At 47.3% G+C, this 60948-nt stretch overlaps 1 protein-coding gene across 3 annotated transcripts; it reads left to right on the top strand.

The window, feature by feature from the left end:
- The first annotated feature begins 3473 nt into the window (after positions 1-3473).
- Positions 3474-55469, top strand: TUFT1 (tuftelin 1). 3 transcript variants are annotated; one of them, XM_028710097.2, is made up of 12 exons: positions 3474-3657; positions 34192-34266; positions 35880-35984; positions 37954-38040; positions 42362-42433; positions 44100-44216; positions 46295-46423; positions 48359-48453; positions 49424-49529; positions 52098-52181; positions 53310-53401; positions 54599-55469. In XM_028710097.2, the coding sequence occupies exons 1-12, from the start codon at positions 3541-3543 to the stop codon at positions 54660-54662; spliced, it is 1143 nt and encodes a 380-aa protein (XP_028565930.2). In that variant the 5' UTR covers positions 3474-3540; the 3' UTR covers positions 54663-55469. The 3 variants fall into 3 exon arrangements, with proteins under 3 accessions (XP_028565930.2, XP_028565929.2, XP_028565931.2); XM_028710096.2 differs by having other exon boundaries at positions 3475-3657; positions 53310-53413; XM_028710098.2 differs by lacking the exon at positions 3474-3657 and adding an exon at positions 16823-16937 and having other exon boundaries at positions 53310-53413.
- The last annotated feature ends 5479 nt before the right edge of the window (positions 55470-60948 follow it).

Genomic DNA, 60948 nt, shown 5'->3' with positions numbered 1-60948 from the left:
AACCTCCGTAGGATGAAGGAGCCAGCGAGGTTTTCTCTGATCTTCCCTAATCTGTGCAACAGTTCCAGGTAGCTTTAGATCAGGGGTCAGCAAACTTTTTCAGCAGAGGGCCAGTCCACTGTCCCTCAGACCTTGTGGGGGGCCGGACTATATTTTGGAAAAAAATAATGAACGAATTCCTATGCCCCACAAATAACCCAGAGATGGATTTTAAATAAAAGGACACATTTTACACATGTGAAAACACGCTGATTCCCAGACCGTCTGTGGGCTGGATTTAGAAGGCGATTGAGGCGGATCCGGCCCCCAGGCCTACCCATGCTTTAGGTTCTCATTCACAACCACTCATATTTCTAGGTGAAAAACAGAGAGAGAGAGAGAGAGAGAGAGAGAGAGAGAGAGAGAGAGGGAGGGAGATTCACACCAGGCCAGAATGAATATTTTTATTCATCCATTCAAACCATTTTTTAACCCGCTGTTCACTGCTGGAAAAGCTTTCCAAGTCAGCTTGGAAGCATGAAGGAATAAGGCAGACACGGCACAAAAGGAAAAGCGATTGGGAGGGAGGAGGAATAAGCAACGTGTTGCAGCAGCGGCAGCAGCACGCAGGCCCATTTTACATCTGTGGAACACCGAGGCTCAGAGCTTGCCTACAGTTAGAGCAGAGTCAAGAAATGCTTTCTGGTCTACTGAGAAAGACTCGGCAGCCTGCTGGCAATCTACCAATTTCCCAGATCCTTTGCACCCCAGAAGCTCCTTCCCTCAGGAGAAGGAAAGCGGCTTTGCTACATCTCAGATATCTAAAATCTGCCTAACTGGCCCCAGTTATCAGCTGCTGGGGTAAGTGGCAAACTGTGGCCTGGGCTGGGCGCTGCTCGTGTTTGCCCAGCTGGTCAGGACAAAGTTCACTTCCAATTCCACTGTGCAACTTTTGCAGGTGCCCTTTGCTCAAATTTCGCTGTGTTTCCTTAGGAGGAGCTGCCAATCAGAGATCATTGCCTACCTTTCCAGGTAGAAGGTTCCAGGGAGCACTGGGCACCTTTCCTGCCCGCCCTTCTGCTTCTTCCGGTGGCTTATCTTCTGTATTTTTAAGAGCAAGCTGTCTTGCATAAGGATAAAATCACAGGTCATCTATTCCAACCCCCTGAAATGCAGAAATCTCAGCAAAAGCATCTATGACAGACGGCCGTCCAACCTTTGCTTAAAAACATCCAAGGAAGGAATGTTGTAAACAAAAGCTGCCCTTTTTCCCTTATGGGGTATCCAAGAGCCCATATAGAGTCCTTACGTAAGTTCCCTATTGGTAGGAGAAAAGAACAGAGGCCAACCAGAGAATATTGAGAAGCAAAGCAGCTCGTAAGCCTGATCTTTATTGATCTGTTGCAACAGGATGCTCCCCTCACATGCAGGAAAGGAGGAGGACCTCAATCAACGTCTAGACATTTTAAATTCCCTGCCCTGGAGCTCAAGACCACTCCTCCACACATCATGCATACATCACAGAAGGGGTGTAGCCCAAGACCACCCCCCCACATACCTACATCACAGAAAAGGCGGTCTACAGCAGAAATCTGAACGCATTTTTCCTGTCTGCCAGGTTATCTGCCTTTCCTGATAGTCTGTCACCCATTAAAATGCTGATTACTCAATTCCTGAGACAGTCGGAAGGCTCCCTGATCCCCCTCCCTCCTTGCAGAGAAAACATTTGGTCAGTTTGGGAATCAAAAATGGTTTCAGGTCGGTCTTCCTCTGCTGATCTATGTACTTGATTGGTTGGTACACTTATGAACATTTATTATATATCTAGGGACGCGGGTGGCACTGTGGGTTAAACCACAGAGCCTAGGACTTGCCGATCAGAAGGTCGGCGGTTTGAATCCCCGTGACGGGGTGAGCTCCCGTTGCTCGGTCCCTGCTCCTGCCAACCTAGCAGTTCAAAAGCATGTCAAAGTGCAAGTAGATAAATAGGTACCCCTCTGGCAGGAAGGTAAGCGGCGTTTCCGTGCGCTGCTCTAGTTCGCCGGAAGCGGCTTAGTCCTGCTGGCCACATGACCCGGAAGCTGTACGCCGGCTCCCTCGGCCAATAAAGCGAGATGAGCGCCGCAACCCCAGAGTCGTCCACGACTGGACGTAATGGTCAGGGGTCCCTTTACCTTTAAAAGAGGATTGGATGTACTAATTAACGGAGGTTACCAGAACCTCCACAGCCAGAGGCAGCAGTGCGTCTGAATACCAGTCACTGGAAACCAGAGGAGGAGAAAGAGTTCAAATCCTGCTGGTTCCCCACAGGCCTCTGGTTGGCCATGGTGAGAATCTGAACTGGTTGGGCCCCCTTTGGCCCAATTTGGCAGGCTTCCCTTCTGTTCTTAATCCTGGGAACCGTAGTTTCCCCCTGGGCAGATCTACAGTTCCCAGCACCCTTAAAAAACAACAACACATTGATTGCACAAAACTGGACGACTGGAGAAATACCAACTAAAGAACAACGGCAATAGAAGTTGATGAACTATGCAGAACTGGCAAAAAATGACAGATAGACTAAGAGAAAAAGACAACAGAGACTTTGAAAAAGATTGGGAACCTTTCATATTATGTTTGCAGAAACAAAGAAAGTCAATAGACTTGATGGCAGGATTTAAATAAACATCCACATTATCAGCATCAGAAAATGTTTAGAAGATGGTGAAATAGGATGGTGTATTTACTTTTATTTCTATGTTTTTAGGTTTGATGTTATGTCTAGTATACCTGAAGGAGCGTCTCCACCCCCATCGTTCTGCCCGGACACTGAGGTCCAGCTCCGAAGGCCTTCTGGCAGTTCCCTCACTGCGAGAAGTGAGGCTACAGGGAACCAGACAGAGGGCCTTCTCGGTGGTGGCGCCCGCCCTGTGGAACGCCCTCCCACCAGATGTCAAAGAGAAAAATAACTACCAAACTTTTAGAAGAAGCCCTGTTTAGGGAAGCTTTTAATGTTCAATAGGTTATTGTGTTTTAGTGTTTTGTTGGAAGCCGCGCAGAGTAGCTGGGGAAACCCAGTCAGATGGGCGGGGTATAAATAATATATTATTATTATTATTATTATTATTATTATTATTATTAACCTTTTCTGTTGAGAGATAGCAAAGTGGGTGAAAGCAGAAACAAACCAGAAGCCGAAGTTTGGGGAAATCTTGGAGGGGAGAGAAGGAGGAATATATAGTAAATGTTAAGAATTTGAGATGTAAGTAATGAATGAAAAAGAAAAATGAATAATTTAAAAAAACAACAACAAGACATTCCCACGGGAGAATGTGCTTTAATTCTGTCATTGCGCATGCAGCCTCCCTGATGAGTTTGAAGACTTCCTTCCATCGTTGGGCCTCCATGATGTAATTTCGAGGGAATGTGACAATTAGGAGGAGGAGGAGCAGCCCAAGGGAAAGATGGAACGCCTCTCTCAGCCGAGCTGGAGGTCAGACCGGCTCCTCAGCTCAGGCAGGTGAGGAGGAGAAGGAGCAGGAGAGGTTGTTGTCGACAGATGCTCCGAGCCGAAAAGGCGCCATGGCCTCCTGGAACCGTCCCAGGAGGCTCTCCATGCCGGCCGGAGGGATAGGGAGAAGCTGGCTGCACCCTCATCTCTGGGGTCCAGAGGAGGAGAGGAGGGTCTTCTGCCCCCAGGTGAGTCTCTGAAGGGGAAGGGGCTTCCCGCAGAGCCTGCTTGGTGACCTGGGTCGGCAACTGGCGGACTTTGTGCCAAATTTGGCCCAGGAGCGGCAGAAGGGGATGGATGAACTGGATTGGCAACGTTTTGGAAAATGCATTTGATCCCCACAAAAAGATAAGGGAATTGTCGTTTGTCGAGGGTGCTAGGAATTGTAGCTCAGTGAGGGGCAAACTAAAGTTTCCAGGATTTTGGAGGGGTAGGTGTGTTTTGAATGTGGTTTGTCGGGGTGCTGGGAACCGTAGCTTTTTTAAAAGAGGTAAATGGCAGTTCTCAGGTTGTTGGGGTGCGTGGCTGCTTTAAATGTAGTTTGTCAGGGGTGCTGGGAAATGTAGCGCTGCGAGGGGTGAACTGCATTTTTCAGGATTCTTGGGGGGGGGTGATAAAAGTTGTTTGTCATGGGTGCTGGGAATTGTCGCTCTGGGAGAAGTAAACTATAGTTCTCAGGTTATTGGAGGGGGGTGTTAAAAGTAGGTTGTTGGGCATGCTGGGAATTGTAGTTCTGTGGGGTAAATTACAGTATACAGGGTTCTTTTTGTGGGGGGCAGTGCTTTAAATATATTGTGTGCAGGCGACTCTGGGAATTATACTAAATGGAGATCTGTCAAGCCAAGGAAGCTCACGGCTGACCCCTTGGGCAAAGTCCGCTCCCGTCTAGACGTCATCCCTGAAGTGGGATAAATGTTTCTCCGACGTCTGTGATGATGAGGCCAGATAGAGCCTCCTCAGCCAGGAGTGGTCTACCTGCGGGGAGTCCCTGGAGGTGTTCCTGCCTCAGAAAAGGGGTCTATCTGGCTGTTGGTGTGGTGAGTGCTTTGGTGAGAGAGAAAAATAAGTCTCTTCATTTTATATCTTTCTCTCAGAGGAGGTTCTTGTAGGAACATTGGGAGCTGCTGGCTCCAACCAAGTTAGACCAGGGGTTCATTTAACTCAATATTGTCTACACTGACTGGCAGGCTCACTCCAGGGGTTTCCGGCAGGGAACATTCCCAGCTGTACCTGGAGATGTTTGGGATTGAACCGAAAATCTTCTGCAAGCAGGGCAGCTGCCCTGCCCATTTAAGCTGCAGTCTTTTCCTTAAAAAGAAATTAAGATTCCAGTCCTCAGCGTTCGAAATATGGGGCTGGTTTAAAGATAGGAAGAAGATGGGAAGCTGTTTCCCAACCCTACCAGGAGATGCCAGGAATTGAACCCAGAACCTTCTGCACCCAAGGTAGAAGCTCACCCACTAAGTCCTTCTCCTGCAACGAGTGTTTACATGCTGCATTTGACAAGTACAGTGGTACCTCGGGTTACATACGCTTCAGGTTACATACGCTTCAGGTTACAGACTCCGCTAACCCAGAAATAGTGCTTCAGGTTAAGAACTTTGCTTCAGGATAAGAACAGAAATCGTGCTCCGGTGGCGTGGCAGCAGCAGGAGGCCCCATTAGCTAAAGTGGTGCTTCAGGTTAAGAACAGTTTCAGGTTAAGAACGGACCTCTGGAACGAATTAAGTACTTAACCCGAAGTACCACTATACACAAGCTGTGCAGCCATGTAGCTGCTCACCTCTAAGGTTCAACGACGAACGTGTTCACTCTTTCCCACAAGCGTACGCAGCCTTTCCCACAAGCGCTGGCCCACGGCTGGAAGCAGCCTGTGCTCCGTTTAATGTGCCGATGAGTCTTGAGTCCGTGAGATGTGCTGGTCAGAGTGTTGGGCCAGGAGCTGCGCATTGTCCGACTGCTTTAAAAGCTCCTGATGACTCGAGAAAGCGAGCCACGCTGCGATCGGCAGAAAACAGATGCCTGCTCTTTTTTATTTTCTCAAAAAAGTATATTCATTTTATAACACAAATAAAAAACACAAACAGAAAAGACAAACAATACAAACAAATTCTTGTCATATCCTTTTTTCCCTAAATATTGTTAGGTGGGCTTCCCCAAGTCCCACCTATCTGATTTTCATTTTACTTCATCTTTAGCAGTTTACATATATCATAATTTCTAACCATCTTTTTTTTTAATCACACTTAAAATAACTTCACATTTTATACTTACAAATAATACTGTTTTAAAATACCCTATCTTCTACTTCTAACCCTACAGCCTATATCCACTTCCAAAGCTATTCAACGATGTAAATATTAACATATTTTTTTTCAAATATTCTTTAAACTTCTTCCAATCTTCTTCCACTGTCTCTTCTCTCTGGTCTCGGAGTCTCCCGGTCAGTTCGGCACGTTCCATCTAGTCCATCATCTTCATCTGCCATTCTTCAGAGGCAGCGGCTGTGCAGTGGTTAGAGTGCCGGACTAGGGAGAGACTCGGGTTCAAATCTCCGGTCGGCCGTGGAGCTTCAATGGCCCAGTCATGGCCTCTCAGCCTAGCCTACCTCACAGAATTGTTGTGAGAAGAACCTTGGGATATCAATGTAATAAATATTGGAAATGAGTTATTTCAGGACTTAAGATGTGGTGGTAGCGATTGCATGGTTATCTGTTATTGAGGGGCACCCAGGCTATTGGATGGGTTGGCCCTGCACCCCAATAAACCCTCGTTCTGGGTGTGTGGGGGTGTCAGAGAGTGATACACCTGCTTTGGTGTTGAATATTCACTGACGTGTGCTTGACATATTTTCAGCAGCTTGATTAAAAAAAGAAGTCTGTACGTGTGATTAATCCTCTGTAATTTGACTCATTTAATCAATTAAACAAATTAGCATTTGGACAAAACCTCAATATGTTTTCAAGGTATTTAAGGACGCGTCTGCTGACACGACGATGTGATAAGCAGAGACGCCCTCTCAAGGAAAAGGCATATGGATGGGCTCATCTTGAATTCTGGTAACTCAGCCAGATCTCAAGAAGCTGGCGCAGCAGAAGGGGCGTAATTTGAACTCGGGGTCTGATTCATTCGAAAGAAACCAATTGTGTTTTTTTAAAAAAAGAAAATACATTTGCATGTTGATGGAGAAGTATATTCAAATCACCTGGAGGAGGCAGTCAAATTTAGATAGGAAATATGTCTTGCATATCTGACAAAAATTTGCAGGCTACAGACTATTTGGTGTGAAGACTTGCAGGCGGAAACGCTGAAAGGAATATATATATATATATATATATATATATATATATATATATATATGTATGTATAGCTTTTCTGTTTCATTTTTAACGAAAATGAATATAATGCATATAAGAGAGAGAGAACAATCAGAGCAACAATAACAGATGAAAATTAAAAGATGAAAAGCAAAACTATAAAACAGATACCGAAGGGAACGGATCCAGCAAATTCAGGTTTTCTCCTTCTTCAATGTCCTCTTTTAAAAAAAAAGAAATTCTCTCTCCATTTCCAGTTTTTAAAAGCACAAGGCAACTTACAATAACATGAATATAACAATGTTTCTCTGTCTCTCTGTCTGATCAGATGTAATACTGTACATATTGAGAGGGGAGCTTGCTATCTTTAATGCTCTTTCAGTTTAATATTCAGTAGCTGCCTGTCCAGCAGAAAACTCACGGGTGAAGCTTTCCCCCTTAGCACAGAACTGCAGTGAAGGACATAAGCTGCACCTGCAGAATTTCTGCCTGTCACGTGGTGTCTCTGCCCCCCAAATGATGGCAGCCTCTGTTTCTTTTGACCAAAACTTCCTGTTTCCTTTTTTATTCTGTGACTGTGCATGGACCATATATTTAAAGCCCCCTTCCCATAATGTTGGGAACTGTAGTTTTTTATGGGCGCTGTGAACTTGCAGATCAGTGAAGGGCGAACTGCACTTCCCAGGAATCTCGGGGTGGGAGGGGTGTGTTTTGTGTATGCACCGCTCAAGTTCCTTCTCGGCCTCACCTAATTAAAATTCCTGACCTGTGCAGGACGTATTTAAATTTGTTTTGTTCTTTGTATTGTTCCAAAATGTCATTGGCAGCGACATTACCAATGCCTTGAGGGTGGACAGGACTTCCTGATGACTTCCAGGATACAAGTTCCAAGAACAGAGTTGCTCTTCGTTATGTGTCATGTGTGTGCAACTGCTTTTTGGTTTTTTTTTAATGCCATTGTCTGCAAACACTTTCCCCATTGGTTGACCTTCTCTGATGACACAGAATGTTCAGCTGCTTCCAAAGGGCAGTCGCGGAATGCAGAAAAACGGATGGAACTGCAGAGAGTCGACAGGCGGGAAATTAGTATTTCTGTGGCCAGAAACAGTTTTTATGAAGGGAGGAATATCAAATATGGCACAGAGGCAAGGAGATCGCTTGAAGCGGAATTGAGGAGTCAAGGAGCATGGGATAAAATAAGGGGGTGCTAGGACAGGTTGTGTGTGTCAGCGAGGGGTTCAGAGAGGTATTTTGTTGTTGTTGTTTAGTCATTTAGTCGTGTCCGCCTCTTCGTGACCCCCTGGACCAGAGCACGCCAGGCACTCCTGTCTTCCACTGCCTCCCACAGTTTGGTCAAACTCATGTTGGTTTCTTCAAGAACACTGTCCCACCATCTCGTCCTCTGTCGTCCCCTTCTCCTTGCGTCCTCCATCTTTCCCAACATCAGGGTCTTTTCCAGGGAGTCTTCTCTTCTCATGAGGTGGCCAAAGTCTTGGAGCCTCAGTTCAGGATCTGTCCTTCCAGTGAGCACTCAGGGCTGATTTCCTTCAGAATGGAGAGGTTGGATCTTCTTGCAGTCCATGGGACTCTCAAGAGTCTCCTCCAGCACCAGAATTCAAAAGCATCAATTCTTCGGCGATCAGCCTTCTTTATGGTCCAGCTCTCACTTCCATACATCGCTACTGGGAAAACCATAGCTTTAACTATACGGACCTTTGTTGGCAAGGTGACATCTCTGCTTTTTAAGATGCTGTCTAGGTTTGTCATTGCTTTTCTCCCAAGAAGCAGGCGCATTTTAATTTCGTGACTGCTGTCACCATCTGCAGTGATCATGGAGCCCAAGAAAGTAAAATCTCTCACTGCCTCCATTTCTTCCCCTTCTGTTTGCCAGGAGGTGATATAGAGGGCTGAATTTCACACTGCTAACAAGCCAGATCTTTGGTTTCCGTAATATTTCCTGGATTGAGGAAGAATAAGCTGCGTACGCACATTTAAAGCACATTTAATGCACACAGCAATGATCCTGGGAACTATAGTTTACCTCTTGACAGAGCTACAATTCTCAGTACCCTTAACAAACTAGAATTCTTTTTCTTGGATTTGTGTGTGTGTGCTTTATAGAAAGACCCCTGACTGAAACCCCACAGAGGAAACCAGCGTAGGCAATACAGTGTGAAGCTAGGCAGACCATTGGCCTGACTACGTATAAGACCTAGATAAGGCTTTCTAGAGCAGCCCTGTATTCAGGAACCATGAGGTCTAGCACCTTACTTTAAGAGAGAGGCTGTAGCTCTGTGTTAGAGCACCTGCTTCCTGTGGCTCCGCTGTGTTGGATTAAGATGCAAAGACACACAGCCGTTTGCAAATAGACAGACGCGGCAGGCCTGGCTTTATTGCTCAAACCCTGATGTTTATTTAAGGAGCAAATGCAGGGTTTAAAAAAAGGGGTTGTTCCTAGTCCTCATGATTCTATTTTTTTTTATAATATTTATTCAAGATTTTTTACATTTATCACCCAACATATATAATCCCATACCCAACAGTACAGTATACAAACACAAAAGAAATAACAATAACAAAACATACATAAAAGAAAAAAGAAAGAAAAAAAACACAAAACAATATTATAACATCATATCCAAGTTCTTAATATTCATGCTTTCCTTACTTTTGGACTTCCTCGCATCTTCCATTCCTGCTTTCCAGGTTTATAAAATTATTTACAGCAAATTATCACCTTATTTTAATTTCTTATTTGTATTTTTCCCCATATTATACCTCTAGTTTTAGATTTATTTTCCAAACACTTGAGTACTTAATTAGGCATAATTTCAACCAAAATAAAATTAACTTTTTTCTCCAATTTCACCTATTCTCAGATTCTTATCAGCTAACTTACTGATGCCACATTTATTTTCACTCTTGCATCATCTTAACACTCATACAATTTACAATGTTTTTGTAAGCAGTCCTTAAATTTCTTCCAATCCTCTTCCAGTGCTTCCTCTCCCAGGTCGCGGATTCTGCCAGTCATTTCTGCTAACTCCATATAGTCTATCAGTTGCATCTGCCATTTTTCCAGCGTGGGCAAGTCTTGAGTTTTCCAATGCTTAGCTATCAGTATCCTTGCTGCTGTTGTTGCATACATTAAAAATGTGTAGTCCTTCCTTAACACCCTCTGGCCGACAATGCCCAAAAGCAAGGCCTCTGGTTTCTTAGGAAAGGTATACTTAAATACCTTTTTCAGCTCATTATAAATCATTTCCCAGAAAGCCCTAACCTTGGGGCAAGTCCACCAGAGGTGAAAGAATGTTCCTTCAGTTTCTTTACATTTCCAACATTTGTTATCAGGCAAATGATATATTTTTGCAAGCTTGACTGGGGTCATGTACCACCTATATATCATTTTCATAATATTTTCTTTTAGGGCATTGCATGCCGTAAACTTCACACCGGTGGTCCATAACTTTTCCCAGTCAGCAAACATAATGTTATACCCAACGTCCTGTGCCCATTTTATCATAGCTGATTTAACCGTTTCATCTTGTGTATTCCATTTTAGCAGCAGGTTGTACATTTTTGAAAGAACTTTGGTTTTAGGATCTAACAGTTCTGTTTCTAGCTTTGACTTTTCCACCTGGAATCCTATCTTTCTGTCCAACTTAAACACCTCTTTAATCTAAACCTAGTCCTCATGATTCTATAGGGGGGAAACCAAATTACTGATGAAACTGCAAGGAGCTTTTCCTAAGGGTTCAGCCGGAGCAAAAACAAACAAAAGCCCTTACCCAATTCTTGTTTTCGTTTTAAACCTTACGATTCTGGCAGGGCGAGTGAGCCCTGTAATTTATCCTTAACTCTCAGGGGTGTGTCTCTCACACAAGCGCTGGCCTTTCCTTACATCAACAACCGGAACGAAGAATAAAAAGACACGGATGTGTTCACATCAAAGAACTTTATTCCTGTCATGGGTTTTCTCTGGCCTCGCCTCCCAGCCCTACCCAGAACGTGTGTGTTTTGAGATCTGCTGCTAGGAACTACGCCTTATCCCTTAAATATAACAGTTAAGTTTCCAGTCCTCATGGTTTTGGTTATAGGACTGATTTAAATATGAACACAGGGAGTATACAATATATCGATTTCAATGTGGTTTTTGACAAAGTCCCCCATGATATTCTCACGAGGAAGCTGGTAAAATGTGGGCTGAACGAGGTGGCTGTTAGGTGGATTTGTAGCTGGTTGACTGACCGAACCCAAAGATTAATGCAGTGGTTCTCACCCTGTGGGTCCCCAGATGTTGTTGGACTACAACTCCCATCATCCCTAAGGCCAGAGCTCAGGGATGATGGGAGTTGTAGTCTAACGACATCTGGGGATCTACAGGTTGAGAACGGCTGCATTCATGGTTCCTCGTCATCCTTGGGAAACATTGGCAAGTGGGGTGCCACAGGGGTCTGTCCTGGGCCCGTTGTTGTTCAATGTCTTCATAAAAGACTTGGATGAAGGAATTGAGGGGGTGCTCATTGAATTTGCAGATGACACCAAACTGGGAGGGGTAGCTAATGTTGCAGAAGACAGAATCAGGATTCAAAATTTCCTTAACGGATTGGAGAACTGGGTGCAAGCAAGCTAACAAAATGAATTTCAATAAGGGCAAATGTAAGGTTCTGCACATGAAGAACCAGATGCACTAATATAGGATGGGGGACACCTGGCTTGCCAGCAGTACAGTGGTAAAAGGTAAAGGGACCCCTGACCATTAGGTCCAGTCATGGCCAACTCTGGGGTTGCGGCGCTCATCTCGCTTTATTGGCCAAGGGAGCCAGCATACAGCTTCCGGGTCATGTGGCCAGCAGGACTAAGCCGCTTCTGGTGACCCAGAGCAGCGCACGGAAACGCCGTTTACCTTCCCGCCGGAGCGGTACCTATTTATCCACTTGCACTTTGACGTGCTTTTGAAGTGCTAGGTTGGCAGGAGCTGAGACTGAGCAATGGGAGCTCACTCTGTTGAGGGGATTCGAACCGCCAACCTTCTGATCGGCAAGTCCTAGGCTCTGTGGTTTAATAGGAGCTGGGTATGTCTAGCCTGGAAGGGAGGAGACTGAGAGGAGATATGCGAGCTTTCTTCAAATATCTCACATGGAAAGATGAAGCCTGCTTGTTTTCTCCTGCTCTGGAGATTAGGGCTCGAGGCTCTTGTCCAGCCCATTACCGAAATAAGACACCAAACCAGCACATTCCCTGCTGCACTTTCTGATGTAAAGGCGAAATAAGAGCTGTGTGTCATCAGCGAATTGATGACAACGCACTCCAAATCTCTGGATGACCCCACTCAGCAAATTCAGATCGATGACCACCGACTTGGACGGTTTTAAAAGAGCGTTGGATGAATACAGGAAGGAGGGGGGGGCTATCAAGGGCTACTAGCCTTGGTAGCTATGTTTTGTAGGATCCTAAATGGGGAGAAGGACGCAGGTGGCGCTATGGGTTAAACCATAGAGCCTAGGACTTGCCGATCAGAAGGTCGGCGGTTCGAATCCCTGTGACGGGGTGAGCTCCCGTTGCTCGGTCCCTGCTCCTGCCAAACTAGCAGTTCGAAAGCACACCAGTGCAAGTAGATAAATAGGTACCACTCCGGCAGGAAGGTAAACGGCGTTTCCGTGCGCTGCTCTGGTTCCCCAGAAGCGGCTTAGTCATGCTGGCCACATGACCCGGAAACTGTACGCCGGCTCCCTCGGCCAGTTAAGCAATATGAGCGCCGCAACCCGAGAGTCGGTCATGACTGGAACTAATGGTCAGGGGTCCCTTTACCTTACCCTTTAAATGGGGAGAATCAACAACCTTAGATATGCAGATGACACAACCTTGATGGCATAAGTGAGGAGGAATAAAAGAACCTTATAATGAGGGTGAATGAGGAGAGCGCAAAATATGGTCTGTAGCTCAACATCAAAAAAACGAAGATCATGGCCACTGGTCCCATCACCTCCTGGCAAATAGAAGGGGAAGAAATGGAGGCAGTGAGACATTTTACCTTCTTGGGCTCCATGATCACTGCAGATGGTGACAGCAGCCACGAAATTAAATGCGCCTGCTTCTTGGGAGAAAAGCTATGACAAACCTGGACAGCATCTTAAAAAGCAGAGACATCACCTTGCCAACAAAGGTCCATATAGTTAAAGCTATGGTTTTCCCAGCAGTGATGTATGGAAGTGAGAGCTGGACCTTAAAGAAGGCTGATCGCCAAAGAATGGATGCTTTTGAATTCTGGTGCTGGAGGAGACTCTTGAGAGTCCCATGGACTGCAAGAAGATCAAATCTATCCATTCTGAAGGAAATCAGCCCTGAGTGGTCACTGGAAGGACAGATCCTGAAGCTGAGGCTCCAAGACTTTGGCCACCTCAGGAGAAGAGAAGAGTCCCTGGAAAAGACCCTGATGTTGGGAAAGATCGAGGGCGCAAGGAGAAGGGGACGACAGAGGGCGAGATGGTGGGACAGTGTTCTCGAAGCTACCAGCATGAGTTTGACCAAACTGCGGGAGGCAGTGGAAGACAGGAGTGCCTGGCGTGCTCTGGTCCAGGGGGTCATGAAGAGGCAGACATGACTAAACAACTAAACAACAACAAAATGGGGAGATCAGAATCTGCTTAGAATCATAGAGTTGGAAGGGACCCCTGAGTCCATCTAGTCCAACCCCACCAATGCAGCAATGTGTAGCTGTCCCTTATGGACACTAAGAACAGGATGCGAGACTAGGTGGGACTTTGGCTTCATCCAGCAGGGCTCCTCAGATGTTCTGATGGAACCTCCAGCTCCAGAGACAGTCCATCTAGATTTCTGGGTTCTTAGGGGCACTTGGCCACTGTGAGAACAGGAAATTGGCTTGATCCAGCTACAGGGCTCTTCTTACATTCTTAACAGCACGGGGGTGGGAGGACTGACTCCTGTAGACCCCCGTTTTGAAGGCTCCAGGGGGCCAGGAGCCTTCAAAGCAGAACTGATTCCCAGTGGTATGGAAAGCCACAGAGAGAATCAGCAGACTCACACTCTTTGCCATTGATGGGTGGGCAGGGGGCAGAGGTTTGCACAGCTGAAAAGAGCATGCCTCACAGAGGGTGCATTAAACATTAGATATGCCTAAAGCATCAAAATCGAGATGTGGAAAATATGGAATCAACGAGGAGTATGTTTTGCAAACTCCCACAAATAGGAGTATAGCATCTAGATCAAGGGAAGTAATAGTGCCCCTGTATTCTGCTCTGGTCAGACCTCACCTGGAGTACTGTGTCCAGTTCTGGGCACCACAGTTCAAGAAGGACACTGACAAACTGGAACGTGTCCAGAGGAGGGCAACCAAAATGGTCAAAGGCCTGGAAACGATGCCTTATGAGGAACGGCTAAGGGAGCTGGACATGTTTAGCCTGGAGAAGAGGAGGTTAAGGGGTGATATGATAGCCATGTTCAAATATATAAAAGGATGTCACATAGAGGAGGGAGAAAGGCTGTTTTCTGCTGCTCCAGAGAAGCGGACACGGAGCAATGGATCCAAACTACAAGAAAGAAGATTCCACCTAAACATTAGGAAGAACTTCCTGACAGTAAGCGCTGTTCGACAGTGGAATTTGCTGCCAAGGAGTGTGGTGGAGTCTCCTTCTTTGGAGGTCTTTAAGTAGAGGCTTGACAACCATATGTCAGGAGTGCTCTGATGGTGTTTCCTGCTTGGCAGGGGGTTGGACTCGATGGCCCTTGTGGTCTCTTCCAACTCTATGATTCTATGAGAGGCAGGACCGAGATGTGGGGATATGCTTCAGAGATCCAGACTGTGGGGAGCTCTGGAAAATTAATAATTGGACTATAATTTGGCCTTTTTTATTTTAATTGGAGTATTATGATTGGATATATTAATTGGATGTTTTTTATTGGAAAATCAATAAAAATGATTTTTAAAAAATGAGATGTGCCACTCAAGAGAGAGAGAATGCCACACATTTGGCTTGTGGCACCTGCCAGATGACATCCTGAGGGCATGTGGGCCTTGTCAGAAAAACAAAACAAAAGATATTGGCCACTTTTAAGCTCAGGCTTCAGGGCCTGGGAGCAAAAATTTCACAGGCTGTCCTTGCCAAGCTGCAGTCCTGGGTTTATGGGCCAATGATGGCTCCAGGTTGGCCACCTTCCATGTCAGGTGGGTGGAGATGTGCTTGAAGGCGACTGCTTAATAGCACAGGCAAAATGCACTCTGCACATGCTCTTGAGATGTGGTGCTTGGTGTTTCTACTTTATATACTTAGTTTTGTTCATTATCACATTTCTACCCCACGTTTTTCCTCCAAGGAGCTAGCCCATGTGCTTCTCTCTCTCCCCCCCCCCCCCCCGTATTCTCAAAACACCCCTGTGAGGTAGGTTTGGCTGAGAGGTTGTGACTGAACCAACGTCACCCAGTGTGGGCTTCATGGGTCTGTGTGGGGATTTGAACCCTGGACACGCCCAGATCTTAGTCCAGCCCTCTAACCACTATACCACACTGCTGCATATATGTATGTTTGTGTATATTTATTTGCCCAATCGTTTGCCCAATGAGGGGCTCAAACCCAAGACCCTGAGATTGAGTTTCATGTTCTGACAGCTGAGCTATTTTCCCCTTTGTACAGTAACGACACCTGCTTCTTGGGAGAAGGGCAATGACAGGCCTAGACAGCATCTTGAGAAGTAGAGACGTCACCTTGCCAACAAAGGTCCGTATAGTTAAAGCTCTGGTTTTCCCAGTAGTGATGTATGGAAGTGAGAGCTGGACCATAAAGAAGGCTGATCGCCGAAGAATGGATGCTTTTGAATTCTGGTGCTGGAGGAGACTCTTGAGAGTCCCATGGACTGCAAGAAGATCCAACCTCTCCATTCTGAAGGACATCAGCCCTGAGTGCTCACTGGAAGGACAGATCCTGAAGCTGAGGCTCCAAGACTTTGGCCACCTCATGAGAAGAGAAGACTCCCTGGAAAAGACCCTGATGTTGGGAAGCTGGAGGGCACAAGGAGAAGGTGATGACAGAGGACGAGATGGTGGGACAGTGTTCTTGAAGCTACCAGCATGAGTTTGACCAAACTGCGGGAGGCAGTGGAAGACACGGAGGGCCTGGTGTGCTCTGGTCCATGGGGTCACAAAGAGTCGGACACGACTAAACGACTAAACGACAACAACAGTAACCTTGTTTCCACACACAGACAACCCAAACATTAAATGCCTTGCCAGAGTGTGTTGTTTTGTGTATCTCTGACTGATGCTGTTTGCAAAACAATTGTGTGTCTCCTGCTGTATCTGGAAGCGATGAAAACTAAAGCAAAGCAGTCTACCTGTAAACTACCTGAGCCCGGAAGGTAGCTTACAATACAACGCACTCAGTAACTAATGCATGACCTCTACTAATATTTAATAAGGCTAATCAATAACAATTACAATTGTAGTTTTTAAATAAAATTGCGATTTCTTATTTATGTTTATTAATAATCGCAATCAGTAGCCAAAACTTAATTAATAATAACGAGTTTATAAGTAATTATTAATTGGTTAATAGCCAATAATGAATCATTATTGAAAATATTAAAATGAATTATTATTGACTGAAGGCTGGATCACTGAGGACGGCAGGCATCCGGGCTTTAGAGGCAATTCCCTGCCCTCAATCCTTTGCAGACTTTATGCAGGGTACTAACCAATTAGTTAATAGATGAATACATTGCCAATGTATTAATGTAAAGGGAGAAAGCGAGTGCGCATGTGCGGGGAAAGGGAGTTGGGAGGGGGAAGGGGGCGGAGCCTAAGGAGTCGCCAGGACGGACAAAAAAGAATGACGGCAAAGGTGGGCGGGGCTTTGAGAGCGCGCGGAGGCGTGGCCAGCGCGAGGGGAGATGACGCTGCAGAACGGAGGGGTGGGCGTGGCCAGCGCTGGCGGGCGAGGAGGCGAAGGGGCGTGGCCGAGGAGGCAGGGGCGTGGAAGTGGGCGTGACCGGTATATAAGGAGCGGGCGTGGCCGGATGCGCCTTCAGTCGCAAGGAAGCGTCGCCGGGAGCGGAGCGGGCAGGGAAGGGTTGCTGCAATGAACGGGGCGAGGAGTCTGTGCACGTTGGTGGATCTGCAACCGGAGGGAGAGAACCCGGTAAGCGACTCTGCCCCTTTTCAGCCTCCCCTGTTCGAGGCTTCATAGATAATAATTAAACTTTTAAATATATTTTACTTCTCTCTAATTTTTAAAATCTTTGCAAGACTGTGGCAATCGTAAAGAGTAACGAACAGGTCCCGTAGCAAGTATTTTACTTTTTAATATCATTTTTAAAAATTCCTTACCGTTTGTAAAGCAGCGTTCCTCTGCACCTTTTCGAGGCTTTATAGATAATAATTAAACTTTTAAATAAAGCTTACTTCTCTCTAATGTTTGAAACCTTTGGCAAGACTATGGCAATCGTAAAGAGTAACAAGCAAGTATTTTACTTTTTAATATCATTTTTTAAAAATTCCTTCCCGTTTGTAAAGCAGCATTCCTTGGTAACTTTATTTGCTATTTTTTTAAAGGAAAAAAAAGGATTTTAGGTTGCTAAGTGTTACTCAGAGTAGGTCCACTGAATTTTCGGACCCTGAATTAGTCGTGTTTCTTCAATGGGTCTACTCTGAGGAGCATCGAATTCACCCCCTTGGAAAGCGATGTGCCCTGTTGATACTTAAAAGAAAAAGAAAATGAAGTTTTGCAATTGTGTGTGTGTGTGTGTGTGTGTGTTTTTTAATGCAGTGCTGTATTTAAGAATAACGTGGCGTCCGAGATGTAAAAAGAAAAAGGACTGTCAAAAAGATAAACAAGTCCTTTCTAAGTCAAAATCAGATTATAATGCGATACTAAAAGCAGCCAGAAGTGTAGGTGTGTGTTTGACAGATCATGGTTGAATCCTGTAAACACTTGGACTGTCATCTTGTCCCTGAGAGTACAACTCCTTGAACCTTAGCGGAGCTTACTTCTGAGTAGACCTGTGTAGGATCGCACTGTTAGTTGAGTACAGTTGGCACTCAGTTAAATACGTACTGTACAAGATTGTGCTGTGTGGTGGTTACTCGTAATGTAAATACTAGCTGTCGCTCATTACACTTCGTAAAGGTTGTCTCTGAGCATGTGCAGTTGGCCCTAATGTCAGCAAGTTCCAGACATTTATACAGTATTTGTTAGTCTCTGTCTCTTTTTTTGCAAGTCACCCCTGAAGCAGAGCTGGGGGTGGAGGGCATGGTATCCACAATTCGGGGCCAAAAAGCTCATATTTGGTGTGGAACAGACAACTAGGGACACCTTTTTTATCTGGGATTAGTCTGAACTTGTGTTAAAGTCAAGTAGACTCAAGATTTAAAGAACAAATCTGTTGCTTCAAACCTAAGTTTGATTGCTCAGAAGTAACTCCCCGTGGAATTCTGTGGGGTTTACTTTTGAGTAGGTGTAGCTAGGATCACCGCCTATATGTATGCATGAGTCTTCTGATCAGATTGTTGTTTGCTTCTTCTTTGGGAGTCCTGTTTAAAAAAAGGAGAAAAGCAAATTATATTTTAAAGAAATACATAGAATATGCTCCTTTGTAAGGAGGAGGCTGTATAATTTTTCACTGATATTCTTGCAGTGACTTCTGAGTTGTAACACTTAATATTTGAGAGGCTCAACGGTTTTGAGAAGTATTTATTTTGCAGGGTGATCTGTGAAAATGTCAACGGCAGTGGCTAGATTTGGGAAAAAATTGACTTGCTGCAGTTGAATAAGGATTCCACAAAAAGTTTGTGCGTATCATCTGGCCGTAACATTGACCTTTGGAAGTGAGGAAGGAAAGCTTTTGTGTGCCCATTTTGCAGATGGCGATGGGGCAAATGGAGGCCAAGAGAAAATTACTTCCCTCAGGCCACCTGATGAGTTTGTGAGGACTACCAATGTTCACTGCAGTTGTGTTTTACCTTTTGTCATAGTGATTTTTGCTGTATGAGGTAGCCCGGAGGTGACATCTACAGTATTCCCATACGTTTGTGAGGTTGCAGTTACTAAAGGCGTCTCTCCTTCTAGGACTTATTTTAGGACAGGGTGGATAAAAATCACTGATTGTTTAAAAAAATATTGATTTTTTTATTTAAATAGGATTTTAAAAATAAAATGCTTTGGAGGAAAAATCTTTCTAAAGGTAGTTTTCTGTTTAGGTTACATTATAGTCCAAAGGCTGTTCATCAGGAAATAAGGACTTGTTTTAAGTTAACAAACATGGATACATATGCTACAATGTTATTGCTTTAGTTGAATAAGTTGTTTAAATTGTTATTAAGTAAATAAACCTTCCAATAAAGTACAGCAGAAAAGTTGTCCAAATATAAACCGTTCACTTATTCAACTAAAGCAATTATTTCATAATTATCTGTCTATGTATTTCTAATAGTATAACCAAATCAGTGATTTTTGGTAAAAACCGCTCTGGAAATTTATTATTCCAAAAAGGAAGCCTTCATCTGGTTGTAATTATTGAGATTATACCAGCAAGAATGAGTCTTTCTGTAAAAAAATAATGAGAGATTCAAATCAAGTCTTACTGACTAGTGATTTAAATCATGATTTAAATCAGATCCACCCTGTTTTAGAGACACTCCCACCATTATCTATCACCTGTGAAGGCTGCCCAGTGATCATCTCTCTCTGGTGAGTTTGGGGTTGTCCCATCTCCCACTCCCCCCCCCCCCCAATAAAATTCTCAAAGCAGGATCCCTGTGACTCTTTAAATCCCAGGGTGGATTTAGTTGTAGGGGTCTGGGAGTCAGCGACTGGGGCTTGGCCTGCTACCTGGGGAGTCCCTACGGGTTTTCCAACATCTTACTATTTTGGGGGGGCTTCCAATGGGGTTGCGTGGTCTTTGATCGGAGTGTTTTGTACTGTGAGATGCAGGAATGAGTCTCGTTTCTTTTCTTTCCCCCAAAAAAATGTTATTAATTTTCCAAAAAATTTTTTAAACAAACACACAAATAGAAAAACAAACATAGATCTCAACCGTATCTAAACCAAACTTGGTAACATTGTTGAGTGACTTCCTCATATCCCCCTGCTTGAATTTCAGTGTATATCATTTTAATGGTTTTCCGAAACCACTATTCTTATAAAATTAACTTAGTCACTTAACATCTTTTTATTTTACTTTCCAACTCTGTATTAAACATATTAATTCATCCTATTATCTGATTATGTCCTATCTGTTATTTGCAAGCTTCTCCAATTAGTTTAACTTAACATATTTTACTAAGTAGTCTTTAAATTTCGTCCATTCTTCCTGGTAATCCTCCTCCTTCTGGACTCTTAGGAATGAGTCTCGTTTCTCGGGTGCCGAGAAGCAGTCAAACACGATTTAAAACTGTTATCTGAAGGAGTTGCAGGTTGGCTGTTTTGACACGTCCTCCAACCTTTTTGTGATGGCACCAATAATGACATGGTGATGCCACTCCTTGCTGCTGAAAATGGTTGCTTATCTGATGTCTCCGCTGGGAGATGAGGAGGGCAAATTAATGAGATATTCCTGAAATAGGCCTTTTTGGGGGAAGGGAGGTGGGGTAGGAGTTGAAAGGATGGATGGTGGGAACATATTTTTCAAAAAATTGATGCAAGTTCAGGCGGATGATAATGTCTTGCACTTTTGCAAAACAGAGTTGGTGTCTGTTGTGTTCGTTAATTTATTTTTTTAACAGAATTTACGTGCCACTTAATTGCAAATAAACCCTCTTAGCGGTACACAGAATTGTAAACTGCCCAGGTTGGTCTGACCCGAGAGCTAAATTTACCTGTGTTTACTCTCCTTAGAGAGGTAGGTAGGGGATTGTAGTTCACCTGCGTTGTCTCTCTCTTCTTCCTTATCTTGTTCTTTCTCTGCTGTTTTCTTATCTGGTTTTGCAAATTCCTCTGCCCACCCAAATTCTTGAAATTGCTGAATCAAAGCATGAACTTTGACCATCTTGCAAATCGCATCCTTCACCTTAAAAGGCCAAGATAATGAGTTTCTCCTTCCCAGCCTTGTCCTTGGCTTAATTTACTGCTCATTCCTTGTCCGGGTCTTGCCATTTTAAAAAAGTAGAACAACAACAACACTCTGAACGAGAGGTTTTTTCCCTGTCTTTAATGAGTAGTTGTCGCTTGGATAAAAATTTGGGCATTTGACCCAGCAAAAAAGAAAGATTTATCCCTTTGGCCAGTCAAGTAACAGTGAAGCATTTTGCAATTTGTTTGTGTTGGAACAGAAATGTGATTTAAATCGTTTAAAGTTTAAATAATCAGCAGGCTTAGCAGGTAGGCGGACACAAAAACAAAGTACGGTTGCTAATTCTGGTTTAGAAGCAAAGGAATCCAGCTCCTTTTTATTTAATGTTCCAACTTTGCACAACACTCCCTAAGGCTTCCAATAAATAAACAGATCACGACACGCGCTTTTTATTTAATCCTGGAACACAGAATCTGCTTCAAGTCAATTTTTTAAGGAAGGATATTAAGCCAAATAACGTAACAGCAAGCATTTTTTTTTAAAAAAAGCCAAACTTGAAACAAAGGCTGTTTTTGCTAAGTAGACAGCCGGCCACTTTGTCAAGCCTCATAGAATCTTTGACTGCTGGCGAATTGACAGCATTTAAGTGGTCAGTTGGCTGGTGTACAAAACTTAATTTTAAGCCGAAGGAGGAAGGCTTATTGAGTGGATTTTAGCATATATATGTTGCTGAGAGAGTAATAAAAGGCCAGAGGGGGGAAACCATCTCTTCTGGTTAGAAACAGGGATGCTCACCTGATCCCCACCATTGCTCACCTTTAGGAAAACCTTTTTCCTTTCTGCAAGGCCTTCGGCTTTCAGTTACCTGTGGGCTCCTTGATTGGGTGGGATGTTTTAATCCTGCCTTTTAAAAATACAGTTGTCTTTTTCTGTTTTATGCTGGTTTTAAATAATGCAAATAAGCAACTGGAATGCTTAGCTAGGATGCAGCTCAAATCTCCCTGCCCCAAGGTGGTTGTTCCCTGCCCACTCCTAAAAAAAAAAAGAGGTGTTTTGCCAGGGATATATTGTGTGATCATTGAGAAGGAAAGTTACCGTATTTTTTGCTCTATAAGACTCACTTTTTCCCTCCTAAAAAGTAAGGGGAAATGTGTGTGCGTCTTATGGAGCGAATGCAGGCTGCGCAGCTATCCCAGAAGCCAGAACAGCAAGAGGGGTTGCTGCTTTCACTGCGCAGAGATCCTTTTCTGGCTTCTGAAATTCAGATATTTTTTTCTTGTTTTCCTTCTCCAAAAACTAGGTGCGTCTGTGGTCTGATGCGTCTCATAGAGCGAAAAATACGGTACCTGTTTTTTGATCTGCTGTGACCCTCTGTTCTTATTAGGCAGGGTTATGAATGTGAACTCCTGGCTTATCACAGACTTCTGAAATGGCGTCTTTGTGACTCAGATTTCATTTGGAAAACCATATCTTTATTAAAAATTTTAGTTTGCAAGAAATGGGTTGTGTGCAGGTGTGGGGTTTTTGTGTGCGCTAGTTTTCCTGGTCATAAATTCTAGCGCTTACGTCTTGATTTCCATCATTCTGTTTACATTGCAATGCCTTGTGTTAGAAAACTCTGGCTTTTAAAAAATCAGTTTACCGCCACATCACGCTGAATTTTAAATGGCGGTAAAGAACCGTAGGCCCTGAATTTTGTCACTGCAAGTTTTCCCGTGTTAACAGTCTTGCAAATGCCCCCTCTCCTACAAGAAAGGATTAAGGCGTAAATTAGAGCTAAACTTCCACTCAATGCAGCCGTGGCATCTCAGGACTCCAACGAGGTATTTTAAAATTCCTAGGCAGGGTCATAACAATAGCATTCCTCTTCTTCAGGGTGGATTTATAAACCTCTTCTCCCACCCTCCCCCAGGTTGAGTTCTTGAGGAAAGTGACTGTTTTGACAATTCTTATTTTCATCAGTTGTGTGCTAAGCCCATCCCAAACCTGTTATAAGATGGCGCTGTCTGTTAAACCACAGAGCTGCTTGGGCTTGCCGATCAAAAGGTCGGCAGTTCGAATCCCCGCGACAGGGTGAGCTCCCGTTGCTCGGTCCCTGGTCCTGCCAACTTAGCAGTTCGAAAGCACACCAAAGTGCAAGTAGATAAATAGGTACCACTCTGGCGGGAAGGTAAACGGCGTTTCCGTGCGCTGCTCTGGTTTCACCAGAAGCGTCTTAGTCCTGCTGGCCACATGACTCGGAAGCTGTATGCCGGCTCCCTCGGCCAGTAAAGCGAGATGAGCGCCACAACTCCAGAGTCGGCCACGACTGGACCTAATGGTCAGGGGTCCCTTTACCTTTCCCTATCTCTTGTTTTGGGATGAGCCAGTTTTGTGGTTACTGTGTGAATGTATCCACGTTCTAGCAACCGAGGGTGCCTTAGCGGTGACGTCACAGGCGCTGTCCACTAGGTGCCTGTGGCCTTTCTGCAATTACATCCTGGATCACGAGAGCCTGGCTAGCTGGACTCCTATATAAATGTTAGTTATTACCAAATACGTAACATGCTTGCAGTTGGGAGTTAGTTATTATCAAATACATAACGTGCTTGTGTTTGGGAGTCGGAAGTTTGTGATGTAGGTTGATGACACAACAGCAGCAGCAGCAACAAACCCAGAGGAATTTTGTGGCTAATATCCTACCTGGGTGGATACTGGTGATTAAGCACACTGAGGACTAGTAACTCGCCTCTCTTCCCAAGTTCAGTGCCCAGTATCTCCAGTTAACCCACCTCAAGTCGGAGTATTGTGGAAAAGACTTCTGGCTGGGCTCTAAGCCCTGCTGAAGAGAAAATGTGAAGGCTTTGTACAACAGCCGTGTAAAGGAGGCCACAAGTTTTTCTTCTGTTCGCATCTTATCAGGTGGCGGCTGTTATTTTTATTTATTTATTTAACCTGTCCTTCCTCCAGTTTTCCCAAGGCTGCGTACGTGGTCTCATCTTATCCTACCAACATCCCTGTGAGGTAGGACTGTGTGACCGGCTTAAGGTTCACACAGTAGATTTTGGAACCCGGGTCTTGATGACCAGAATACAGCAGTGCACCACATTGGCTAAAATATGTCAATTAGTGCCTTTTTAATTGATGAGCGTTGGAAAATATCACCTGCATCAAAATCTCCACATAATTACCGTATTTTTCCGTGTATAATAATAATAATAATAATAATTTATTATTTGTACCCCGCCCATCTGGCTGGGTTTCCCCCCCTAGAAAATAATGTCATAAATTAGAGGGCATCTTATACACGGATACATCCTCCCCCAAAAGCGGGGGCATCTTATACATGGGGGCATCTTATAGATGGGAAAATATGGTAAATGTGGCCCAATCCTTCCCTCTCAGCCTAATCACCCTGATCCATTGAGCTTTGTGACTTGAGTTGAGATTTGAACTCTGAACCTAGTCTGAATCTCATTCTATACCTCACTGCTCCTTCTCCCCCCAGGGAGCCACCACAGTTAAGACACCGCCCTCCCATTACCACCCTGTTATTAGTTCCCGTCTTAGAGAAGAAGTAAATACATTTATTTATTTCATAAAATGTATACAAACCTTGATTGTAAAAAGCCTCCAAGTGGTTTTCAAAAAATGAGTAAGACTCGTTACCCGAAGGCAGCATCTACTCACTGTAAGTGACCATCCCAACGGCTGTTTTAAGGCATCCATTCCTCTTAACCTTGGGGAAAAAACTACAAATAGGGGTTTGGTTATGTGTTTCTTGCTCATTAAAGGTAAAGGTAAAGGTACCCCTGCCCGTACGGGCCAGTCTTGACAGACTCTAGGGTTGTGCGCTCATCTCACTCAAGAGGCCGGGGGCCAGCGCTGTCCGAAGACACTTCCGGGTCACGTGGCCAGCGTGACATCGCTGCTCTGGCGAGCCAGCGCAGCACACGGAACGCCGTTTACCTTCCCGCTGGTAAGCGGTCCCTATTTATCTACTTGCACCCGGGGGTGCTTTCGAACTGCTAGGTTGGCAGGCGCTGGGACCGAGCAACGGGAGCGCACCCCGCCGCGGGGATTCGAACCGCCGACCTTTCGATCGGCAAGCCCAAGGCGCTGAGGCTTTTACCCACAGCGCCACCCGCGTCCCTTCTTGCTCATTAGTGTCTTGAAAAATACCTATCGCTCTGACCTCATGTTTTCTCATAAACGTCGCTCGCAAATGGGTTCTGATGGAGTGAGGAATGTAAAGATAATTATAACCCGGCGTGGAAAATGGGACTGTAATCTTTCTGCAACATTTAACATGCCCCTTGCCGAGTGGGTAATTGTGCCGGGGACTCGGGAGAATCGCATTTGCGTAATCAAGACATCTCCTGGGACTTGAATTGCGGCGTGTTGCTCGTTCAGTCATTTATTTCTCAGGAGAGAGCGGCGAGGCTTAGCTGCAATTGCGTTCAGCTGATCGCACCTCGGCTTGAAGTGACAGATCCAGATGCGTGTCACAGCTCTCCTGACACAGCACATAATGCCTTTTGAGGTTTTAAAAAGAGGAATCTGGCTGAGCGGTGGACAGCAAAGGTGAATGGAGAGACATTGGAAACTGATGCTCGGAAACCGGGGAAATCTGCGTGCCGCTGTGATGAAGGCCACCCACCCACAGCCCCTGCTAGATGTAATTAATGCTGTTCTAGATGCTTTTTTCAGTTGCAAATTGATTTTGCGATGGCTCTTTGTGCAAAAACGCTAAGGGGTTGTTTTTCAGAGTCTCGAGTCCACAGACAGTGCAGATCTCTAGCAACTGCCAATGTTTGCATGATTTCTGAACTGGGATGAACCTTAATTGCTTTAAGGTCAGGCATTTCCCTAGCCAAGAAATAAAATAGAAAATTGACCGACTGGCCAGAGCAACCACCCCCAACCTGGTCCACAGGTTTTGGACCACATCTGTGAAGCAGAACTCCCTCCATTGCCTCTGTTATGGCAGACCAACTCCATCCGGCCTCCTCTTCCCTCATATTTCATTGGGGAAAGCCATTCCACCAGGCTGCGTCAGTGGGAGAGATGGGATTCAATAGGGCACATCTCATCAGCTTTTCTGGAGACCCCGTTCCGTTATGCACTTCCTGCCCCTGAACTGTGCCTCCATTTGGTCATTACAGGAACACCTGTTGAGAAATAGGTGCTTGAGTTTTCCTCTTCCCTCCCTGTCCCTTTTTCCTTGTGTGTCTTTTAAAAAAATATTAAAATATTGAGGTAGGGACTGTCCTGTCTGGAATCTATGTTAAGCAGCAGAGGGATTATCCACTTCTGTGCCTGTTCTCCTTTCCCATCCCGGCTGGCCACCTAGAAGAATTTGCAGCGAAGAACTTAACACCTGGGTTTGCGCTTTTTTCTGGGAACTGTAGGTTGTTCTGGGTGCTGGGAATTGTAGTTCTACAGCTCCCAGGATTCTCTCAGGAGTGTGTGTGTGTGGGGGGGGGGGTCATGACTCTTAAAGTGTTATGGGCATTCTTCCAAATATACAAGCATAAGATTAACCTTGGATGCGAAGGAAAAATTCCATGCTTAGGCTGTTTACATAGAGCAAGCTCATTGACCGTTAACAAAATATTAGCTTCTACATCTTGACTCGTATTTTCTGGGGTGGTTTTCTTTTTGCATATGTGTGTGTGTGTATATATGGATATATAATTCCCACAGGGGCTTTCCCACCTTGATATTGGTGAATGGCGTGACTCATTTCCTGAAACACTCAGCCGATCTGTGAAGTTCTGCCCTCTCCCTTACCATATATGGGGCGATTGCAGAATCTCACCTGTGTATTTTGTGTTTGCGTGGCGATGGCTGCTATAGAGACCAGCTTAATAACCGCTTCGCTTGACCTGCCACGCCTTCAGAATTCTTGGTGGAGCTGGTCGATCTCTGCCGCAAATCCTCATATTTCAGGAACTGGAGCCAGTGACCCAAACAGGGAAAAGGTAGTCAGCCGCTGGAAGAAAATCTGCAATTAGTCAAATCTCCTGGAGATATCAGCATTCTTTACATCAGCAAATTTCGACCATATGTTAGTGGGCATTGTGATTCAGCAACAACTCCAAGTTGAAGAAACCATTGCTCTAGATCATGCCCCCCCCTTGAAGGGTTGGACTACGACTCCCATCATCCACTGGCAGTGCCAGCAATGGATGATGGGAGTTGGAGTCCCGGCAACGTCCATTTTGCAGGCACCAGGTTGGGGAAGCCTACTGTAGGCGCAGAAATGCGTTTTTTGTTTGTGAGTTGTGTATGGCCACATTCACACCATGTATTTGAAGCACTGTGATATCACTTGGAACAAATTCTGGTCGTGGTAGTTTAGGCTGCTGAGAGCTGTTAGGAGAATGTGCCCCCCCTGCGTTGTATCAAATATTCATATAGCATCAGATATTGGCTTCTAATTGTATTTTTTATTGCTGCTTCTGGTTCTTACGTTGCCACATTATGGCTTGAATCCTGTGGAATTCGGATTGCAACATGATAGAGTACAATGTGTAAGAATTAAAAGAAGCAATAAAAATAATTGCAAATGCTACCATGGGCAGGAAAAAAAAAAACCATTAAGCCGGTCCGTCCCCCCCCCCCCCCCCCGGACTCTTGGCAATTTTAATGTGGCCCATGGCAGGAAAGCAAAGTTTGAGAACCTCTGACCTAGGCATTAGCCCAAAGGTGATGGAGAAAAAGTGGGGGGATGAAGACAAGGGCCGGTATTCCAGCCACCCTCTTATTTTTGGTGATTCCCACAGGCACCATCTGCATTCTTCCAAGTTTATCTGTGCATAATGAGGTCTAGAACCTTGTTTGTGTGTTGTTGTTGTTGTTTAGTCGTGTCCGACTCTTCGTGACCCCCTGGACCAGAGCACGCCAGGCACCTCTGTCCTCCACTACCTCCCGCAGTTTGGTCAAACTCATGCTGGTAACCTCGAAAACACTATCCAACCATCTCGTCCTCTGTCGCCCCCTTCTCCTTGTGCCCACCATCTTTCCCAGCATCAGTGTCTTCTCCAGGGAGTCTTCTCTTCTCAGGAGGTGGCCAAAGTACTGGAGCCTCAGCTTCAGGATCTGTCCTTCCAGTGAGCACTCAGGGCTGATTTCCTTCAGAATGGAGAGGTTTGATCTTGCAGTCCATGGGACTCTTTTGTGTGTACGTGTTTTTAAAAGCTGAAATTCTCTGAGATCAGAATTTGGGGCTCACTATCATATTACGTGAATGGGACACGGGTGGCGCTGTGGGTAAAAGCCTCAGCGCCTAGGGCTTGCCGATCGAAAGGTCGGCGGTTCGAATCCCCGTGGCGGGGTGCGCTCCCGCTGCTCGGTCCCAGTGCCTGCCAACCTAGCAGTTCGAAAGCACCCCCAGGTGCAAGTAGATAAATAGGGACCGCTTACTAGCGGGAAGGTAAACGGCGTTCCGTGTGCGGCTCTGGCTCGCCAGAGCAGCGATGTCACGCTGGCCACGTGACCCAGAAGTGTCTGCGGACAGCGCTGGCCCCCGGCCTCTTGAGTGAGATGGGCGCACAACCCTAGAGTCTGTCAAGACTGGCCCGTACGGGCAGGGGTACCTTTACCGTTTTTCATATTACGTGTGGGTTTTGCGTGCTCCTGGATAACAGAACGAGCCTGTTTATATTTTTTATTTTGGTTCTGCAGCTCTGCTGTGGGCTTTGATTCGGGAATCAAGAAGGTGTTTTCTGTTCTGCCCTGTAGTGGTTGCACGTGGCGCCATGTCTGTTCCACTGCAGTTTGCCTTCTGCCAAAAGCTACATCGTGCGGCTCACTCTCTGCCGTGGCGAAACCTCATAAATTGCGTAATTACATTACATAAATGATAAAGCCCTTACGTTATGCCAGGCGAGTTCTTTTCAGCACAAAGGGAACGTATTGTGAGTAAACTGAAAGTGGAATACTGATTGTATTCTCTGGGTTGAATTCTTTTCCAGACACGAGACAGGTAGATGTGGTGCAATCATTTGGTCCTCTTCTACCCCGCTTGCTCTCTCCAGCTGAATTCCCCCCCCCCCAAAAAAAATAAGTCGAATATCTTCTTGCAAATGTGAGAGCGTTTGTTCAGGGCAGATCCTGCAGCTCTGGAGCAGCAGCTGGGTTGTCCTGGGTGTGGAATGACACATTGCGGAGATCCTGCTCCGAGTTTGCCTAAAAAATGTTGCCGTCCCGGTTTGTTCCCGATTCTTGCTTCATAAGCCCTGGATGTCGTAATTGAGAGTTGGGACAGACCCAGAGCAAGGGGGAAAAGCCCCAAAATGTCAGAGGTGGGCGGAGGATGCCTTGCACTTGTGCCACAAATCACCCCAGGTCGGCCCGAACTCCTGGTCGCCTGCCGATGTGGTGCTGGAATGGTGTGGTGTTGTTTTTTTGAAACGGCAAACAAGATGATGACTGTGACTTTAATAGGCTTCACCAGAGCCTTTTGCCCCCCAGGCAATTAAGGTACGCCTTTCTGTGTCACGTTGAAAGACGTTGTGCTCTCGAAGCAGCTTCTGGAACGCACGCCCTCCCTCTCGACTGGAATTGGGCGTTCAAGGGCTGGCGGCGCACGTACAAATTGCTGGCAATTAAAGCAGGGGAAACGTGGGTCGGTCCTAATTGTGGCCCCCTGGGCGTCCAGGTGGGGTCACGGGTATCCTAAACAGGTGTGTGCAGTTCCACAGAGGTGTGATGTGCTGAAGTCTGCTAGTGCTTTTCCGTCCCTGGACAGGACACGCTCTCTCTCGCCTTGCCCAAATGCACTCGCTTTGCTGATCGCGCCATACTTGTCCGCGTGCTGATAGCGCCGTGTGAATTAGCTGAACGGCGGAAGGATTTTGGCTCACACCAGCACCCACGACACTCAAGCAGTCTGCTCACGAGGAGACCACCAGCAGGAGAGCAAAGCAACAGCGCTCTCTCAGATGGCGTGCAAATTTGTCGAGAGAGGCCCTGTGTCAGGTGTTGTGTGACATTGACTGTTGAACACCCCCCCCTTCTGTGTCACTCCATTTCATAAAATGCGTTCAGGACGTCGAGGGGGTGTCTGAACGTAGGGTAGTTCTCCAGTAAACCAGGCCTAGTCCACCTGTCATTTAGGATTTAATTGTTGTTGTTTAGTTGTTTAGTCGTGTCCACCTCTTCGTGACCCCCTGGACCAGAGCAGGCCAGGCACTCCTGTCTTCCACTGCCTCCCGCAGTTTGGTCAAACTCATGCTAGTCACTTCGAGAACACTGTCCCACCATCTCGTCCTCTGTCGTCCCCTTCGCCTTGCGCCCTCCATCTTTCCCAGCATCAGGGTCTTTTCCAGAGAGTCTTCTCTTCCCATGAGGAGGCCAAAGTCTTGGAGCCTCAGCTTCAGGATCTGTCCTTCCAGTGAGCCCTCAGGGCTGGTTTCCTTCAGAATGGAGAGGTTGGATCTTCTTGCAGTCCATGGGACTCTCAAGAGTCTCCTCCAGCACCAGAATTCAAAAGCATCCATTCTTCGGCGATCAGCCTTCTTGATGGTCCAGCTCTCACTTCCATACATCACTACTGGGAAAACCATGGCTTTAACTATACGGACCTTTGTTGGCAAGGCGATGTCTCTGCTTTTTTTAAATATTAAGGATATTAATATTTTTTTAAAATTAAGGATTTAATAATAAATAATAATAACTTAAAAACAAGATTAAAATACAACATTAAAATGCAGCCTCATTTCAGCAGAAACTCAAAAACTTTTTTGGGGATGAAAACGTCAAGTCTTCACCAAGGCCAACTATCCAGACTGGTCCTATGTGGGCCAGAAAAAAGCCAGGGAAGTCCCGAAATAGGAGAAAGGAAAAAGGAAAGAGGGGGAGGGGATCAAGTTGATTCCAAGCCAAAGGCCAGGCGGTACAGCTCTGTATTATAGGCCCTGTGGAAAGAAATCAGATCCTGCAGGGCCCTGGTCTCATGAGGCAGAGAGTTCCAACAGGCTGGAGCCAGTGTTGAAAAGGCCCCGGCTCTATTGAGGCTAATCTTTGAGATTCCTGCATTGTCTGGGGTTGGACTAGATGACCCTCGGGGTCCCGTCCAACTCCGCATTTCTATGATGCCTTTCAGGTGGTTTCTGACTGCAGCTCCCATCCAGGGTTCGAAATTCAACAGGCCCAGGCACATCCCCGCCCGCCACCTGGAGTTGCACGCCTGGGGATCCTTGGATTTTGACCAGGGGTCAGCACACTTTTTCAGCAGGGGGCCGGTCCACTGTCCCTCAGAGCTTGTGGGGGGCCGGACTATATTTTGAAAAAAAATAATGAGCGAATTCCTATGCCCCACAAATAACCCAGAGATGCATTTTAAGTAAAAGGGCACATTCTACTCATGTAAAAACACGCTGATTCTTGGACCATCTGCGGGCCGGATTGAGAAGGCAATTGGGTTGGATCCAGCCCCCAGGCCTTAGTTTGCCTACCCATGATCTTGACTGTTTCCACACATTAGCAACACGTCCTGTAGAATCCTTCCCGTTACGTTTTATCCGCACAATCGGAATAAATTTCAGGAACCAAGAAGTCACATTGAAAAACATGACTTGGAAGCCGTCTCGCCCCAAAATGGCCATTCGGCATTCCATTTTGGTGGCCGTACGCCTGGTTTAAGGAGCCGTTTGGCTAAATACAGATCTGAGTTTCCAACACTGCTCCCTTGCCGTGGGCTGCTGTTTGCCGTGAAAATGTTCGCGCTGAGTTTGTTGGACGTGTGCACAGCTTCTGAAGAGCTCCAATCTCTGCTGTGGACGACTTTGCAGAGAGAGAAAAGACACCATAACATAAGAGCGTCGCTTTTGCCGTGTCTCAGAGCCCTGATGTCTGGCGCGCTCTCTCTCTCTCTCTCTGTGTGGCTAAAATAAGTCTATTTTCACGCTTGTTTACAAAGCTGAGAACAAGTTGCTGAACAAGTTTGGCTAGGGGCAGAAGGAGAAAAGGAAAGCATGCGTGTTAAGCTCTTTACGCAGCGCGGGGAGGCGGAAACGAATCCTCCGCGCCAACTGTCTCCCATGAATTAAAAATGAGTGCCTGTCTCTCGGGCAGAACCGCGCTTGCATTGATTCCTGCAGAGCCGAAGTTGGGCAGAGCCGGCCTGGGAGGGTTTGGGGGGCTCACAGGAGGCTGCCTTCTGCAGATCCAGATCTGTGGTTCCTCTGGTTCAGTGCAGACTGCACTGGCTGGCAGCTGCTTGCCCAGGGAATGTTCAGGCCAGGGAATGTTCCCCAGCCATTCCTGGAGACGCCAGTGATGGAAGCTGGGACCTTGTGCATGGAAAACGGCCGCTCTGCCCCTGAACTGCCTTCTCCAAAAACAAAGCAAGGCTCCAGGCCTCATGGTTCTGAACACAGGGGTACAGTGGTGCCCCGCAAGACGAACGCCTCGCAAGACGGAAAACCCGCTAGACGAAAGGGTTTTCCGTTTTGGAGGCGCTTCGCAAAACGAATTTCCCTATGGGCTTCCTTCGCAAGATGAAAGCCCATAGGGAAATCTCCGGGACAGCGGGGAAGCCCAGCGCGTCTTCCCCACTGTCCTCGGACCTCCTCCGAAGCCGGGCGGCGGGGCAGGAACACCTTCTGAAGGCCGGCGGGGGGCAAAAGTCTTTGTTCCCCCCTGCCTGCCTTCCCGGGAGAGCGGAGAAACGCAGCGGGTTTCTCCGCTGTCCCGGAAGGCTTTTGAAGGCAGGCGGGGGGGAGCATAGACTTTCGCCCCCCGCCCGCCTTCAGAAGAGGTCCTGGACCTCTTCTGAAGGCTGGCGGGGGGCAAAAGTCTTTGTCCCCCCTGCCTGCCTTCCCAGGGGCTTTTAAATCGCCCCGGACAGCGGAGAAGTCCTCCGCTGTCCCGGGGCGATTTTAAAATGCCGCCCGCCAGCATTTTAAGATCGCCCCGGACAGCGGAGAAGTCCTCCGCTGTCCCGGGGTTTTTTAAAATGCTGGGGGTGGGAAGAAAAGCCCTTGTCCCCCCCCCCCCCAGCCTTCAGAAGAGGTCGGGGGACAGACTGTCCCCGGACCTGGTCTGAAGGCGGTTTCCATAGGAACGCATTAATTGATTTTCAATGCATTCCTATGGGAAACCGTGCATCGCAAGACGAAAAACTCGCAAGACGAAGAGACTTGCGGAACGAATTAATTTCGTCTTGCGAGGCACCACTGTAGTTTAAATGGGGCCTTCTGCATGCAGAGCAGCTGTTCTCTACCATCTCTAGCTGTTCACTAAGAATTGCTAGTCGCCCAAAGCTGTTATTTGTTCATATTAGTGCCTTTTTGGGAGAATCTCTTTGGCTGTTAGACGGCGCTTCATTTCCCCTGTTTCAGATCCCTCTGTAAAATCAACCCATCCCGTGAAGCCTTGGCATTCTTGAGATCAGGAGATCTGCTTCACACCATGACAGAACCAGGCCTTCCGTGTGGTGGCCCCTAGCCTTCGGAACTCCCTCCCACTGCACGTATCAGACAGGCGCCTTCTCTCTCGTCTTTTTGGCACCTGTTTAAGAAGTTCCTCTTTTGACAGCCTTCTAAAATCTCTATCCCAGTTTCCTTCTCTCTTAGATGGGTCCAAGTTGATTTCAAGCAACTGCCGTTATGTTGAGACAGTGCTTGTATTTTAGTATATACAGGTGAAACTCAAAAAATTAGAATATCGTGGAAAAGTTCCTTTCTTTCACTAATTCAGCTTCAAAGGTGAAACTCATATATGAGATAGACTCGTGGCATGCAAAGCGAGATATGTTAAGCCTTGATTTGTTCTTGAAACTCGAAAAATGTGAATATCGTGGGAAAGTTCCTTTATTTCTGTAATCCAGCTTGAAAGGTGAAACTAATATATGAGATCGACTTGTGACATGCAAAGCGAGATATGTCAAGCCTTGATTTGTTACCATTGTGATGATCATGGCATACAGCTTATGAAAACCCCAAATTAACAATCTCAGAAAATTAGAATAGTCAAGGAAATCAGCAAAACAAGGATTGCAAATCAAGCAAGATTGGACCTCTGAGAAGTAGAAGCACCTCTCGCTTTGCATGCCATGAGTCGATCTCATATATTAGTTTCGCCTTTTAAGTTGAATTACTGAAATAAACGAACTTTGCCACGATCTTCTAATTTTTCGAGTTTCACCTGTATATGCATATTTTATAGACTGCACATGCAGTTCTATATAAGGGTTGATTATGTTTTGATCATGCCGCAAATCTGGGATGCCTCGGGGGAAGCGATCCACGAACGAAATTGACAACAACGCCTTGAATGACAACCTTTCTACGGCTGTTATATTTATTAGAGATCGCTTTGGGATGCAATTTGCAAAGAGTGGTGAATGTTGCTAAGCCAACCTATTGAGCGTGTCTCTTTTGCCGTCTTGTTTTCCAGGACAGTGTGAAAATACTAAGACTGACCCTCCAGAATGACCTCCCTGGGGACAGGCGCGACCAAGGAAAGCAAAAGGTGAGTGGCTTGTGTGAATAAGGCCCCGTCTGCTATACTATTTTAGCAGCCACGGCTGCCCCCAAAGAACCCTGGGAGCTGTAGTTTGTTGCGGGTGCTGAGATTTGACAGGAGACCCCTCCAGTTCCCCTTAGTAAAGGTACCCCTGCCCGTACGGGCCAGTCTTGACAGACTCTAGGGTTGTGCGCCCATCTCACTCAAGGGGCCAGGGGCCAGCGCTGTCCGGAGACACTTCCGGGTCACGTGGCCAGCGTGACAAAGCTGCATCTGGCGAGCCAGCACAGCACACGGAAACGCCGTTTACCTTCCCGCCAGTAAGCGGTCCCTATTTATCTACTTGCACCTGGGGGTGCTTCCGAACTGCTAGGTTGGCAGGCGCTGGGACCGAGCAGCAGGAGCGCACCCCGCCGCGGGGATTCGAACCGCCGACCTTTTGATCGGCAAGCCCTACGCGCTGAGGCTTTTACCCACAGCGCCACCCGCGTCCCAGTTCCCCTTACAGAGCTGCAATTCTCAGCAGCTTGACTGAATCTTCCTTCCTAGGAAATTTTGGGAACTGTAGCCGTGTGACGGGAATTGGGGGGGGGGGTGTCTCCTCACAACTCTTAGCATCCTTAAAATGCTACAGTTCCCAGGATCAGGGCCGGATTCAGGTTTGGTGAGGCCCCAAGCTACTGAAGGTAATGGGGCCCTTTATACGTCCAGCTGTCCTTTGTCAACAACAAATTGTTTTTTTAAAGATGGGTCTAGAGACCCAACAAATCCTTACAAAGCAATGCACAATTCAGACAGCCTACCTCCAGGTTAAACAAGCATTTTGTTCAGAATATAGGGATCATTGGTTCTTGCAACCACCGATAAAAACTTTGCCACTGCTAATGTTCTAGCGTTTGTCCGGTCTTCCAATAGGAACCTGACACAGTGAGCCTCTGATTTTCCTGGGAAAGGTACCAGCAAGGGTAATATCAGCTCAGCCTTGGCTTGCTCATATTTTGCACAGTGCAACAAAATATGTTTTATGGAATCGATGTCTTGAGCACACGAGCAAAGTCTGTCCTGGTAGGGAACTCCTCTCCACCTGCCATCCAACACTGCAGAAGGAAAAGTGTTTAGTCTGGCTTTGGTGAAAAGCCTTTGATAATTTGATACTGTCAGGTTTTTAATGTAAGATGTTAACTTAAAGACATGCCCATATTGTACTCCTACTGCCAGCGGACTACAGACCGTGTGTGATCGAGATCGCAAGTCACTGTGTGCATTATCCCATAATCTTTGCTTTAACGTCTTTAGGGTGCCTTCATAGCCCAGGTAATACAGTGGGGGGGGGCAGACCAATAGAGGTGGCTTTTTTAGCCATGGTTTCTGCCATTTGCTGACAAACTCCTCATTGGTCAGGTGTTGGTACAAACCCTTCCCTAGATCAAACACTGAAATCCTCAGCCAATGTTTTAGGGCAGCCCACCACGCTTTAGTTGAAATTGGGCATTCACCAGCTTCTAACAGAAGGACGGAGTTGGGGACACAGTTGGGTACCTGCAGCAGAGATCTAAAATCCTAAGGGAAAGCAGAAAAAGGAACCTGCTCACACAAAGCCTTCGTTTTGTCTCCCGCAGCCGGTGGGGAGGGCCTTTGCCATGGTGGCCAACCGGCCCCCCAGCAGCCACGCCTTGGCGTCGGAGTACGTCAAGTCCAGCGAGGGCGACGAGGAAATCATCAAGGTGAGCTGGGACCAGCCGGCGCTCGGCTTTCGCGGCTTTATTTTTAGCAGACAGGGTGTTGTTTGCCAGCGAGAAATAGAAGGAAGGAACCAGCTTTTCAGGGAGGGTCTTGTAGTCTGGGGGGGCAGAGCAGCTGCTTTTGCAACCGGAAGGTCCCAGGTGCAAAACCCCAGCAACTCCAGGCCGGGTTGGGAGAGACGCCCTGCCTGAAGCTGCCAGTCAGTGTAGGCAGTATGGAGCTATGTGCCCTGATGCTTCAGTGTAAGGCAACTTCTGGTGCCTCTGCTTAATCAGCCCTTTTGCTCAGAACCATGAGGACTGGAGTCTTAGCTCTGTGGGAGAGTCCCTGCTTTGCATGCAGAAGGTCCTGGGTTCAATCCTGCCCCCCATATCTCCAGATGGGGTTGGTTTCTTCTTGAAACCCCGGAGAGCAGCTGCCAGCCAGTGTTGGCAGCCCTGAGGTAGGTAGACCCCAGTGACCTGGCTCTGTAGAAGGACAGCTTTCCGTGTTCCTGTTTAAGGGTCACGGCGTAGATTTAAAGCACCTGCCTTCCTCTCAAGGACTTATTTTATTTTATTCATTTATGCTTTTCAGGTTTATACATTTCACTAATTTCACAAGCCTTTTAACATTTCATAACTTTGCCTTCCTTCCCCCTCTTTCCGCGGATCCTTAAATTTATTTTTAATACCTTTTGCCTACCCAAATTCACTTAATTTGCTCATTTATTCATCTGCTTTAAATATATGCTCTCATAGAACTGCGGGTCATTGCAATAATCCTGCCAATGTTCTTATCTGTTTACAATTTATCAGTAAATATTCAATGAACCATTTCCATTCTTTTATAAAAAGTTTGTTAACTTGATTTCTTCTTCTTCTTCCAGTAAGTTTCTCCGCCTATTCCATAAGTTTTTGAATCCGTTCTTCCTTTGCTTCCCCTCAAGGGTGCCTGGGAACTGTAGTTTGCCCCCTCTCAGAACTGCAGTTCCCAGGATGCTTTGCAAGGGGAAGCCGGGTGCAGTGGCTCTGACTTCTTTTTTGAAACATGAGGACTAGAATCTTTGCTGTTAGGAAAAGGTTTGCAGCTCACAGCAAGGCTGTGTAGGTGAAGCTTACAGAGGAGGCTGTGTCCCTCCTGATGTTGCTGGACTCCAGCTCCCGTCATCCCTGGTAAAAAGAAGCTAAATAATAAAAATCAAAAAGTTTAAGGGAAAAAATTAGAAAATTGAACAAAGCCTTAATGGGATAATAATAATAATAATAATAATAATAATAATAATAATAATAATAATTTTTTTTTATTTATATACTGCCCTCCCCAGCCGAAGCTGGGCTCAGGGTGGCTAACAACAATAAAATAATACAACATTCTAAAATCATTTCATTAAAACTAATTCAACTCAAATTGATGGCAACCATTAGGCTAAAATTCTGTGAAGATTGCCAAAGGAGGGAGTCAGGCTGTGCCCTTGCCAAAGGCCGGCTACAAACCTCGTTTCACTGAACTATTTCCTCTGAAGGAAATAGAAAAATCGTAAACCTTAAATGACAATTTTTTTAAAAAAGGGGTAGAACTCCCAAAAATTCTGAAGTGTTATAATCCTAGGTAAAGCAAGGTTTTTCTAATTTTTAAACTTTTTGATTTTTATTATTTAGTTTATTTCTACAAGATAATATTTCTAGTTGATTACTTCTCGTTTCAGGGATTTTCATTTGTTTTGTGCAGTTCTCAGTTCCGTGACTGTCTTTTTTCTGCTGACTCGCCTCATCCCTGGTGGCTGGCCATGCTTGATGGGACTTGGAGTCCAGCCGTGTCTGGGGGGCTCCAGCTTGCTCCCCAGCCCTGATCCTCAACCGTTCCTCAAGCGCACGCCTGTCCCATCTTGCGCCGGGTTTGCCTCCTTCCTACCAGGGCAGCTTTCCTTCCCAACTTGATGGGCGTTTTGGTTTCTCCTCTGTGACTCAGGTCTACCTCCGAGCCCGAGCCGAGGACAGGGCCCAGAACGAAAAGAGCCTCCATCAACTGAAAAGTGACGGCTGTCATCTCCAAGCGGTAATTAGCGTCCTTTTAAATAATGTGTGCTGGCAAGTAGCGGGGAGGTAATTTTGCAAAACGGAAGGAGCTGGTAGCACGGGCTCTCAACGGGGCACTGAAGTGTAAGGGTGTGTGTGTGTGTGTGCGCGCGCGTGCAGAAATAACATAAATACCGAATTTTTTGCTCTATAAGACTCACTTTTTCCCTCCTAAAAAGTAAGGGGAAATGTGTGTGCGTCTTATGGAGCGAATGCAGGCTGCACAGCTATCCCAGAAGCCAGAACAACAAGAGGGATCGCTGTTTTTGCTGTTGTTCTGGCTTCTGAGATTCAGAATATATGGTCTGGTGCGTCTTATAGAGTGAAAAATATGGTATTTCTGAAGTTTACTGCAGCGGCTGAAGAGGCAAGCAACTTTTCAGCTACAGCCAGAAAGGGAGGCTTGCCTCTTCAGCGGTTCGGTAAAAACCTGTTGCTACCCAGTGTATTTTTCTCCCACCAATGCACAGATTCTGTCCCAGAAAAAAATATTCTCGCATTCTTGCTGGTGCATCTGCAAAGGGGAGTAAGGAAGGCCCTTAAGACAAGTTGCAAAAGGCAAACCTTTTTGCAGAGGAACGCCTTGCGTTGGAGCTTGGCTTTAGAAATCCGCTCCGCCTAACTGGCACCAAAGGGTGTTTTCTCTCTCCCCCCCCCCCCCTTTTGCATCAAGAAGCTCGCTGACTCACGCCCGCCTTAGAAGCTCTGCCGGATCCGAGCCCCTAATTGCTTTGCTAGCTGGAAAGGATCTGTCAGGAGTTGCCTTCTGTGTTTTGTCTGCCCGTCTTGGCCCAGCTGCCTGCGTGCCACACCTCGGAGCGAGGGCCTCTCCCCGCTCTGAAGGTGTTGGCGGTTCCTTTGGCAAAGTCCCCGGCGTTTCCCAAGAGTTTTGGGAGGTCTGCAACCACAGGCAGCCTGATGGGTCTTTGCTCGGTTCCTTCAAAGATGAGAAAGTCTGAGATGGAGAGGTGGGTTTTTGTTTTTTTTTGACAATAGTATTTATTAATTTTCAATAGACATATGCAACAACACAATAGAGAAGTGAAAAAGAAGAAAAAAGAATAACAAACTTAAAATACGTAAACAGGAAAAAAACCTCAATTAATTAATTGAAATCCATTTTCATAAACATTTTAGTTGACTTCCTCTAATCTCCTCCATCTGAATTTCCTCTTAATTTGAATGTAGCAGTTTCCAATATCATTATTTCATAAAACAATATTACAGTCGTATTCCAATTTCTTTACCTTTCTTATAGTACATTTTCTTATTTATATATTTAAGTCTAATTTAATCCTAGGCCTGATTGGTTCTTTCAAGTGGTTACATTTCTTTATTAGAATATTTGTTCAAATAGTCTTTAAATTTCTTCCGGTCTTCTTGGTAGTCCTTTCTGGTCGCGGATTCTCCCGGTGAGATCAGCCAGCTCCATAAATTCCATCATCTTCATCTGCCTGAGATGGAGAGGTTAGGCTGAGCCAGAGGGGGATCAGAGCGAGGGTTTGGCTCTGTTTATATCCTGTCTTTCCTTCGAGGAATTCCAGGGCGATGTACGGAGTGTTTCACCCTGCTACCAAAAAAAAATAAATCCCCGAATTTATCTCACAACAACCCTGTGAGGTCGGCCAAGCTGAGAGGTTGTGACCGGGGTCTGTGTGTGTTTGTGTGTCGGGGGAAAGCATAAGTGCCTGGCGTCGCTCAGGAAGCAGCAGCCCCCATGGACCCTGCTAGAAAAATGCAACCTGTGTTGATGATAGAAGTATTGCGACTCATGCAACACATTGGTGATTACCGTATTTTTTGCTCTGTAAGACGCACTTTTCCCCTCCTAAAAAGTAAGGGGAAATGTGTGTGTGCATCTTATGGAATGAATGCAGGCGGGAGGCTTTGCTCAGCGCTCCCTTTAAAGAGCCGCGTGGAGCGTGTGTGTGGCTCTTGAGGGCTTTTCCCCGAGGAGGAAGGGCTACCCATCTCCCTCCTCAGGGAAAAGCCCCCAAGAGCCGCACACACGCTCCACATGCAGCATAGCTGTCAACTTTGAAAATAAGGGACCAGCAGCCTCGAAAATAAGGGATCAGCAGCCAAAATAAGGGATATTCCGGCCACAAAGTGTTCAATTTCCGAGCCCCTCCCAGCCACTCGAAAATAAGGGATCAGCAGCCAAAATAAGGGATTTTCCAAGGGGCACAGGTATGTTCAACTTCTGAGCCCCTCCAAGCCAAAGGCAGAAAGCCCAGCCAGCAGCCAAACGAAGCCTCAAGCGGTGGTTCCCACAGCGCAGCAACCCGGCAAAGGGGATGCAGCAAGGGAAACCACCGTCACCTCTCCGCTGGGAAGCGCTGAGCAAAGACGAGTCCCCGGGCAATGCGGCCGATTTGATCGGCACAAGGCATGCAAGCTCCACCCCCCAGTCGTTCTCAGACTCCTTATTGGGTGAGCAACGCAGCCAAGCAACACAGTTGGAGCCTCCCTCCTCCCTGGCCGGCAGGGAGGGAGGGAGGGAGAGGAGCTGCTTCCTTTGAAATTTAAGGGACATCATTTAAGGGACATCATCAATAAGGGACAGCAGCGGGACACGGCCCTGGGATAAAGGAGTTTCCCGCCAAATAAGGGACGGTTGACAGCTATGCGCCTGTTCTTTAAGGGGAGCGCTGCTCTTGGGGGAGGCTTAGCTGCATGCAGCCTCTCTCGGGCAGGGGGGGTGATGGCTCCCCGTGCCTGGGAGAGGCTGCGCATGGCTATCCCATAAGCCAGGACAGCAAGCGGGATCGCTGCGCTGCGATCCCACTGGCTGTCCTGGCTTCTGGGATTCAGAATATGTTTTTTCTTGTTTTCCTCTTCCAAAAAATTAGGTGCGTCTTATGGTCTGGTGCGTCTTATAGAGCGAAAAATACGGTGATATACACAGAACAATAATTATACAGTGGTACCTCGGGTTAAGTACTTAATTCGTTCCGGAGGTCCGTACTTAACCTGAAACTGTTCTTAACCTGAAGCACCACTTTAGCTAATGGGGCCTCCTGCTGCTGCCGCATGATTTCTGTTCTCATCCTGAAGCAAAGTTCTTAACCTGAAGCACTATTTCTGGGTTAGCGGAGTCTGTAACCTGAAGCGTATATAACCTGAAGCGTATGTAACCTGAGGTACCACTGTACATACATTATCAACCACCTGAGAAAAATACAAAGCATTAAACAAAGCCACAAAGACTTCCAAACTACCCAGCCTAAAATGAACTTATAATGTCTGGTTTCAATAGATTTTTTTCAAATGCTTCACCCAGTCTATTAGATAAGTTCACGAAGATACCAACAAAAGGTAAGTTCGGTGATATTCATAATACCGAGAGATGCTAGTGGAGTTGTAGAGACAGGGTGCTGGCGTTTTGCGCCTGTTTCACCCTAGCAGGCCAAGGATTCAAAAGGCGGCTGTTCGCCCCCAATGGGACCCTTTAACTGGGGCTTGCAGGTAGCCCACTCCCAAGGTAGTTTTCCGGGCTTCTTCAGTGGTCTAATCTCCAAGTCTTGATATTGTATATTGAGATTCAGTCTTATAGAGAATTCAGTCTTTTTTGGCTTAAGCTTAAGAGACTGATTTGCTTAGCCTAAAGGGCCCCATCCAGGGCAAACAGCGGCTTTTTGATTACGGTATTGTGAATATCACTGAACTTTCCTTTTGTTGGTATCTTCATGAACCCATGGACCCTGTAGCTTTGAAATGTTGGGTCCGCCATCTTGATTCAACAGTATCCGGGCCTGGAGAAAACCCTGCTTCTCAGTCCCAAGGACCGCCTTGCCAAATTTGGTTCCAAAACGTTAAGAGGGGTCCAAATCGCTGCAGTTCCAAAAGGTTGAGTCCGCCATTTTGTTTCCAGATGGCTCCCCAAAATGGAGGCACTCTTGCTCCTTTACCTCAGGAACCATCGTTCAAGTGCAGACACACACACACAGAGCCGCTGTTATTCAGTTGCATATTAACCGTACATCGCTGATGTCAATTATTATAACCGTTTATTAATAAAATAATGAAGAGATTGCTCTACTGCCCTTCACCAAAAATGGTCACAGGGCAATTTGAAAAACAAAATAGCATTAAAATAATTGTGATAAATTGCATAAATAATATACTTTTAAAAACTGTCCTAAACTAAAAGTCTGGCGATAAATATGGTTTCTTTATCTGCATGATTAAAAGGGTGTGAGAAACACCTCTGTGTGGAGTTCTGTCACGAAAAGAGGTGATGTTCGGTTCCCTTTCCCCAGTTTATTTTACTTTATTTGCGTGTATGTCTTCAAACACAGAAAACGCTGGACAAGCCGAACGGGATCCGTCCTCACAGAACTACCTCATTTCGCAGCGTGTCACTATGCCAGGTCCGTGCGCGAGAGTCCGTGGCCGTGGCGGTGGGGGGGGGACGGTTGGCGTTCACAGGTGGCCTCCATGCCTGGAAGGAACTGAGGTTGGGGAGAACCTGGGCTGGTCACAAAAGGGCCGGCTTGTTCACTCGCCCTGACCTAGAGCTGAAGTTAGGGGAGAGGGGAGGCAGTGTGGTGCAATGGTTAGAGCCTCAGGCCAGTGGGGTAGGGAATCCTCACTCTGCCCCTGGGTGATTTTTGGAGGCCCCGACCTTGCAAGGAGAAGCCAAGGAAGTGAAAGCCCTGTCCCTTGCCTTGGGGGGGGGGGGGAGAGAGATGTTAATGCAATTAATTAATGCCTTGAGCAAGGTGAATCAGCTTGCTTGTGACTCGTTTGCACGTTATTTATTATTGCATTTATACCCCCCCGTTTCTCCAAGGATCTCAAAGTGGCCTGTGCACCTCTTCCTTTCTCTTCACCCCCCCTCACAACAACCCTGTGAGGTAGGTTAGGCTCGGAGATACTGGCCGGCCCAGGGTCACCCCAGTATGGATTTGAAGCCCAGTCCAGCACTCTAACCATTGCACCACCCTGGATGTCAGCACCAAATGGGGAGATGGGAGTCCATCGTTTCCTTGGCAGTTCAGGGGTGGGGAGATCTCAGGCCGGGGTGTGTCCCTCCTGGCCTCTGTGTTTGGTCTTTGCCCAGCCACTCTGGGCGGCTCCCAATCGAGTGTTGAAAACAATACAGCATAAAATATTAAAAACTTCCCTAAACAGGGCTGCCTTCAGATGTCTTTTAAAGATAGGATAGCTGCTTATTTCCTTCACATCTGCTGGGAGGGCGTTCCACAGGGCAGGCGCCACCACCGAGAAGGCCCTCTGCCTGGTTCCCTGTAACTTGGCTTCTCGCAGGGAGGGAACCGCCAGAAGGCCCTCGGCGCTGGATCTCAGTGTCCGGGCAGAACGATGGGGGTGGAGACTCTCCTTCAGGTATACTGAGCCGAGGCCATTTAGGGCTTTCAAGGTCAGCACCAACCCTTTGAATTGTGCTCGGAAACGTACTGGGAGCAAATGCAGATCTTTCAAGATCGGTGTTGTGTGGTCTTGGCGGCCGCTCCCAGTCCCCAGTCTAGCTGCCACATTCTGGATTAGTTGTAGTTTCTGGGTCACCTTCAAGGGTAGCCCCATGTAGAGCGCATTGCAGTAGTCCAAGGGAGAGATAACCAGAGCATGCACCACTCTGGTGAGACAGTCTGCGGGCAGGGAGGGTCTCATCCTGCGTACCAGATGGAGCTGGTAGACAGCCGCCCTGGACACAGAACTGACCTGCGCCTCCATGGACAGCTGTGAGTCCAGAATGACTCCCAGTCTGCACACCTGGTCCTTCATGGGCTCAGTTACCCCATTCAGGACCAGGGAGTCCCCCACACCCGCCCGCCCCCTATCCCCCCAAAACAGTACTTCTGTCTTGTCAGGATTCAACCTCAATCTGTTGAGAGAGAGAGAGAAGTAGGAAACTAGCCTATCATAAAAAACAAAGCATTCCCATTGCTCCGCCCAGTCTTGTTTCTGGCTCCGCCCACTGCTGGTGTGCGGCCCTCGGGAGGTTGCCCCCAAATGGGAAGGTGGCCCTCCGGCCGAAAAAGGTCCCCCTTGCTTAAAAACCTTACCTCTCTCCAGGATGAGCCGACGTACCCCGGAGAAGACATCTCGATAATGCGGGAGACCACCAAGAAGCTCTTCACGAAACTTCAAGAGGCCGAGAAGCGCCACCAGTCGGACAGAGCCGCCTATGAGGTCAGAACACAAGAAAGGCCCGCTGGATCAGGCCAGGGGTTCCCAAACTTTTATGGGGGTCACCGCTCCCTTGGTTCCATAAGCTCATCCCCAGGCCCCGCAACCTTACCCTACAAAAATCATGATTCAAAACTGCAGTTTGAGCGACCCGCTCAGGAAGATCGTAACATTCAAAGCGGTCGCAATCAATTGCACATTCTTCAAAATCCAGTTCGGACAGTTTAGCTCGACTGATGCAACAAAACTGACGAACTTGTTCCAGGGATAGCGGCTTTCCAAAGTGTGACCATCCTTTACACCTCCAGCACACCTATGTAGGGCTGGCTTTCAGCGTTGCAATATATCGCCAGCTAAACATTGCGATATACAGTGGTACCTCTGGATGCGAACGGGATCTGTTCCTGAGCCCCATTCGCATTCTGAAGAGAACGCGACACGCATCTGCGCGGGTCGCAATTTGCCGCTTCTGCACATGTGTCTGACGTCATTTTGAGCGCATGCGCGAGCGGCGAAACCCGGAAGTAACGTGTTCTGTTATTTCCGGGTCGCCGCAGAGCGCAACCCGAAAACGCTCAACCTGAAGCAACTTTAACCCGAGGTATGACTGTAGAGTCGTGCCTTGGATCCCGGACGCCCTGGAACTCGGACATTTCGGCTCCCAGACAATTGAAACCTGGAAGCGAGTGTTCTGGTTTTCAAACGTTCTTTTGGAACCTGAACCGCTGACGGGGCTTCCTGCAGCCAATCAGAATTTTCAAACGTTTTGGAAGTCGAATGGCCTTCCGGAACGGATTCCGTTCAGCTTCCAAGGTACGACTGTACTGATATATCACACTGTCTGAAATAAGGATGGAGCTATTAGGGACATGGGTGGTGCTGTGGTCTAAACCACTGAGCCTTGGGCTTTCCGATCAGAAGGTCGGCGGTTTGAATCCCCGTGACGGGGTGAGCTCCCGTTGCTCGGTCCCTGATCCTGCCAACCTAGCAGTTCGAAAGAGCGTCAAAGTGCAAGCAGATAAATAAGTACCGCTCCGGCGGGAAGGTAAACGGCGTTTCCATGCGCTGCTCTGGTTTGCCAGAAGCGGCTTAGTCCTGCTGGCCACATGACCCAGAAGCTGTACACCGGCTCCCTCGGCCAACAAAGCGAGATGAGCACCGCAACCCCAGAGTCGGCCATGACTGGACCTAATGGTCAGGGGTCCCCTTTACGTTTATGCAGAGCATTGGCTGGCTTCATGGTTTCCCCCGCATCCCACACAACAGAGACACACATCACCCTTCCTCAAACCCTGCTAGGTCCCTCAGGAGTGGTACTGTCCACTTTGAGAACCATTGATGTGGCCGAACATCCAACACCTGGGAGGCCCGTGGCTTTGCATCCTCGTCCGTGGTTGCAAGGACCACCCTCTCTGAGGCTGCGCTGCCAGTTGCATGAGATGCTGGAGCTGTGGGCCAGGGAAGGGGTCCTTTGTCATGGCCTCTACATCATCATCATCATCATCATGTGGAGGCCATGACAAAGTACTAACAATAACAACAACAACAACAACAACAACAACAACAACAACAACAACAACAACAACAACAATAATAATAATAATAATAATAATTTATTAATACCCCACCCATCAGGCTGGGTTTCCCCAGCCACTCTGGGCGGCTCCCAATCAAGTGTTAAAAACAGTACAGCGTTAAAAATTAAAAACTTCCCTGAACAGGGCTGCCTTCAGATGTCTTTTAAAGATAGGATAGCTACTTATTTCCTTCACATCTGGTGGGAGGGTGTTCCACAGGGTGGGCGCCACCACCGAGAAGGCCCTCTGCCTGGTTCCCTGTAACTTGGCTTCTCGCAGGGAGGGAACCGCCAGAAGGCCCTCGGCGCTGGACCTCAGTGTCCGGGCAGAACGATGGGGGTGGAGACGCTCCTTCAGGTATACAGGACCGAGGCCGTTTAGGGTTGATGATGGTATGATGGTGGTTGCCAGGCTTTTGGGGTGAACAGTGCAATTTCGCTAGCCGTGTTTGTGGGAAACGGTCAACATTCATGCAAAAGTGCCCCCTCTCCCCTCTTCTTGCAGACATCCATTTCCCATTACCGGAGAGAAGCCGAACATTCGGGAGCAGCTCTCCGAAGGGCGGAGCTGGACTTGGAAGAGAAGGATTTGAAGCTGGAGGAGCTGCAGAGACTCCTGACGGGGATGGAGAAGGTACTCGCCTGACGGAAGACGCCGGCGGTTGTCCGCAGGGCAGATTGGCGCAGCGAAAGCCGTTGTGCCGCTGGGCCAAAATTGAGAGAGAGTGCAAATTCGCTTGGTTTGGTGAAGCATCTAATTGTACCTTTTTGTTTAATTCAGAACCCTCTTTCCTTTAGTTGTCTTTTATTTGGAGTGGCCCTTGCAAGTGGAAGATGGCATTAAACCAGTCTAGCAAACTTATCAGAGACCAAACAATGCTTTAGACCCTCGAAAGGAGCAGCCGTAGACCAGAATGCCTTTAAAAAAATAAAATAAAAAATGTAACGATACCATTCAACCAAAAACGTGCTGGTTTACAGCTTAAAAGACTAGGACTAGCCGCCTGAGAAACAGTTTCTATCCAAATGCTATTTTTGTTTTAAACACAGTGTAGGGGTCTCTATGGGAGTGTATTGTATTTTAAAAATGGGGTATCTGAGTTTTTAGGGGGCTAACCAGGCTAGGATAGCAGGCTTGTTGGTTTTGAATGTCTTGTGTAGATTTTTTCCCCTTCCAATTTCGTTGTTCTGTATGGGACAATGACAATAAAGATTACCCTATCGTAAAGCAGAATTTCCCAACCTTGGGCCTCCAGCTGTTTTAGGACTACAACTCCCATCATCCCTAGCTAGCAAGACCAGTGGTCAGGGATGATGGGAATGGGAGTCCAAAAACAGCTGGAGACCCAAGGCTGGGAAACACTGGCTTAAAGTACCCACACCTGCTCAGGATGGGAATCTAAGAGGAACTGTAGCCTTTTCTACATGTGTGAATCCGCCCCGTCCTCTTTTAAAGACATTCATGTTGGCAGGCGTCGCTGCCTCTCGCGAGAACAAATTATGTGCATACAGTGGTGCCTCGCAAGACGAAATCCGTTCCGCGAGTCTCTTCGTCTTGCGAAGCACGGCTATTAGCGGCTTAGCGGCTATTAGCGGCTTAGCGGCTATTAACGGCTTAGCGGCTTTAAGAAAAAGGAAACAAACTCGCAAGACGTTTCGTCTTGCGAAGCAAGCCCATAGGGAAATTCGTCTTGCGGAACGACTCAAAAAACGGAAAACCCTTTCGTCTAGCGAGTTTTTCGTCTTGCGAGGCATTCGTCTTGTGGGGCACCACTGTACTGTGGGTCAGGAATAATAATAATAATAATTTTTTTTTATTTATATCCCGCCCTCCCCGGCCGAAGCCGGGCTCAGGGCGGCTAACAACAATAAAATAAGACAACATTTTAAAATCATTTCATTAAAAAATTACTTCAAATCAAATTGATGGCAACCATTGGGTAGAGTTCTGTGCAGATTGCCAAAGGAGGGAGTCAGGCTGTGCCCTGGCCAAAGTCCTGGTGGAACAGCTCTGTCTTGCAGGCCCTGCGGAAACATGTCAGGTCCCGCAGGGCCCTAGTCTCTTGTGACAGAGCGTTCCACCAGATCGGGGCCACAGCCGAAAAAGCCCTGGCTCTAGTTGAGGCCAGCCTAACCTCCCTGTGGCCTGGGACCTCCAAGATGTTTTTGTTTGTAGACCGTAAGATCCTCCTTGGGACATACCAGGAGAGGCGGTCCCGTGTGTATGCGGGTCCTAGGCCGTATAGGGCTTTAAAGGTTTAAACCAGCACCTTGAACCTGATCCTGTACTCCACCGGGAGCCAGTGCAGCTGGTATAGCACCGGGTGAATGTGATCTCGCAGCGAAGACCTCGTAAGGAGTCTCGCTGCAGCATTCTGCACCCACTGGAGTTTCTGGGTCAGTCTCAAGGGCAGCCCCACGTAGAGCGAATACTGCCCAGCCCCACGGCGTTCTCTGTTCTTCCCCTCCCTAGGCGTAGTTTTTCAGGTTTATTGCAAGGCCTGCTGTCGGATCTGAGAGCCTCGCGGCAGCCACCTTATCCCTTCTTTCCCTTCTCTCCCCGTTGCAGGAGCACAAAACTCTGCTTCAGAAGATGAGAGACGACGAGTCTGAGCTGGAGCAGCTGCGCAGCGTCGAGAAGGACAAAGTTGCCGAGCAGGAAAGGTGAGAGGCTTGAGCCCCAGGCGTGGAGGATCAGTGGGGCTGGGGACTTGTGTCTGACTTGCGTCCAATAGGGTTTTCTGACAGATAGCACAGAACAGGGCGTGGGATGGGAGGAGAGATAATAAACAGATCCCCATTTGCATACGGGTTACATTCCGAGGCACAACACGTTTATGTGAAATCGTGTATATTGGAACACCATTGGAAAAACCACTAAACACCCTCCAAACTTCTGGAAAACCCTTTCAAAAAACAAAAAAATTCACCAAACTCCACTGTGATCACTCCTTGCTCAAACTCCCAACGCTCCACAGGTCTCAAAGTTCAGTGCTGGGATTGCTAGATGCTATTTTTGAGTCATTTTTAATAATAATAAATTTTATTTATACCCCACCCTCCCCAGCCAGAGCTGAGCTCAGGGTGGCTAACACCAGTAAAATTAGAATAAAAACATAAGGGGAAAACAACAACAAAACAATTTAAAATGCAGGTTAAAATGCAATTTAAAATGCAACCTTATTTTAAAAGTAGCCTATAAATCAAGATCATAAGAGGAGGGAAGACATAAGGGTCAGACTGAGTCCAAACCAAAGGCCAGGCGGAACAACTCTGTCTTGCAGGCCCTGCAGAAAGATGTCAAGTCCCGCAGGGCCCTGGTCTCTTGTGACAGAGTGTTCCACCAAGTCGGGGCCAGTGCTGAAAAGGCCCTGGCCCTAGTTGAGACCAATCTAACCACCTTGCTACTTGGGACCTCCAAGGTGTTGTCATGGGGCCGTTTTCGTGTTCTTTCGGGGCCCTTTTTATGCTGCGTCTGAGTTCGCAGTGATGCCCGAGAGTGCATAAATGGGGAGTTGCCTGTGCAGCCGGCTTTTCAAGCTGGAACGAAAAGCGGGATCTTACAGAACTAGCTTTTGCATAACCTGTGGCCTCTTTCTCCTCTTCTCCTTCTTCTTCATCCTCCTGCTCTCAGGTCGGCCAAACTGGAGAAGGAAGTTGCCACTTTGCGGGAGAAGATCCACCACTTGGACGACATGCTCAAGAGCCAGCAGAGGAAGGTCCGGCAGATGATTGAGCAGGTGGGTGCTGGGGATGAGCTGTGCGCTGCGGCTGGGATGGAGCGTTTTGGGGGTCTTCTCCCCTTCCTGAGTTTGGGGTTACGCAATCTGCTTCTTTCTCTTTCCTCCACTCTTACCCCTCCGCTTGCCGGCATCCTCCTGTCTCCAGAGGTAATGTTGTGCTAGACCCGAGCATAATGCAAAGAGCAGGATGAGTCCAGCGTCCTTGTTCCTGCTCTGCTCTCAGCCAACTCCCTCCCTGCCTGGCTTCCTACTTAACAACCAGTACGAGGGGTGGCCCTGCCTGTTCGCTTCCTCCTCACCCTTTGTCACGGTCCGGTTCATGGGTGATCGAAGTCCCGGCTGGGGACGTCAGGACCGGGGGCAAGATGGCGGGGTGGGAGCAGGAACAGGAGTCCAGAAGCCAGGAGTCAGGAAGCCAAGAGTCTGAGGTTTCAGAGAGCCAGGAGTCAAGAAGCCCAAGGGTCCGAAGGGTCAAGAAGCAGGGAGTCAAGGAGTCAAACGCAGCAAGGCAGGGAATGTGTTGCTATGGCAAAGAGCCGAAGGGAAAATGCTGACCTTATATCCCTTCCCGGCTCTTGCCACCAGGTGCTGTGAGTTACCAAGCAGCCTCACCTGTGTGGCCGCGCCTTGCCTCTCCAGAACAAACTTAGGAAGGCCCCAGTCCTGCAAAGACCTATTGGCCACAGGGCCCGGCTCCTGCAAGCACTCCTGACACCCTTGGTCTCAACATTGCCCCTTGTAGAACTTGGCAGGTAGGAGGAAGAAGGGGGGTGGAGTAGAGGAAGTTGGCTCCGCCTCCTGTTGACACTGGCTCCACCCCATCGACACAGGCTCCACCCCTTTGGCTCTGGCTCGACCTCCCATTGGGATTCTTTCTCTGCCTTCTTCCCCACCAGTCCCAATCGGCACCCGGCTGCCACTGGGAGTAACCCCAAAAGAACATTTTTGCATATCTGCTCTTACCTATTTTACTCTGGGGAGTTTATATGTCACTTGAATGTCAAAAAGCTCATTGGACCGCAAAGCAGATTACGGAGAGAATAAAGCAAGGGAATTATCTGTTTTTCAAAAACCTGTCAAACAATTCTTTAAAACCTTCAAAAAAATAGCTAATGAAGAGCTATAAAAAGCCATATTAAAACACACGTCAGTGCTCTGCGTGTCTAGATAGGCTTCTCTTCGTACATGTGTAAGTCTAGACGGTGAAAGTGAGCTAACAGCCAAACATAACAGAAACCAGATGGTAAGATTAACAAATAAAAAAGAGAGAGTCTCTCCGCCTTTAAAACCAGCCGTGTGTGTATCTCCCTGACTTGGGAAAGAGTTAAATCTTAAGCCCTGTGCCAATTAATTTGGCTTCTGTTTGATTTAAAACTGACCTCCCAGCTTTTGAGTGACTCACACCACAAAAGGACTCCTGTAACTAAGCCCTATTCATGGAGGTGTCTGGGGCTGATGCAGTGACGATTCTCTCTCTCTCTCTCTCTCTCTCTCTCTCTCTCTCTCTCTCTGAAAGTTCTGCACATCGCCAGAGGATTAGGGATCCAAACTTAAAATTGTGTTAGAAAAACCTACCTAAACAAACTCCACGCAGCTGAGAGACCAGCAGCTTTTGGAGCCTCCCAGCTGGTCGTTAGAACAACTTTGCAACTTACGGGCTTGAGTTTCCTTCTTTCCTCTTCCCTCCCAATCGGTTTTCCTTGTGTGTTGTGACTTTTTTAGACTGTAAGCCTATGGGGAGGGGCTGTTACGTTTCAAAAATGATTTATAAGCTGCTGTAGGAGCCCGATTAATCAGGCAGCATGCATTAACTACAGAGAGAGAGAGAGAGAGTTCAGACATTTCTGTGTCATCGGTGGTAGTGGGTTACAGCTGCATTCCTGCCCCTTGACCCTGTGGGCTGCTGGGAGTTGAAGTCCAGCAACACCGGGAGCTTTCTGCCAATTCCTCACCCCTCCTTTGACAGCTGTGGCCCCACATCATGGGAGTTGAAGTTTGATGTTGCATCTTTGCTTTGAGATCTGTCTGTCTCTCTCCCACCTTCCCCAAGATTACAGGTCCCACTTTCTCTGGGGGTGGGGGTGCTAGTTTTAAACCCCTGGTGCAACTTAAAAGCTAAAGGGACCCCTGACCATTAGGTCCAGTCGTGGCCGACTCTGGGGTTGCGGCGCTCATCTTGCTTTATTGGCCGAGGGAGCCGGCGTACAGCTTCCAGGTCATGTGGCCAGCATGACTAAGCCGCTTCTGGCGAACCAGAGCAGCGCACGGAAAAGCCGTTTACCTTCCTGCTGGAGCGGTACCTATTTATCTACTTGCACTTTGACGTGCTTTCGAACTGCAAGGTTGGCAGGAGCAGGGACCGAGCAACGGGAGCTCACCCCATCGCGGGGATTCAAACCGCCGACCTTCTGATCGGCAAGTCCTAGGCTCTGTGGTTCAACCCACAGCACCACCCGCATCCCTGGTGCAACTTACCTGGGCCATTTTGGGGCATGTTTCCAGCTAGCTTCTCCTTTTCTGGAGACTCCAGGGCTGTTCATTTCTAACAATCCGCCTTCTCCACAGCTTCAAAACTCCAAGACCGTGATTCAGTCCAAAGACACAATCATCCAGGAACTCAAAGAACGTGTGGCCTACCTGGAGGCAGAGGTAGGTAACCATTTTTATTAAAGTTCCTCATCCCGTTGCCTGCAAGATATTGACATTAAAAGGCCGAGGTTTTCTCATGAGTTGTTTTTCTATGCATTGAGTGGGGCTAACGTTGGCTGCAAACCCATATAGTCCCCTTTTAGAGCCATCCAGCGCAGTCCCCTGTCAGCTCACCTTGTGATCATATTTCTCCCTACGGTGTTTGTGCATATGGCTGCAGATTATTACAGTTTTATCCAACGTTAGTCCTACTCGGACTCATTGAAATCAACATGCCTAGCTTAGGTCTGCTAATTTCGGCGGAGGTCTACGCTGAGTAGGGCACCAGTCCTGAAGCCCACATTTTGGATGCGCTCCTTACGTACAAAATGCTCTTTTAAAAACGTAAAATGCACCACTAATAATTCTCAGCGCATTCACCTGCAAAAACCAGGCATGGCGTACACAGCCTTAAAAACAACAACTGGTTTTTGCATGTGCTTTAAGGCTGCGTACACAGCCTTAAAGACACCTATTTTTGCACATGCTTTCCCATTGTGAAATCTGGAGAAAATGCGTAATCCAATTTCGGGGTGGGGTGGGGTGTTTGCATTTCGATTTTGCAAGTTGGTGGTGAAAGACCAAGCGCATTCCTTGCCCCAGAAGAGCCCTTGGCTCGGCTGCCCCCTGGTGGGGCGTTTGTGGTGCTACGGGAATGCCGGCCGGGTCCAGAGCGGACTCTTGCAACCTGACTCCAGGTGTCTTGAAAGGACACACACAGGCACGAAACTGACTTGCAGGTGGGACTGCTGTCCCTCCCCGCCAAAATGAGCATCAAAGCAGAGGAAACAGCGCCATCAAAGAGACATTTAATGCAGATTTTGCCAGTTTCTGCCAAATGCGTAGTTTTTCTCTTGGCACGTCCCAACCATGATGCTTTGCTCCCGTTATTGAAATGTTGTTCTTCCAGTGGTTCAGGCCAGTTCTGTCTGCCTCCCTTTCCCCTGAGCGAAATGTTGCCGGTTTAATTAACATGCCCCCTTTTTTAATATGGTTGTAGAGCTGGAAGCCCCCCACCCCCAGTTCGTTTAGACCAGCCCCCTGGAAATCAGTGAAATCATCCCTTTCACTCGTGTTTTCTCCCTGCAGAACCTTGAGATGCACGACCGCATGGAGCACCTCATTGAAAAGCAGGCCCAGAGCGCCGGGGTCCACAATGCAAGGCCCCGCTCCAAATCAGAGTACGTCAGCAGGTGAGCGGCAGGGTGGAGGGGTTGCCACCTGCCCTTTAGGGGCAGTGGCAGCTGACCTGGGGTGGAATAATAATAATAATAATAATAATAATAATAATAATAATAATAATAATAATTGATTTGTATCCTGCCCTCCCTGGCCAAAGCCGGGCTCAGAGCGGCTAACATCATGTAAATAAGACAATATGCATAATACAATATACAATATGCAAATAAAATAACATTCAACATTCATTAGAATAATAATGAATATCAGCATCTCAAGATTAACAAAAATCCACTCTTAAAAATTACAATAAGTAATTTCCCAACTCCAGTCAATAAAACAACAGCAAACCACAATGCACAACATAAAAAGGTAAAGGTACCCCTGCCCGTACGGGCCAGTCTTGACAGACTCTAGGGTTGTGCGCCCATCTCACTCAAGAGGCCGGGGGCCAGCGCTGTCCGGAGACACTTCCGGGTCACGTGGCCAGCATGACAAAGCTGCATCTGGTGAGCCAGCGCAGCACACGGAAACGCCGTTTACCTTCCCGCCAGTAAGCGGTCCCTATTTATCTACTTGCACCCGGGGGTGCTTTCGAACTGCTAGGTTGGCAGGCGCTGGGACCGAAAGACGGGAGCTCACCCCGCCGCGGGGATTCGAACCGCCGACCTTTCGATCAGCAAGCCCTAGGCGCTGAGGCTTTTACCCACAGCGCCACCCGCGTCCCGTTACATTGCACAACATAATGCAATACAAAATGAGAAGCGGAGACTGGAACCATACCTGATAATAATAATAATAATAATAGTAATAATAATAATAATAATTAATAATAAATTTATTATTTGTATGCCGTCCATCTGGCGTGGCTCACTGGGTGGGCAAGCAGAATGTCCCCGGTATCTCCCATTAGGGCCAGGGTACAGACTCTTGCCTGAAACCCCGGAGAGGCGCTGCCAGTCAGTGTTGACGATGGTGAGCTAGATTGGCAAGGCAGCTTCCTTTGTTCCTCTTTGAACCCTTGATTCAGAACCATGGGGACTGGGATCTCAACATTCCCCAAGTGCAGGTATGCAGGCAATAACCGCCAAGTAGGCCCATGTAGGCGAGAGGTTATCCTTTACCTCCACGTTTCCTAATGTCGGCTTATTCTCTAATATCTCTCTCCCTCCCCTCTGTCTTCTCTCTCTCTCCTGCAGCAAACGGCTCACCAAGTCTCCGGGCCCCAAACCTTTGCCTCTCATCCGAGTGCTGGAAACATGAACTCAAACCCCTCTCCCCCGCTCCCCGAAAAAGGAACCCTCTGCAAACTCGCCGGGCCCTTAGTCCATCGCCAGCTGCTTCGCCCTTGCTGCTCGCTCCCCAGAGGCAACCAACTCCCTTGTCGCGTGCGGTGGGACTGTCTGGGTAGCCCCATCTGCCCAGCAGCACGGCCTGCTTGAAGCCGCAAAAAAGAAAAAAAGGAGGATTTTCTGAAAAGGGTTTGATCGGGACGGGACGCGAGGACGTTTGAAGGCCAAAAGGACGCTTTCGCCCCACCCAAAGGCCGCAAGAAGGAACTTTTGCAGTCCTTGCAATTGATCTGTAAGGCTGGTCCCTTTTTGGAAAGAAAGTGCCTTTTTAGTAATTATATATGTATAATTATATATGTCATGTATATATATATATATATCGCTATTAGCTCCGTCCAGCGCTAGGAAGTTCAGTTTTTATCCCCGTTCAAGCCAGTACGCCCATCAAGGGTTGTTTTCAGATTATTAATAACAGTGTAAAGGCGTATTGGGTTTGACAAAGTTGAGGAGGAAAGATGTATTCTGGTTTCTTCCCTCTTCTCGCCTCCGAAAGAATTATGTCTCGCCGACTGCCCATCCACCTCTCAGGCAGCGAGTGAACTTCTCCCGTCAAACTCAGCCTAGCCCCCTAGAGAACAGAGATTACCCCATGTCTGCATTTAACCCTGTCGGTTGGCCGCACCGCACCGTGGCGGAATGTAGAGGATCGACTCGTATCATGTAATCTAGCATTGTGTGAATGTAGAAATAAATACTGAGTTGAGTGTTTAAAAAAAAAGAGGAGGTGTTTCGTATGCATTAAGCAGGGGTCAGCAAACTTTTTCAGCAGGGGTCCAGTCCCCTGTCCCTCAGACCTTGTGGGGGGCCGGACTATATTTTGGAAGAAAAGAAATGAACAAATTCTTATGCCCCACAAATAACCCAGAGATGCATTTTAAATAAAAGGGCACATTCTACTCATGTAAAAACAAGCTGATTCCTGGACCGTCTGCAGGCTGGATTTAGAAGGTGATTGGGCTGGATCTGGCCCCCCGGACCTTAGTTTGTCTAGGTAAAGGGACCCCTGACCGTTCAGTCGCGGAGGACTCGGGGGTTGCGGTGCTTATCTCACTTTAGTGGCTGAGGGAGCCAGTGTTTGTCCGCAGACATGTGGCCAGCATGACAAAGCTGCTTCTGGCAAACCAGAGCAACACATGGAAACGCCGTTTACCTTCCCGCTGGAGTGGTACCTATTCATCTACTTGCACAGCTGTGCTTTCGAACTGCTAGGTTGGCAGGCACAGGGCCCGAGCAACGGGAACTCACCCCGTCACGGGGATTCGAACCGCCAACCTTCTGATTGGCAAGCCCAAGAGGCTCAGTGGTTTAGACCACAGCGCCACCCACGTCCTTTTAGTTTGCCTACCCATGCATTAAAGCAAGGGTGGCTTGCTTTGAGTCTACTTCTAAAAAAGATCTTTGCAGCCTGCTATCGGTGGATAAACTTTGCAGCTCAAAGGGGCTTGACCCCCATCCCTTGGAGAGAACTCCTTGTTGTGTGTACACCTGCTTTTGAGAACGTTAGGAGTCACCTTTTGGCTGGGTCAGAACAAAGGCTACTGCATCTGGATTCATTTTGCAAAAGTTGGGGTCTGCCTGCCTGCCTGCCGGAAACTTTTGGCCGTCCAGATGCTATGGCACCCATCACCCCTGGCTTATTGCCCATGCTTGTTGGGCTGGTGGGAGTTATAGTTCAGCGACACCTGATGGGCCAAAGGTCCCCCATGCCTGGAACCTACTCTCAGCCCTGCCTGGCTCAGCTACAACTTCCTTCAAACCAGAGCGTGGACGATGGCAGCTCTCCAGAAAAACAACAACTGCAGGTTGGGGAAGGCAGGGTCCTAGGCCATGGTGGGGAATGTATTCTGCCTGAGGTCCGCATTCCCTTCTGGGCAACCCCTTGAGGTCCACTTACCGGGGTGGGCAAAAGGGAGTGGATCAACGCATGCAAATTTTACCTTTTTCTACAGTAGGCTAATTTCTAAACACACAGCCCTCTCTCTGTCTGCCTGTCAGCAAGAAGCATCATCAGAGTTCAAGGATGCATTTCAGCCATGCAGAAATAATAATAATAATAATAATAATAATAATAATAATAATAATAAAACTTATGATTGGTACCCTGCCCATCTGGCTGGGTTTCTCCAGCCACTCTGGGCGGCTTCCAACAAAGACCAAAAATACACTAAAATGTCACACATTAAAAACTTCCCTTCAGATGTCTTCTAAAAGTCTGGTAGTTGTTCATCTCTTTGACATCTGATGTTCCACAGGGCGGGCGCCACCACCAAGAAGGCCCTCTGCCTGGTTCCCTCTAACTTCGCTTCTTGCAGTAAGGGAACCGCCAGAAGGCCCTCAGAGCTGGACCTCAGTGCAAACAGCTTTTTATGGAAAGGTAAAAGTTTGCATTATTCTTGCTTGGGAAATCGTGAAAAAGGGAATTACTCCCAGACAACATGGCCGTTTTGACTAAAAGTCTCATGTTCTACCAACTGAGCTATGGATTGGTGTCATAGGGTTTTTCAGGTGGGGTGGAATTGCATTCCCCCAAGGAAATAAAGGGGGACGCAGGTGGCGCTGTGGGTTAAACCACAGAGCCTAGGACTTGCCAATCAGAAGGTAGGCAGTTCGAATCCCCATGACGGGGTGAGCTCCCGTTGCTTGGTCCCTGCTCCTGCCAACCTAGGAGTTCGAAAACACGTCAAAGTGCAAGTAGATAAATAGGTACCGCTCCAGCGGGAAGGTAAATGGCGTTTCCGTGCGCTGCTCTGGTTTGCCAGAAGCGGCTTAGTCCTGCTGGCCACATGACCCGGAAGCTGTACGCCGGCTCCCTCGGCCAATAAAGCGAGATGAGCGCCGCAACCCCAGAGTCGGTCACGACTGGATCTAATGGTCAGGGGTCCCTTTACCTTTAAGGAAATAAAACATTCCGAAAAAGCATCGGCGAATGACTACATTAAGGGTTTTTGGTTGTTTCCCCCCTCTTCTACCATTAATGGACTTTGTCCCTTTTTCTTTTGTCAAAACAATCTGTATTGTGATTCATCCTTTATACCCATCTCAGATTGGGAGGAGGGTTTTTAAATTTTTCTATATCTATCTGAAACCTGATAAAAACAACTAAAAACTGGCACCAGAGAACAAGTCAACCTTTTCTGGTAAGACTGAGCAGTAGGCCTGGTCTTGAGAAACTTGCGGGAGGATGAATCGCCTACCTTTTGACAGGATGATAGATGTGTTGCAATTTAGATCCTGCATCTCAAGATACAAACCTTACCAGGGTGTGGCTTACAAGCAATATCATTCAATGGACAGACTTCAAAAATATATGCTGCTAACCTATTTAAAAGGCACTGGGATCCTTTCCACAGGGCAGCTGGCGATGCTCATTTTGACTACGTACCTCTTCGTCTCTTAAGCTGGGAAAAACAATGCAATGCAGATAAAAGTAAGTGGAACCCATAAAATCGGGATTCAATTTAACTGCTGGAATTAAAGGAGACTTCACTTGGTGTTGGAAGTTCAACAGGGAGAGTGGGCCTGTCTGACCTCAACTGGAAGGAAGATAGGCAGGCATTGCCCTCACGTCCCACTATTTGTTGTTGTTTAGTTGTGTCCGACTCTTCGTGGCCCCCTGGACCAGAGCACGCCAGGCCCTCCTGTCTTCCACTGCCTCCTGCAGTTTGGTCAAACTCATGCTGGTAGCTTCGAGAACACTGTCCCACCATCTCGTCCTCTGTCGTCCCCTTCTCCTTGTGCCCTCCATCTTTCCCAACATCAGGGTCTTTTCCAGGGAGTCTCCTCTTCTCATGCGGTGGCCAAAGTCTTGGAGCCTCAGCTTCAGGATTTGTCCTTCCAGTGAGCACTCAGGGCTGATTTCCTTCAGAATGGAGAGGTTGGATCTTCTTGCAGTCCATGGGACTCTCAAGAGTCTCCTCCAGCACCAGAATTCAAAAGCATCCATTCTTCGGCGATCAGCCTTCTTTATGGTCCAGCTCTCACTTCCATACATCACTAACTTAGCGGTACCTAATTTATTTAGAGTGTTTTATCTCCCTTTTCAGACAAAAGGGCTCTCAGAGTGGCTTACATACATTCAATTAAAACAAGACAAGCAGGCTTATAAGAAAGAAAAGAAAGAAAGAAAGAAAGAAAGAAAGAAAGAAAGAAAGAAAGAAAGAAAGAAAACCACGACACACAAGGAAAAAGGCACAGGGAGGGAGGAGGAAAACAAACAAACTCGGGCCCCAATTCTTAAACAGAGTGTGTGTGTGTGTGTGTGTGTGTGTGTGTGTGTGTGTGTATATATATATATTTGCTTTCGTAGATTTTCACGGGTATAGGTATGCAGGTTTTGGTGTCCTCGGGTGTCTTCCCGTGTAAAAGTTGGGGTGTCTAGGCGACGTTTCGACGAGGTCTCACTCGTCATCTTCAGGCTGGTGCTTTCGGCTTCTTGTTACTGGAACAGAGCAGGATCTCAGTGTTTGAGTTCCTATAAATACTGTTGAGGGGTGTGGTGTATAGCCTCCAATGTTCTGGGCCGAGAGGAAGTTCCCAGGCTAGTGTGCCTTTTCTTCTTTTGTTCCTTAGTTGCTTGAGGGATATCTTGAGTGATTTCTTGAGTGATATCCTGAGTACCACTTAGGTGGGTCATTAGGTGTGGATTAGTTGCTAAAGCCTTTGTGTCTTGACCTCTTGAACTTTGTGAAGAGTTTTTTCTGAGAAGATGGCTGTAGTTGTGCTCTGGCTTGGCTTCGTGTATAGGGGCGAGCTGTGGTTTTGTGGCCTGTGCCAGCCAGATCTGTGTAGGGATTGCAGGGGGGTGCAGCATCCGGAGGTGCCATCATGGTTTGGCTACTGGATGGTGTCTGTAATTTATCTGTGGAGAGGGTCTGGGTTTGGGTCTGGTGTGGTTGATTGGTGATGGCGTTCTGTGTGCCTCTGGATCTGGTGTCAGTTTTTGTGGGGAGGGCTAATTTCCAGATGTCTGGCAAGCGGGATGTGTCGTCACGCTTGTTCATGTTGTGAGGGTGTTTCTCTATCTCGATGGCTTCCATGATTATTCTCTTGTGGTGATGTTCCATGTTAGAGAGCAATTTGGAATCTGCAAATCCTGCTCTGTTCCAGTAACAAGAAGCCGAAAGCACCAGCCTGAAGATGACGAGTGAGACCTCGTCGAAACGTCGCCTAGACACCCCAACTTTTACACGGGAAGACACCCGAGGACACCAAAACCTGCATATATATATATATATATATATATATATATATATATATATATATGACCAAATGCTGGCACAGTGTGGGGGTAGGAGGCACCTGTTGGAGCGAGTTTTCTGCCTCCCATCTCTCCCACTGAGGCAGTCGGAGGGAATGGCTGCCCCTGGGTGACAGCTATGAGTGAGGAGGCCTGAGGGAACTGATCTCACAGCAGAGCTGATGGGTTAGCCTGTGTTTGGTGCAAAAAACCCGAAACCCACAGCCCTCTCTGAGATTGCACCCATGGCCAAGGGGCGGGGAAAACGCTAGCAGTCGACAACATCCCCATCGCATGCAGAAACCACCCCAGGTTTCCAATTCTGTTTCTTTAGTCCACCTCATAATACGAAGCTCTTGTAACTCTGAAACCGGAGGAAAGCCTGCTTTGTGAAGGCTTGTTGTGTCAGGAATCTGAGGCAGGAATACCTGGAAACTGTAATAAACAAAAATCTGCCCTTATTCCCTTATGGGGAACACAAGAGCCCTTATAGAGTCCTTTGTAGGTTCTCCATCAGTCAGAGAAAATAACAGAGGCCAACCAGAGAATATGGAGGAGCAAAGCAGCTCGTAAGCCTGATCTTTATTGATCTATTGCAGGAGGGTTCTCCCCTCACACGCAGGAGGGAGGAGGACCCAGAACAAAGGTGTGCCCACCCTTATATAGACATTTTAAATTGCCCGCCCTGGAGTCCAAGACCACCCCAGAAACATCATACCTACATCACAGAAAGGGCGGTCTACAGCAGAAATCTGAGTGCGTTGTTTATCTCCTGTCTGGCAGGTGACCTGTTAATGGTGACTTGATTGGATTACCTGGGGAGCCTGGCCAGTCTTTTGTAATGATAAATACTTAGTTCCTCAGCCAGGTCACAGGCTCACACCCTATTCAAACACAGACATATCCTTAAGAAAGGATCTGTGAAGGAAAAGACAATGGGGAGGCTTTTCTATTTTCCTTC

The sequence above is a fragment of the Podarcis muralis genome, chromosome 16 (genome assembly GCF_964188315.1).
Source record: "Podarcis muralis chromosome 16, rPodMur119.hap1.1, whole genome shotgun sequence".
Taxonomy (NCBI): Eukaryota; Metazoa; Chordata; class Lepidosauria; order Squamata; family Lacertidae; genus Podarcis; species Podarcis muralis.
Note: the sequence above shows the minus strand (reverse complement) of the source record. Positions and strands in the feature narration are given on the sequence as shown.

What these genes read in the sequence shown, in the direction of transcription:
- TUFT1 (XM_028710096.2), top strand. Translation starts at nt 3,541, where the DNA reads ATGGCCTCCTGGAACCGTCCCAGGAGGCTCTCCATGCCGGCCGGAGGG. An exon ending in AAAGTTGCCGAGCAGGAAAG is followed by an intron (nt 48,454 to 49,423) that starts GTGAGAGGCTTG and finishes TCCTGCTCTCAG; the next exon opens with GTCGGCCAAACTGGAGAAGG. An exon ending in TGGCCTACCTGGAGGCAGAG is followed by an intron (nt 52,182 to 53,309) that starts GTAGGTAACCAT and finishes TTCTCCCTGCAG; the next exon opens with AACCTTGAGATGCACGACCG.